The 72,089-nt window shown below is 44.5% G+C and overlaps 1 protein-coding gene across 1 annotated transcript; it reads right to left on the bottom strand.

Moving 5' to 3' along the window:
* Window positions 1–21,466: 21,466 nt before the first annotated feature.
* On the bottom strand, window positions 21,467–59,705 carry LOC142743619 (uncharacterized). Its single transcript, XM_075854561.1, has 4 exons — window positions 59,498–59,705; window positions 43,645–43,774; window positions 24,602–24,735; window positions 21,467–22,331 (listed from the first exon to the last, which is right to left on the bottom strand). Exons 1-4 carry the CDS (start codon window positions 59,615–59,617, stop codon window positions 21,522–21,524), a joined length of 1,194 nt encoding a protein of 397 aa, XP_075710676.1. The 5' UTR covers window positions 59,618–59,705; the 3' UTR covers window positions 21,467–21,521.
* Between the last annotated feature and the right edge of the window lie 12,384 nt (window positions 59,706–72,089).

Genomic DNA, 72,089 nt, shown 5'->3' on the forward strand with positions numbered 1-72,089 from the left:
GGGGGTGGGGTAATATATAAATATAATATATGCTCACTACACACTCACTCACGTGTGTACAAGGGCTGGTATAATAGCTGGGTTTCACCTACTTGGTCGCCCACTATTACTACCGCCTTTATAATCAGGATCACTAGGGTTATGCCTAGTTCCCCTACCTTTTCCTTATACGAACGTCGATCTAATTGCTTTAGCGGCTACTCAAGGGAATAAGACCGTATAGTAAATAAAGGTAATATTTATTAACATACAGTAATCACTCTCATATATATAATACAGTAACTAATCACAATACAGTATAAACACGGTATCACAATATTATAACGCCACCCACTTACCTAAACATACACAGAATACAGTTACGTTACAACACAATGCACATAAGTTACTTGTGATTCTCACATGCTCTCTATCTCTATCCCACTCCCTCCTAATATAACTTTCCCTATACACTAAGGGTTAATACGGGATAAGGAGGAACAAGGGGAATGGGTTACTGTGTAAAACAGACAGCAAGGGTTAACTCAGGGACAGTAGGGACAGTACTCAGGGAGATCAAGGGGTTAACTGAGGGAAGCAAGGGTTAACTCTGGGACAGTAGGGACTCAGGGAGAGCAAGGGGTTAGATCAGGGAAGCAAGGGATAACTCAGGGACAGTAGGGACAGTACTCAGGGAGATCAAGGGGTTAACTCAGGGAAGCAAGGGTTAACTCAGGGAAGAAAGGGTTAACTCTGGGACAGTAGGGACTCAGGGAGAGCAAGGGGTTAACTCAGGGAAGCAAGGGTTACAGCAGGAGGAGACAGGGAGAGACAGGGTTAAGTGTAGCTGCTGCTACACTTGATACTTAGTGTGACTTTGTTGAGCAGCAGAGGCAGGAGCAGGAGCCCAGGTCTTTGGAGGAGAGAGATAGGTGAGCCGTCGGTGGTGTGGGAGGCAGGCAGGCAGCTCTCAGCTGATCGTCTTCAGCTAGCTTCGGCTAGGCTTCGGCTCCTGAGCCTACCGACGCAGGGCTATTTAACCCTGTCGGTACGCTCGCAGCGGGGAATGTGGAGCTTGCCCCAGGATAGCATGGGTCGGCATGGTGATAATGTATCACCAGCCGACTCATGAGAGCCCGCACGAGACAGTCCGTGCGCGCGGGAGACTTGAAATGGAGACAGGGGATAACTATCCCTTGTCTCCATGGTTTCCTAACAAAGCAGGGCAATGCTAATTGTCCTGCTCTGCTTCCAACCGTATTCATGACCAGGGCTGTTGTTGTTACAGCCCTGGCTCATGATACATTATATGTACTATACATACACATATATTATATATATGTGTATATATATATATATATACACACACATACACTGTATACATACATACTATATATATATATACATATATATATATATATATATATATATATATATGTATATACACACATATATATGGACACTTCCCTTTACAGTGACGCGTCCCTCTTTCGACATCCTGCCCGATCTCCCTGGATGACACGGCAGTCCATGTGACCGCTGCAGCCTGTGATTGGCTGCAGAAGTCACATGGGCTGAAACGTCATCCCAGGAGGCCGGACTGGAGGAAGAAGCAGGGAGTTCTGGGTAAGTATGAACGTCTTTTTTATACGTTGATCTATATTGTGATCGGTAGAACTGTCCAGGGTTCTGAAACAGTTACTGCCGATCGTTTTAGCTCTTTCAGCATCCTGGACAGTGACTATCCCCTGATGTCGCCTAGCAATGCGCCCGTAATTATGGGTGCACACACATATTCACCCGTAATTACGGGAGCCCCATAGACTTCTATGGGCCTGCCTGTGCCGTAATTATGGCCTAAAATAGGACATGTTCTATATTTTTTTAATGGCCCGGACACCTTCCCGTAAGCATACGGGGAGGTAACCGTGGCCAATAGAAGTTTATGGGCCCGTAATTACAGGCCGTAATTACGGTCCGTGATTACGGGCGTTTTTACGTTCGTGTACATGGGGCCTAAGTCTGCAGATAGTCCACAAAATTTTAGGCCCATCAGTTTACTTAACACTGATTTAAAGTTATACTCCAAAATTCTGGCCTTACGCTTGGCTTCCGTACTTCCTCATTTGATTCACAAGGATCAGGTTGGCTTTATCAAACAGAGATCCTCGTCAAGGTTGTGCACTCTCCCCGCTAATTTTCACTCTAGTGATGGAACCATTGGCGGAGGTTATAAGATCAACTCCAGAATTACAGGGGGTGACTATTGGTCAAAATGAATACAAAATTGGGCTTTTTGCTGATGATGTGCTCATGGTTCTGTCTGATCCTTGTGTCTCCCTTCCTTATATTATGTCTATTCTGAAAACAATTAGTGCTGTCTCTTACTACAAATTAAATGAAAGTAAGTCCAAAATTATGAATATGGGTTTATCTTCAAATTATGTTCTTATTTTGCATAACTTATATACCTTTACTTGGACTACTCAGGGACTTCCTTATTTAGGAATTCAGTTGGCTTATCCAGCGACACAACTGTATACTCTTAATTATCCTCCTTTACTTACTCAGTTGGAAAGGGAGCTTGATGACCACCTACGGTTTGAAATTTCGTGGGTAGGACGCGTTGCAGCTCTCAAAATGTTGATTTTACCTAAAATTCTTTATTTGTTTAGGAATTTGCCTATCTGGGTCCCTGCTTCATATTTACACAAACTTAAGAATCTTTTAGTTAAGTATGTATGGAAGAAACAAAAAGCTAGGGTTGCTATTCAAATTTGATATCTTCCTGTAGTCAAAGGGGGGTTGGGATTTCCCCATATTGCAGCTTATTATCATTCTTGTATTCTAGATCAATTAAGACAGTGGTTGAACCCCGCACATTCAAAACATTGGGTTTTAGTTGAAGGTACCTGTGGGCACTTTGATTCTCTTCATACCTATTTATGGGCTGCAGTGCTTAAATTGTCCATTCCTACTCCACCTTTGTCAACGATAAAGGCTGCTCTAGTGGTCAAGAAAGCTCTCTTTCCTCTGAGAGTGTCTGAAATTAGTATACAGACCCTATCGCAACTAATACCTAATCTGGACCTGTCCCATTGGGTAACGCATGGTATGGAAACAGTTCAGAGTGGGGGTGTTCTTTCTACTTTTGCAGAGCTTGTTACTAGGTTTACCTTACCGACATCTGACATCTATAAATATGTTCGGGTTCGACATTTCCTGCTGGGCATTAGCAGTAGTTTACTACCTTCTAAATCCCCTTATGAACTATTTTTTTTTCCAAGACTTAAAAACTACAAAAGGTGTTTCTAAGGCATATTTGGCTGTATTGGGAATTTTACAACAGCCGACTCTCAAGTGGGTTGAGCGGTGGGAATTAGATTTATCCATGCCTCAGGACAGTGTAGATTGGGAATCCACTTTTTCACTGGCCTCTCAACTGTCCAACTCAACTCACCATTTGGAAGCTACTAGAAAGCTGTTATATAGATGGTACCTAACAGCTCACCGCCTATCTTTGATTTATCCTAATTTTCCAATGTCTGTTGGAGATGTTATTCGGAGGTGGGGACTATTAAACATGTTTTTTGGTATTGTCCGGTCATACGGTCTTTTTGGGGTAAAGTAGATAAATTATTATCGAATGTCCTACAATACCCACTAGAATGTACTCCTGCTTTAGCCCTGCTTAATATAGGGTTAGCTGATTTCCACTCTCATGATAAGACAATTATCTTTCATGTGTTATGCTCTGCAAGAATTCTTATAGCTAGATATTGGAAGAAAACCTCCACTCCTACTGTAATGACGGGGGTGGGGAGACAGACAAGTGAGCCCTAATCTACCCGCCACTGAGTCCCTGCCTACTTGCAACGACCCGCCCTAGGCGACGGGGTATAACTGGGCGATGGTCCCTAAGCTCAATAAGTGCACGACAGACAAACAGACAAGGCTACACAGAGCTAGGGGGAGAAAGGGGCAGTTGCCCACGGCAACACCGTGAGCAACAAGAGAAGTGAACAAGCCGAGTCAAACCAGGAGAGTACGAGGTGCCAAACGCAGAGCAGGAGAGTAGTGAACAAGCCGAGTCAAACCAGGAGTGTACGAGGTACCAAACGCAGAGCAGGAGAGTAGTCAGCAAGCCGGGGTCAATATGAAGCAAGGACAAATAGAACAAGAAGCTGCAGCAGGGCCAGGAAACCAAACGAGAAGAATCACAAGCAAGGAGGAACAGGAAAGGCAGGTATAAATAGACAGGGGGCGGGAGCTAGCTCTGTCTGGCCAGGCTGTGATAGGTTCTCCCACTCCTAAGCCTGCCACCCTGAGTGGTGGAAGATGGAGTCAGTCTCACAGACATAGAAGCAGGTGCAGACTGATTATCTATGGGCGTTGACCCCAAAGCTGTGCCTGGCAGATCCTTTACAGTACCTTCCCTTTTATGAGGGGCCACTGGACCCTTTCTAAGTGGACCTGGTTTACTGGGGAAACTAAGGTGAAACCTCCTGACCAATATCCCAGCGTGAACATCCCGAGCGGGTACCCAAGTCCTCTCCTCAGACCCGTATCTCCCCATCTCCAATGGACCAGGTACTGGAGGGAGCCTTGGACCATCCTGCTGTCCACAATCTTGGCCACCTCGAATTCTTGTTGGAACCACCAGGTGAAACGGAGGAGAACCGTGGATTAAACTCAAAATTACAGAAAAACGGGGAGACACCTGACGAGTTACTGACCCGGTTATTAAGGGAAAATTCAGCGAGGGAAATGAAGGAGACCCAATCATATTGACAGTCAGAGACAAAACACCTTAAATATTGTTCTAGAGACTGATTAGTCCTCTCAGTTTGGCCATTAGGGGGGATTCACACGAGCGTGATTTGGCAGCGTGTAGACCGCGTGGTTTTCGCGCGGCACGCAATGCCCTATAGAAGTCTATGGGGCAGTACACACAGTCCGTGTATTTTGCGCAGCGTTTGTTCGCTGCGCAAAATACGCGACAGGTTCAATAACTTTGCGTATTTCACGCATCACGCACCCATTGAAGTCAATGGGTGCGTGAAAACCACGCATGTCGCACGGAAGCACTTCCGTGCGAACTGCGTGTTTGCGCAACAGCTGTCAAAAGGATGAATGGAAACAGAAAAGCACCACGTGCTTTTCTGTTTCCAAGCATCCAAACGGAGTGTCTTTGCGAGGAGCGAACCCCGACAACCGAGGCAAACTTCACCGGGTTCGGCCAAACTCGTTTTGGCCGAACCCGGCAAAAAAATTTCCGGTCCGCGACGTCGGGAGAGATTCACTGTGCATGGTGCTGAAAGAGTTAAACTGTTTCAGCACCATGGACAGTGACTTGCGATCCCAAAATACATGAACCTGTAAAAAAAAACGAAGTTCTAACTTACCGATTACTCCTGTCTCCTTCCTGCAGTCCGACCTCCCGGGATGACACTTCAGTTCAAGTGACAGCTCCAGCCAATCACAGGCCAAGCACAGGCTGCAGCCAATCACAGGCTGCAGCGGTCACTTGGACTGCCGCGTCATCCAGGGAGGTGGGGCCCGATGTCAAGAGAGGCGCGTCACCAAGGACGCGTCACCAAGGACGCGTCACCAAGGCAACGGCCGGGAAGTTCTCGGTAAGTAGGAACTTTATCTTTTTTTTTTACATGTTTTTCGCTCTTGTGTTCGGCATTCACTGTCGAGGGTGCTGAAAGAGTTAGCTCTTTCAGCACCTTGGACAGTGACGGGCGTCGACAAGCCTCATCTCTATGATGCCGGCTGCGCGAAAATCACGCAGCCGCGCATCAGACACGCATGACACACGCAGCTGTCAAATGGTTTTTGCGCTCGCAAAACGCCGCGTTGTTTGCGCGCGCAAAAACGCAACGCTCGTGTGAATCTGCCCTTAGTTTCAGGATGGAAGGCCGAGGAGGAGAACAGATCAATCTCCAACTTCTTACAGAAGGCTCTCCAAAACAATTAAACAAATTGTACCCCTCTGTCAGAAACAATATTGACAGGAACCCCATGGAGACGCAGGATGTGTTTGACAAACAAGGTGGCTAACGTCTTAGCATTGGGTAGTTTCTTGAGGGGCACAAAGTGGCACATCTTACTGAAGCGGTCTACTACAACTCACACCACCAACTTGCCTTGAGATGGAGGCAGATCGGTGATAAAATCCATGAAGATATGGGTCCAAGGTCTCTGGGGAATGGGCAAAGAACATAGTAAGCCCGCTGGTCGGGACCTGGGAGTCTTGGACCTAGCACAAATTTCACAAGAAGCGACGTAGGCCTTAACGTCTTTAGGCAACCCAGGCCACCAATAGTTTCTGGCAATGAGGTGCTTGGTACCCAGGATGCCTGGATGGCCAGATAGTGCAGAGTCATGATTCTCCCTGAGTACCCTTAGCCAGAATTGCAGGGGAACAAACAGCTTGTTTTCAGGAAGGTTCCCGGGAGCTGAACCTTGATCAGCCGCAATTTCGGAGACTAAGTCAGAATCAACAGAGGAAATTATTATACCTGGGGGCAAAACACAAGCAGGATCTTCCTCCGAAGGAGGGCTGGCCATGAAGCTACGCGACAGTGCATCAGCTTTAATATTTTTAGACCCAGCCCTATAGGTGACCACAAAGATGAATCTAGTAAAAAATAACGCCCATCGAGCTTGTCTCGGGTTTAGCCTCCGGGCAGATTCTAGGAAAACCAGATTCTTGTGGTCGGTAAGGACCGTTACCGGGTGCCTAGCCCCCTCCAGGAAGTGGCGCCACTCTTCAAATTCCCATTTAATGGCTAAGAGTTCGCGGTTGCCAATGTCATAGTTACTCTCAGTGGGTGAGAACTTCCTGGAGAAGTAGGCACAGGGATGGAGATGGGTGAGGGACCTTTTACCCTGGGACAAGACAGCACCCACTCCCACCTCGCAGGCGTCAACCTCCATGATGAACGGCTCCATTTGGTTAGGCTGAATCAGCACTGGGGCCGAGATAAAGCACTTCTTAAGGACTTCAAAAGCCTGGACCACCTCAGGAGGCAAGTGGAGGAAATCAGCACCTTTGCGAGTGAGATCCTTAAGAGGCCTAGCGATGACCGAGAAGTTAGCAATAAATCTCCTGTAATAATTAGCAAACCCCAGGAAGCACTGTAACGCCTTCAGGGAGGCAGGTTGGACCCATTCAGCCACAGCCTGAACCTTGGCAGGGTCCATGCGGAATTCATGAGGAGTGAGGATTTGACCCAAAAATGGTATCTCTTGCACCCCAAACACACATTTTTCGGATTTAGCAAACAGTTTGTTTTCCCGAAGGACCTGGAGCACCTTCCTGACATGCTCAATGTGGGAGGACCAGTCCTTGGAAAACACCAGTATGTCATCAAGGTACACTACAAGAAATACCCCCAGGTAGTCTCTTAAAATCTCATTTATGAAATTCTGGAAGACCGCAGGAGCATTACACAACCAAAAGGGCATGACGAGGTATTCAAAATGACCTTCGGGCGTGTTAAACGCAGTCTTCCACTCATCCCCCTCTTTGATGCGGATAAGGTTATAAGCCCCCGGTAGATCAAACTTAGAGAACCATTGGGCCCCCTGAACTTGATTGAAGAGATCAGGAATCAAAGGAAGGGGATACTGGTTCCTTACAGTGACCTTATTCAAGTTTTGGTAATCGATGCATGGCCTAAGACCACCATCCTTCTTCCCTACGAAGAAGAAGCCAGCACCTACCGGAGAAGTAGAGGGGCGAATGTAACCCTTGGCCAGGCATTCCTGGATATACTCTCTCATGGCTTCACGTTCAGGACAAGAGAGATTAAATATCCTACCCTTAGGGAGCTTAGCTCCTGGTACCAAATCGATTGCGCAATCGTACTCTCTATGAGGAGGTAACACTTCGGAGGCCTTTTTATAAAAAACATCAGCGAAGTCCTGAATAAACTCAGGTAGAGTGTTCACCTCCTCAGAGAGAGAAATAAAATTAACAGAAAAACATGACGTCATGCATTCTTTACCCCATTTGGTAAGATCCCCAGTATTCCAGTTATATGTGGGATTATACATCTGCAACCAGGGTAGGCCTAAAACCAAATCGGACGATAATCCCTGCATTACCAGTACAGAGCACTACTCCAAATGCATGGAGCCAACAAGGAGTTCAAAAACAGGGGTATGCTGCGTAAAATAACCATTAGGAAGAGGAGTGGAGTCGATACCCACTACCGGGACAGGTTTAGGCAATTCAATCAATGGCATAGCTAGAGACATAGCAAATTCCACAGACATAATATTAGCATTAGACCCTGAATCCACGAAGGCATTGCCGGTAGCAGACCTACCACCAAAAGAGATCTGAAAGGGAAGCAAGGTCTTATTAGGTTTCATATTCACGGGAAATACCTGTGCGCCCAAGCGACCTCCCCGATGGTAACTTAGGCACGGAAGTTTTCCGGCTGCTTATTCTTACGCCTGGAACAGTTGTTCACTTGATGCTTGTCATCCCCACAGTAGAAGCAGAGACCATTCTTCCTGCGGAACTCTCTACGTTGTTGGGGAGACACGGAGGCCCCGAGTTGCATAGGTTCATCTGAGTTTTCCGTGGAAGAACGAAGCAACGGCACCTTGGGAGCCATCATGGGGGAGCCAGAGGAGAAGGCACAAAAACGTTCAAGTCGTCGTTCCCTGAGACGTCGGTCAAGACGTACCGCTAAAGCCATAATCTGATCTAGAGAGTCAGAAGAGGGATAGCTAACTAACAGGTCTTTCAGGGCGTTCGACAGACCCAATCTAAACTGGCACCTCAAGGCAGGGTCATTCCACCGAGAAGCTACATACCACTTCCTAAAGTCCGAACAGTACTCCTCAACGGGTCTCTTACCCTGACGTAAGGTCACCAGCTGACTCTCGGCAAAGGCAGTCTTGTCAGTCTCGTCATATATGAGCCCGAGAGCAGAAAAAAAGGTCAACAGAGGAAAGCTCAGGGGCGTCGGGAGCCAAGGAGAAGGCCCATTCTTGGGGCCCGTCCTGGAGCCGGGACATAATTATACCCACTCGCTGGCTCTCAGAACCTGAGGAATGGGGCTTTAGACGGAAATAGAGCCTACAACTCTCCCGAAAGGAGAAAAAAGTCTTCCGGTCCCCTGAGAACCGGTCAGGCAACTTGAGGTGGGGTTCAAGAGGTGAGGTGGGGGGCACTACCAGGGTAGCATCATGCAGGTTGCCCCTCTGAGTCAGGGCTTGGACCTGTAGGGAGAGGCCCTGCATTTGCTGAGCCAGAGTCTCAAGGGGGTCCATAGTTGTGTCAGGGACCAGGGTAGAAAAGGTATATGAGCCTGTGATTATGTAATGACGGGGTAGGGAGACAGACAGGTGAGCCCTAATCTACCCGCCACTCTGTCCCTGCCTACTTGCAACGGCCCATCCTAGGCGACGGCGTACAACTGGGCGACGGTCCCTACTCTCACTATGTGCATGACAGACAGACAGACAAGGGTACAAAGAAGCTAAGGGAAAAGGGGCAGATGCCCACGGCAACACCGTGAGCAACAAGAGTAGTGAACGAGCCGAGTCAAACCAGGAGTGTACGAGGTACCAAACGCAGAGCAAGAGAGTAGTCCACTGGCGTAGCTATAGGGGTCGCAGAGGTAGCAATTGCGACCGGGCCCCGAAGCCAGGGGGGCCCACGGCCCCCCGCACCACATCAATAAAAAGTTACTATAGTAACTCGGGCCGCGGGCCCCTGTTACTATAGTAACATACTTTACTTACCTTCCTGGTTCCGGATCGCAGCAGAGTTCCTGACGTCAAGCGCTGTTCGCAGCGCATGACGTCACCACGCTATGCGCCGCGCACAGCATCGAGACGACAGAACTCCCGCCGCGGCCGAAGAGGAAGGTAAGGTTAGCCCTGACTGGCGGGGTCCGACTCCCGGGACCCGCCAATCAGCTGTTTTGAAGGGGCCGCAGCACTCGTACGAGAGCTGCTCCCCTTCATTCCTGTCACTTCATTCCGGTCACACTGTGAATCCGTGTCGGCGATTCACAGTGTGAGCAAGTAGTGAAATGAAGGGGAAGCAGCTCTAGTACGAGTGCTGCGGCCCCTTCAAAACAGCTGATTTGCGGGTCCCGAGAGACACATCAGCTATTGATGGCCTATCTGAGGATAGGCCATCAATGTTTAGGGACTGTACAACCCCTAAGCCTACGATGTAGCAGGCTTAGGGGGCCCATGAGACAGGATCACAGATTGTGTGATCCTGTCTGCTGGGCCCTGTATCTAAGCCAATCACATGGTAGGCTTAGATACATGGCCCATGCGTGATCCTGTCTGCTGGGCCCTGTATCTAAGCCAATCACATGGTAGGCTTAGATACATGGCCCATGCGTGATCCTGTCTGCTGGGCCCTGTATCTAAGCCAATCACATGGTAGGCTTAGATACATGGCCCATGCGTGATCCTGTCTGCTGGGCCCTGTATCTAAGCCAATCACATGGTAGGCTTAGATACATGTCCCATGCGTGATCCTGTCTGCTTGGCCCTGTATCTAAGCCAATCACATGGTAGGCTTAGATACATGGCCCATGCGTGATCCTGTCTGCTGGGCCCTGTATCTAAGCCAATCACATGGTATGCTTAGATACATGGACCATGCGTGATCCTGTCTGATGGGCCCTGTATCTAAGCCAATCACATGGTAGGCTTAGATACATGGCCCATGCGTGATCCTGTGTGATGGGCCCTGTATATAAGCCTACCACACTGTAGGTTTAGATACAGGGCCCCAGCACACAGTAATCTTATACTGTATAAGATTACTGTCTGCTGGACACTGTATCTAAGCCTACATTGTGGTAGGCTTAGATACAGGGTCCCACAGACAGTATCACACATGGGCCCTGTATCTAAGCCTAACACACGTGTTACTAATCGGTTTTTTTGTGTGTTTTCTTACAGGTTCGGACGTTGGACTACGGCGGATTCCAGGACTACTTCGATGACAGCTTTTTTTTTATTATCAATAAAATGGTTAATGAGGGATGTGTGTTTTTTTTTTTTATTTCAATAAAATATTTTTTCTATGTCTGTGTTTTTTTTAAACTATATTACTACCCCCTTAGTAATGGCCGCCGGCTGATTGACAGCATCCATTGCTAAGGCGGGGCTTAGTGTTAGCCGATGCAGAGGCTAACACTAACCCGCTTTATTACCCCGGTACCCACCGCCACCAGGGGTGCTGTGAAGAGCCGGGTACGATCCAGTACCTGACCATCTGTAGTGATGGTCGGCCACTGGGGTGGCCGCAGGCTGGTATTATCAGGAGGCGAAAGGCCAAAAACAGTGGCCCTTCCTACCCTGGCGATGCTAGGCTGCTGCTGCTTTATTGTATCTGGCTGGTTATGAAAAATGGGGGGACCCCACGCCATTTAAAAAAAAAAAAAATAAAAAAAAATTGGAAAGAACGATGTGGGGTCCCCCCCAATTTTCATAACCAGCCAGATACAACACAGCAGCAGGCAGCATTACAAGGGTGGGAAGGGCCACTGTTTTTGGCCTTCCCCAGCCTAATACTACCAGCCTGCGGCCACCCCGGTGCCTGCCCGTCACTACAGATGGTCGGGTACTGGTTCGTACCCGGCTCTTCCCAGTACTCCTGGTGGCGGTGGGTACCGGGGTAATAATGGGGGTTAGTGTTGGCCTTTGCACCGGCTAACATTAAGCCCCGCCTTAGTAATGGAGGTTGTCAATCCACCGGCGGCCATTACTAAGGCGGTGATAATAAAGTTTCAAAAGATACAAGCACATAGAAAAAATATTTTATTGAAATAAAAAAACACAACCCTCTTTAACCATTTTATTGAGAATAAAAAAAAACGCCGTCATTGAAGTCCTCGAATCTGAAGTCCAACAACCGAACCTGTAAGAAAACACAAACACACAAAAATAATCAGTAACACATAAAGAAGTAAAATTATTATTCTTACCTATCCTGGGTCCAGCGCTGGAGCCGCAATGTCAGCGAGCTGAGCCCTGTATCTAATCCAATCATGTGTGATACTGTCTGCTGAGCTGTGTATCTAATCCAATCATGTGTGATACTGTCTGCTGGGCCCTGTATCTAATCATATCTTGTTTGATACTGCCTTCTGAGCCACTGTATCTAATCCTATCATGTGTGATACTGTCTGCTGAGCCACTGTATCTAATCCTATCATGTGTGATACTGTCTGCTGAGCCACTGTATCTAATCCTATCCATAGTTTATAGGGTCGTAGTGCTATAGATATGCTATGCTGTCTCATATACACACTTTTTTTTGGGCGGACACATATGTATTGGGGCTATTTCCCTGACATTTTAAGCCCTGAGGGTATGTTCACACGGCAGCGTCTGTTACGGCTGAAATTACGGTGCTGTTTACAGGCGAAAACAGCCCCGTAATTTCAGCCGTAATGGCATGTGCAGGCGTCTTTCGCTGCGTCCATTACGGACGTAATTGGAGCTGTTTTTCTATGGAGTCCATGGAAAACGGCTCCTTTTACGTCTGAAGAAGTGACAGGCACTTCTTTGACGCGGGCGTCTCTTTTACGCGCCGCCTTTTGACAGCGGCGCGTAAAAAAAAATGACCGTCGGCACAGAACATCAGAACATCGGAAGACCCATTCCAATGAATGGGCAGATGTTTGCCAACGCTTTTGAGCCGCATTTTCGGACGTAATTCAATGCTAAAACGCCCGAATTACGTCCGTAAATAGGGTGTGTGAACCCAGCCTTAGTGACACCCCAGCTGCTAGTGCTGCATTGTTGGGTCACTTAGGAGACCCAGCGATGCAGCTGAAAGCTGCGGACCATCGGCCATGAGGAGTTTGCGGGGGGGGGGCCCCAGTAAGAATTTTTGCATCGGGGCCCATGAGCCTTTAGCTACGCCCCTGGAGTAGTCAGTAAAGCCAGGGTCAATATGAAGCAGAGGACAAATAGTACGAGCAGCAGCAGCAGAGCCAGGAAACAAGTAGAATCACAGGCAAAGGAGAAGCAGGAAATGAAGGTATAAATAGACAGAGGGTGGGAGCTAGCTCCGTCTGGCCAGGCTGTGAGAGGCTCTTCCACTCACACAGTGGTAGACGAAGGAGTCACTCTATCAGACTTAGGAGCAGGTGCAGACTGACTAACCACGGGCGTCGACACAGAAGCTGTGTCTGGCAGATCCTTTACACTTATACTAATTAAGGAAACAAATATTTTGCAAACCTCTTATTTAATTATATGTCAATTATTAAATAAACCAATCTATTAACACAAATCATGAAACATATTGTGCACTATATGCGTCATCATATGCCAATAGAAACTTTTTAATATCAAATAATAATAATAAACTAAAATGTAAAAATGACATAAAAATCTTTCTTGTCGAATCACTTCTGATGTGGTGATTTCAAATAAACCATTTTCCTTTAAAAATAGTTCAGCACACACACCAGTCACTCACAATACCAGCTGTTCCCAGACACTCTCTGACTTTTGTGTGTACCTTTGGTAAAACAAGTATATAACTAGAATGACTGTGTATAAACTCCTATTCTTGTATTATTCATCCGATGAACTATAATCCTCATTTAGTAAACTCCATCATATTAAATTTAAATATGAATGTGAAGTTTTTCATTGGGGTCGACACATATAACATACAACGTAACATATAACATAAAAACATATACTACTCAATCCTGTGATTTTATCAGGCTTTTTTTTTTCTTAATCTTTAAGTTACAGTTCTTATTTTGCACTACATGTGCACTTTCTGCAGACACAGCGATACTACAGATAACAGATACAGATTAACCCCTTACTAGCCAAAAGTTATGAAATGTCAAAATGTCACCATGTGCTCCTGTCAATCAATGACCACACATCTTCTTCACATGGTCATTCCTCGTTGAATATCTGAGACATCCTGCTCTTGTAAGTAACACACGTTATTCTCTTATCATTAGTTCTATTAGTCTAACACGGTTACTATAGATTAACAATAAATCTTGTTAGACATTCCATGCAATTATTAAAATGACTGTTAAATAAACCAAAAAGGAAAAAGATTGACAGTATTGTTTAAAATGTCTTGGAAAAAACACCTATAACGAGAGGAAATTTCATTAGTGACAATTTAGGACAGATTATATACAGTATATTCCATCAATCATATCTGGATAGAAACACATAAGAATCTTCACTTTATCAATCTCACTTCTCCTTCTACAATCCGTGGTCATTACACTTATAATTATCCTATTGGCTTTATTTCTAGCCACTTCCTAATCCACATCTTATTATCTCTCTATCAATAATCTCTGAACATTTCACCCAATGTTTCCTTTTTAGGAAGTAAAGAGTTAATTGATTCCTTTATGAATTCAGATGACGCCTTTCTCTCAATGTATGGCTAATAACTGAGGGCATGTCACCCCTGGAAACCTCTTGTTTCTGTAAACCTTTGGTTTATAAATCTGTACATAGGAGAATTATACGTTGGCACATTCTTTTCTACTGGAATGTCACTATCTGTAGAATTAGACGCTGGTTAATTCTTAGGGTATGTTCACACGGCCAAATTTCAGACGTATACGAGGCGTATTATGCCTCGTTTTACGTCTGAAAATACGGCTCCAATACGTCGGCAAACATCTGCCCATTCATTTGAATGGGTTTGCCGACGTACTGTGCAGACGACCTGTTATTTACGCGTCGTCGTTTGACAGCTGTCAAACGACGACGCGTAAAAATACAGCCTCGTCAAAAGAAGTGCAGGACACTTCTTTGGACGTTTTTGGAGCTGTTTTCTCATAGACTCCAATGAAAACAGCTCCAAAAACGGACGTAAAAAACGCAGCGAAAAATGCGAGTTGGTAAAAAAACGTCTGAAAAGCAGGGTCTGTTTTCCCTTGAAAACAGCTCTGGATTTTCAGACGTTTTTGTTGACTACGTGTGAACATACCCTTACTGACAACTGTGTTTCCTTGTGTTTTTTTTTTTTTTTTTTATTGTTTTTGTTTATTTCTGGTACATTCAATCACTTCTATCTGTTCTCTGCAACTCTGTCTACTAATCCGGGGCCCATCACCTCTCATGAAACCATCCCATCTAGTACAACTGCTTGGACATTCTCGCTTTCTACGTTATTTTCTCTAGGTTCTAAACAAAACCTTTTCCCGCATAGTTTTCTAACTATATCTGATGCTGTTTTTCCACACCCTGTACCTTGGGTGTTATGCCCCAATTCCCTGCTGGCCAGTCCTTTACCTTGGGCATACTTCGATCCAGATTTCCCCATGCCTCTCTGCTAAATCCCAGACTTACTAATGTAACCACCCTTATCTTGACTTTTCCTCAATGGCTTTTGCTGTGTGATGTCACGCTGCAGCAAGTTATCCGGGTCAAGACAAACCTGGCTACATCCGCACTAACTCTTCAGTCTATTTTCCTAGCCTACTTAACCCTTCGGTCTACATTTAGTCTGTCACCGGTGTTACCCTATGCACCTCTGCTAAATCTTTTAGTCTGTCATGGGGTTCCCTATGCAATTCTGCTGATCAGTAGTGCAACCGCGTATATCTGATCTGTTTAATCCTAAACAGCAGCCAATTAACTATCGTCAACAAGCACAAGTCCCTCAGTATACTATACTTTAGCCTACTTTATGTTGTATTTAAAGGGATGGGTGTGATTTATAACTGTCTAACTGTCTTAGGAGCACGTGGATATTCTATATACTTTCTAGTTACAGAGATGTTACTTAATAATCAGCAACTCATTCAGATTGGGCGTCCGAGAATTAGCCCACATACATACTCATACTTCTGGCCAGGTGCGCCTCCTATGGGTCACAGTCTGGATACGCGAAAGTCCTAACAATCACTTGGGCGGGATGGTTACCCTTCACTTCTGCAAGGATCAATTTGCACCCTGATCTTAATACAGACTAAACCCAGGGGCCGGATGGAACACTTCGGACAGGCCGTTTAGTGTTATCTCTGTATTTGGTTGTTTCTGTATGTCTTGGGATCAGAAAACAAACGCTCCCTTATCTCAGCCTCTCACAGATTCACTCACAGATTCATTTCTACTCACACGCCTATTCCTATAACATACAACAGCTCATAGACAAATGGTGTTCATGGTTCCCAATTAGTCAAAAGAGACAATACCTGGATGGCAGCTAAAACAAGAGAGAAGTGCACAGTAAGAATGAAATTTCTTACTCAAAGGTTTTGTGTGCGGTTCTCCGTTATCTTAGCCGTCATCCACCTTTGAATGTCGCCTTCGATCTGTGTTGAGAATCCCGGACAAGAGTCCCCAAGTAATGTCGCTGCAGAATTTAGTATGTCCGTTAACGTTAAACATGATCTGCATTTGTCTATGAGGTCCAAATTAATGAATGCTCTCTCACTGGTGGATTTGAGAGAGGCCGGCCGGAGAGACCATGACACGCAGCGTCAGTGTTCAAACGATCTCTGCCCTAGGGTGCGGATCCATCTTTATTAATAAGAAAATCAGAGTAGGTGGTAACCTCATACTTGCAAAGCATGAGCATTCTACATATGGTAATATCCCAAAACTCCACATATATCTTTAGCCATAAGAAATACAATGTCACCACGTTTTCTTACGTTACCTTTGTAACAGCTGAATACAGCTGAATACAAAGCCATAAACCAAACAACTTGAAATAGAATAGCCCCCCCCCCCTTGTAGGCTGTTGTGTCAGCAGATCTTTGAGCTCCAGTGGCAACTGTCCATCCACATGAAGCAATTTAGGTTCACACATATAAAGATATTAAAATATTTTTGACAGACCCAAGACCTAATCGCCCGTCAGTTCTAGTGGCCCACGCTGCCCAAAGACGTCATGGACTTCGTCTCCTCATGTACGGTATGCGCAGCAAATAAAGTTGCCCACTCCAGACCAGCTGGTCTGCTCCAACCACTGCCTGTGCCCGATGCCCCCTGGCAGCATGTTGCAATGGACTTTGTCACAGATCCCACATGAAAATCATCATTTACTCACATGATTTCCTGGACTATAGGAGGGCCACCGCCCTTCTGATCCTCGCCTGAGCGTTGTTGTTGTTTCCCAAAGTTTGTCTTGCAAATGGTCTCCTAAGTGTCTTCCAGCTTCCTAGTGTTCCCCGTACCTGTGTCCTGTGCTATCCAGTACTATCCTGGTCTACTGCCGTGCTGAGTTGTTGTTGTCGTGTTGTGCTGCATCTCCACGCCTGTTCTGCTACTTCACGCCTGGCGTCTGCCTGCTGCCTGGTCCCAGCCGAGCCTGCCTTGCTACTGTCTACATTGCCTCAGGTACCCTTTCTGGACTATAGACTCTGTACCATACCTGTTTGGCCAGCTGCAATCCTGCTACGCGGTACGGCCCAGTGGGTCCACACCCCGCCTCATGACAACTATGAACATGAAGGTTGGTGCTATGAAATTAGCTATAGCCATTATATAACATGATATAAAGAAAGTTAACGAACGGATGGGTGCGGTGGAGGGAAATGTCTCAGATCTGGAAGATCAAATGATATCTACTGTACAGCAGTCAAAAAAAAAAATCGACTTCAAGATATTGTGCCCTTACTTAATAAAACGGACGACCTGGTGAATAGGTTGTGCCGTAACAACGTGAGATTGGTCGGAGTACCGGAAAAATGGCCTTAATTGTACAGAATATGTGGAGAAATGGCTGTGCACTTCCTTTGGTGAGAATACATTCACTCCATTATTTGCCATTGAAAGGGCCCATCGTGTTTCTACTCGCCCTTTACCACCTGGACACCCACCGAGGCCTATATTGGCCAAATTATTGCATTACCAAGACCGAGATATAATATATTGATAGCGGTAAGGTGTCCATCTTCCCGGATTACTAGGCGGAGGTCCAACGCAAGAGAGCACGTTTCCAAGATGTCAAAAGACGGCTGCAATATTTTCAGGTGACTTATTCCATGCTGTATCCAGCTAAGCTTAGAGTTGCCGCTTTGGGAGGAACTTACTTTTTTGATAACCCAAAAATGGCCCTGAGGTGGCTTGACAGCCACGAAAGACAGTTGAAAACCCTAGTGGACTGAGACATATTCCATAGTGAGAATATAAGCTGGTTCGTTATCTGTATTTGTTTCTCGGGTATTATTGCAGAGATCATTACCTGGGAAATGTGATATGATATTGTTTAAGCAGGATAGGTGTTTCAAGTGTATAAGATGGTCTACTATAAACAACTTTTATGTAGTCTGCAACACTGGGCTTTTAGGAATTTAGACGCCCACTCTTCCGACGGGAGAAGATCGACATGCCTACATGTTCATTTTCTTTTTAAGGTTCTGGGGTTATAGTTGGCACATTTCATGTATATATTTGTATCTGTGAGTGGTATATGCACTTCCTGGGAGGGGTTGCATATTTGCTTGAACATTGTGTAATTCTATGGTATGGCTAATTCAGTTCAAAGCGTTAGTTGGAATATCAGAGGTATGGCAGATACTACAAAACGTCATACTATTTTTCAGTACCTAAGCAAATTCTATCCTGCGATTGTGTGTTTGCAGGAGATGCATTTACTTGATGATAGATTACAACAAATGTGGAGACGCTGGGTGGGATATGGCTATCACTCTACTTTTTCTGTATATTCTTGGGGAGTCAGCATACCGGTTCACAAGCAAATTCCCTTTCAGTGTTTAGAAGCGGAGATCGATAAAGAGGGTTGATATGTGTGTATATTATGCACTATTTATACCAAGATGTTTCTGCAGACGTTAAGATCTTCGCAAAAGTCCTGGCTTTACGCTTAAATAAAGTTATATCTACTATTATACACCCTGACCAGACAGGCTTTATGCCGGAAAAATCCACTGCTATCAATCTGAGAAGTCTGTTTCTAAATCTTCAGTTCAAGACGGATAATATGGGGGAAAGAGATATCTTGTCTCTAGACGCTGCCAAGGCATTCGATAGAGTGGAGTGGAAGTATTCGTGGTGCACCTTGGAAGCCATGGGATTTGGCTCTTTTATCTCGTGTTGTAAGGTACTGTATTCCAGTGCCAAGGCTCGTATTAGGGCGAATGGGGGACTATCAGGCCAGTTTATCCTCGAATGGGGATCTCGGCAAGGGTGCCCATTATCACCCTTGTTGTTTGCCATTGCAGTTGAGCCACTGGAAGCGAACATACGTGCTTCTAGTGATATTAAAGGGTTTGTATATGGATCACTACAGGAAAACGTAGCACTATATGCGGATGACATTCTTCTATTTTTAGAGGATGTCTGTGATTCGTTGACAGCAGTAATGTCCCTTATAGAACATTTCGGTACGCTATCAGGGTTTAATATCAATTGTGACAAATCCAGCTTGCTCTCTGTTGATTCACTGCATGATATTCTTAGGATGTGGGGGGAATCCAAACTATGCGTGCAGAAATTTAAGCATTTGGAGATAGAGGTTTCGGCTTCTCCATCAGAATATATAATTTTGAATTTACAACCCATTTTGGTTAAATTCAAGTTGAAAATAACTGCGTGGTGCAAACTATACTTATTGGTGGTGGGTAGAGCACTTATAAAAATGATTCTTATGCCGCAGTTACTGTACATTCTACATAATGCTCCTGTGTGGATTCCCCTGCATCATTTTATCACATTAACACACTATTCCAGGATTTACTTTGGCGAAAGTGCCACCCTAGACTTAAATTGGAAATATTGCAGAGACCAAAACATGGAGGAGAGCTGGCTATACCTGACCCATGGCTATATTTCCTTGCATCTCAGTGTCAACATTTCAAGGGTTGGGGGGAGAATATAAGGGTATGTACACACGATAACTGGCTTTTACATCTGAAATTACAGACTGTTTTCAGGAGAAAACAGCTCCGTCGTTTCAGACGTAAATGCTCCTCCTCGCATTTTGCGAGGCGTCATTGACACCCGTAATCTTGAGCTGTTCTTCATTGAATTCGATGAAAAACGGCTCAAATTAAGTTTCAAAGAAGTGTCCTGCACTTCTTTGACGAGGCAGTCATTTTACGCGTCGTCGTTTGACAGATGTCAAACGACGACGCGTAAATGACAGGTCGTCGGCACAGTACGTCGGCAAACCCATTCAAATTAATGGGCAGATGTTTGCCGACGTATTGTAGCCGTATTTTCAGGCGTAAATCGAGGCATAATACGCCTCGTTTACGCCTGAAAATAGGTCGTATGAACCCAGCCTAACCGTGAATTCCACTGGTTCTGTTTTACAATTGCAATTTGGTTCATATGACCTGCTTTCCTTTTTGGAGGCTGGTAGGTCTCTACTTTTGGCTAGGCGTTTTCCCACCTTTATGTTGATGACAAAGGTATGGGAAAAAGCATGATCTATTTGGAATACAGGGACATGTACAGGTTTTATGCCTCTCTGGGGCAATTGGGCACTGCAGGAGTTCCTCTCCGATGAAGGTTTCGAGGGGTGGAGGTCCATTGCCATTTCTCGATTGTCTCAGCTATTACATGATGGTGTGTTTAAAACATATGAACAGATTCAGGATGAATTCAACCTCAATAATGGTCACTTTTACCAATATTTACAATTACGACATGCATATGATGCTCAACGAAAACGCATTTATCTGACCTTACACTCAGAGGCTGGGCACCTTTCGCAAATATATATTATTCATAGAATTTACAGGATGCCTAAATTTCTCTTCAATATAGGAGTTTGTGGTGACTCTACTTGCCCAAGATACTCGGCGGAAGTAGTTGATCATTTTCATATGTTATGGTCCTGCATAAGGTCTAGTGTGATAAAAGTAATTAACGATACATATATGATCACACTACAAGGGACTCCATTAGAATGCATACTGGGTTGTCTTACTCATGTACCACTACCTAATATGGGCAAATTGGATATAGCAAGACTACTTTATATAGCAAGAAAATTAATTGCATTACATTGGATACAGGGCGCCCTGCCGACTAGGAGAGCGTTTATTATTAAGGTAAACAAAATGATTGTATTAGAGAGATCTGTGTATGTCAAACTAAATCCCACAAAAAAAAATTGACGCTATATGGGGACCATGGTTGATGATGCATGCAAATGTGATGTTATATTTAATGAGGGAGGTCCTTCTGTTGAGATGTCCCATGTAGTTTTGCTTAAACCTGATGGATATATTGTGTATGGTTTGTGTCAATTTGTGATTTTTTGCATACATATAACATGCTTACCACTGTAAGTTATCTTCCTTATATACGATGAATGTATCATTTGAAATATACATATATATCTGTGCCGCGGGGGGAGGAGGGGAATTAGGGGGGAGTTTCATTTCTGTATATTTGTTTGTGTATTGTATAATTTCTTGGAAACGTAATAAAATATTATTTGATTTAAAAAAAAGTATGTAGTAAAATAATATGTAGTTTTCCCTTAAAAGATAAATGACAACTTTAATTGGGTGTTCAACTTAATAGAATGCACAGAAACTTGCATGACAAAGTATCTACTTTTTACATATTAAGGTAGAGTATAGAACATGAGAAACTCCTGTGATAAGGTTGTGATTTGCAAACTCTAAAATAAGAAGTAAAATTGGATATTCCCTCTGCAGTTTGGTTTCTGCTACATCATCAAATAGTCCCATCCATTTGAGTAATAAAACTTTCATGGCATTGGGAAATAAAGCAGCAACCAGCTCCTCAGCATGTGGCAAGTCTGAAATGTGGTCAATATGTTTCCTCTTAAACTCCTCCACCTGCAGACTGATGCGATCATTCTCACTGTGAAACCGGTTTCCTAACCAACTGCTGACCTCAAACAACAATTGGTTGTCATACAGATTAGAGACCTCCTGTGGATTATCCTGGTCCTGCAAGTGACTTACAACTTCTAGAAGGTCCATAATGCTATTAATCATTTTAGCAAAGAAGTCATGCCCACTAAATACTTGTCCTACAACATCAAACAAAGCCAAAACAGTTGGCACCAGATTGTTTTCTAGGTTAATCACTGAACACATGCCCAACAGAGATTGCATCCTCTGAATTATTAATTCATTGCCCGCAATATCCTGTGAAGGACACACACTAGATCCATCTTGACTTGTCATGTAGTAGTCCTGTTCTGAAAGACAGCAGGAAACTCGAAGAATCCCACTGACTTGCCGAGAAGAAGAGGCTGCCAATGTTTCATGGGTTTCAGGTTCGCCTGTCTGGTTAAGTACCGGCACTACACATTTGTTGTTTTCCAGGCAGATACTTAGGTCATAACATTTGTTTAGAAGTTCATCCTTAAAGCGGGATTTCCACAACTCCTAGAAACCCAAAAAAAAAACCATATAGGCCGTTATTGGCTACTGATGCATATTCATAGTATACAAATTGTGAATAAATATGTAACTGGCTAAGTAGCAGGGATGATGGGAAGAAAGACAAGAATATCTAGTACATTAAATGGCTTGTATATGACATTAAAAAAAAAATTATCTCTATTTTTTGTTGCTTTTATTAAAGAAACAGAGCCTTTTGTCTATGGAATGTATCTGATAAGGCAACTTATCCCATTTCACATTATCCATAGACAAAAGTGGTGCCGTGTGTGATATACACTTACAGGATTGGAGGTTCTATGCTATACTGGACATCTAACTGAAAAGGACATTTTGAATGAAACTTGTAACATTGCAAAGATTATTCCTGGTAATTCGCATTGGCAAAGAGCAGCTGATGACAGAGCATCTCACAAAACTCCACTCAAATGTCTACAAAGCCCAAAATTCCCACTCCAAGCACCCACTAGTTTAGCTGCAGTTTTTTTTTTGGTTTTTTTCCACGCCTTCTAAGAGCCGTGACTTTTTAATTTTTCCATTAGCATAACTGTGTGAGGGCTTGTTTTTGTGGAACAAGTTAGATTTTCTAATTTAATGTACCATATAATGTAGTGAGAAACTTTGAAAAAAAATAATCGTGGGGTAGAATTGAAAAAAAAAACAAAACGGAATTCCACCGTAGAATTTTAGGTTTTGTTTTTACAGCATTGGCTGTGCAATAAAAATCACACGTTAACGTTATTCTGCGGGTCAGTACCATTATGGTTAAACCAAGCTGATAGTTTTTTTATGCTTTACTGCTTTTACAAAACAAAAACAATTTGTTAAAAAAAATGTTTTGTGTCACCATATTCTGAGATCAATAACATTTTTATTTTCCATCAATGGAGCTGTGTGAGGTCTTGTTCTTTGCGGTCGTTTTTATTGTTAGTATTTTGGTGCAACTTTTTGATCACTTATTATTACATTTTTTTGGCGAAGCGAGGTGGCCAAAATACAGCAATTTTAGCATTGTGAATGTTTTTTTTTCCCTTCGGCGTTCAGAGTGCGGGATAAATAGTGTGATATTTTAATAGTTTGGACTTTTACAGTCATGGCAATTCCAATTATGGTCATTTACATTTTATTTATGTTATTGCAACTTTTATTTACTGTTATATTTTTTAAAATGTTAAGAAATTTAGCATGCAATCGATCGATGACTCATGCATTACACTGTGATTACTAATAGGAGAGCACAAAAAAAAAATATCAATACACTGCAATACATAAGTATCAAACAGAGAAGTCAGACCTGGAGGCCTTCACTAGGCCTCAGGCTGCCATGGCAACCGCTTAGCATTTCACAATATTGTCGCGGAAGGGGGACGAGGTCGATCGGGGACAGATGTATCTAACTGCACAGATGCAGTGGAGTGCTCTCCTTTCCTGGCCATTACAGGTGGGTGTCAGCTGTATAAAACAGCTGGCCTCCACAACTTTGATAGAGCATACATCAGCCATACATGTACAGAAGATATTGCTAAGAAGTTAAAGGGGTTGTCCCACGATTAAATAATCAATTTTTTTTGTTAGATCACGCAAAACATAATTTTTCAATTGGAATAATTTTTTTAAAATGTTCTTGTATCTAGATATTGCGGTTACATACTGGTCATGGTGCCCCCGTGGCGTGCTTTTTATTCCTTCCCGTAACATCCACCTTATGTGTCTAGTACTGGTGGTCACACAAGTTTAGTTGCTCAGTACCACTACATGAATCCTCTTGTACAAGGGTGGCGGAATGATTCCTGCTATTGTGCAGGTCAGAAAATTTGGCGCAATAAAAGCAGCATCTTCTAACTGTCACTGGACACAATAGGTGGATGTTTTAAAAGGAAAACAAACCAACACAAGAGAGCGCTATAATAAGTATGGAACAGCAATATCTAGTCACAGGAGCACACATGCTGCGAAGGACCGGACGGAATGCGTAGTCATTGCAAAGCACTTAGCTAGACTGATTTTTCTTGGCAACAGAGAGCAGAATATCTTTTTTTTACCAGTGAAAGGTGACAAGGCAACGGAAGAATAAAGAGAGTAAGGAGACAGAACTTGTTAATTTACTAATTTATAAAATAAGCAATCTACCTATGTAGAGTTGAAATGGGGAAAATAAATTAAGAGGATAGTGACTCTCCAAACTAGAAAGAACACCTATTTCATACTGATATTTAGAACAATAGACAAACTGATAACTTTAAAACAACATGTACCTGAAGACTTTCAATGACAGCCAGCTGCTCCTCTCTATTGTACAAATCAAATGCCACTTTAAAAAGTCCCTGAATACTATAAAACCAGATACTGTTCAGTCCACCACGAAGCCTCAGCTTTTCAAACTGGAACGCTGGAAGGAAACACACATACACACACATCATTGTTTATATATCATTTCATACTACAAGCAGATATAAGAACGATGTAATATATATTATTGAAAAGCAAAATGTCTCTGTCTCCAGTTTTCAGGCTCCTTCCCCTTTCCTAATGGTTCACTTACTCTGAATTAACTGCTGGAGATGAGCTATTAGCTCACTGAGGGATCATGTTACAGCTGTCCATAGAAGTCTATGGAGAGGGGAGGGGCGGATCAGAGCGAGATAGAGGGAAAAAAAAGACAGACACTGTAGCTTCTAGTAAATGTGTTATCTCACCCCAGGTGCTGGATTCTCAGCTACACTGCTCATTACTGCTGTATAGACTCCATGCTGCTGCACCTTCTGTGTATATATATATATATATATATATATATATATATATACACACACACACACAGTGAAGGAAATAAGTATTTGATCCCTTGCTGATTTTGTAAGTTTGCCCACTGTCAAAGACATGAACAGTCTAGAATTTTTTACCAGTGAGAGATAGATTATATAAAAAAAAAAACAGAAGATCACATAGTCAAAATTATATATATTTATTTGCATTGTGCACAGAGAAATAAGTATTTGATCCCCTACCAACCATTAAGAGTTCAGCCTCCTCCAGACCAGTTACACGCTCCAAATCAACTTGGTGCCTGCATTAAAGACAGCTGTCTTAAATGGTCACCTGTATAAAAGACTCCTGTCCACAGACTCAATTAATCAGTCTGACTCTAACCTCTACAACATGGGCAAGACCAAAGAGCTTTCTAAGGATGTCAGGGACAAGATCATAGACCTGCACAAGGCTGGAATGGGCTACAAAACCATAAGCAAGACGCTGGGTGAGAAGGAGACAACTGTTGGTGCAATAGTAAGAAAATGGAAGACATACAAAATGACTGTCAATCGACATCGATCTGGGGCTCCATGCAAAATCTCACCTCGTGGGGTATCCTTGATCCTGAGGAAGGTGAGAGCTCAGCCGAAAACTACACGGGGGGGGGAACTTGTTAATGATCTCAAGGCAGCTGGGACCACAGTCACCAAGAAAACCATTGGTAACACATTACGCTGTAATGGATTTAAATCCTGCAGTGCCCGCAAGGTCCCCCTGCTCAAGAAGGCACATGTACAGGCCCGTCTGAAGTTTGCAAATGAACATCTGGATGATTCTGAGAGTGATTGGAAGAAGGTGCTGTGGTCAGATGAGACTAAAATTGAGCTCTTTGGCATTAACTCAACTCGCCGTGTTTGGAGAAAGAGAAATGCTGCCTATAACCCAAAAAACACCGTCCCCACTGTCAAGCATGGAGGTGGAAACATTATGTTTTGGGGGTGTTTCTCTGTTAAGGGCACAGGACTACTTCACCGCATCAATGGGAGAATGGATGGAGCCATGTACCGTCAAATCCTGAGTGACAACCTCCTTCCCTCCACCAGGACATTAAAAATGGCTCGTGGCTGGGTCTTCCAGCACGACAATGACCCGAAACATACAGCCAAGGCAACAAAGGAGTGGCTCAAAAAGAAGCACATTAAGGTCATGGAGTGGCCTAGCCAGTCTCCAGACCTTAAATCGCATCGAAAACTTATGGAGGGAGCTGAAGATCCGAGTTGCCAAGTGACAGCCTCGAAATCTTAATGATTTACAGATGATCAAATACTTATTTCTCTGTGCACAATGCAAATAAATATATATAATTTTGACAATGTGATTTTCAGTTTTTTTATATAATCTATCTCTCACTGGTAAAATTAACCTAGCCTAAAAATTCTAGACTGTTCATGTCTTTGACAGTGGGCAAACTTACAAAATCAGCAAGGGATCAAATACTTATTTCCTTCACTGTATTTTGGGATTGTAGGAACCAGCATTAAACTAATTAAAATCACCCAGGTCAGAATGGGAGGAGTGCAAGAACAAAAAATGGAGGCAGTCACTAACCCCACTGTAATGTCCGTGGCTGCGGGCTGTCAGCACCGTTCCCCCCCCCTGACAGCCACGAGTCGGCAAGCAATAGCCCCAGCCTCCTCCTCAGGAGACACCAGCACTCGCGTCCACTCACCTCACCTGGATCCCATAGGGTTGTGCCCGCTCTTAAAGGGGCAGCGCGCGCACCGAACCTGGTTGATGAACTTTGACCCATGTGTACCCTGGACTAGAAGAGTGGCCAGCCCCCTAGTTCTATGCCTGAGCGTTGTTGTGTTCCCTTGTTTGTCTATGTGATGGCCTCCTAGTGTGTACCTGTTCCTGTACCTGTTCCAGTTCCTGTTTCTGTTCCTATTTCAGTTCCTTAAATTTCCATACCATCCTTGTCGAGCACTGTGCTGTGCCAAAGTCGTGTCATGCTGTATCCACGTCTGACCTGCTTCACCTCGCCTGACGTCTACCTGATGCCTAGTCCAAGCCGAGCATGCTCTGCTACTGTCTGAGCTGCCACATGTACCTATACGAACTATAGACCCTTCGTAACAGTACGCTCAGGCCATGGATCCCGCTGGTCAATTCAAGACTATGACGGCGTGCGTCTCAAGAGATGCGAGTGGATATGCTAGACCTCCGGTCTAGACAGGACTAACTCCTCCAGGCGTTGAACATTCTTGCACGTCGGCAAGAGGCACAAGCTGCTGTTCCTCCTACTACACCTCCTGGCAATGTTGATCCTCAGACTACACCTCTTGGCAGTATTGACCCACGTGTATCTTTGCCACTTCCTGACCGCTATGATGGAGAAGCAAGTACCTGTCGTGGATTTCTTAATCAATGCCAGATCCACTTCTGCCTGTATGCTAGGACATTTCCGTCTGATGGTGCCAGGGTTGCTTTCATCATTTCTCTCCTCACCGGCAAGGCTCTTGCATGGGCGAAACCTATCTGGGAGAGACAAGGACCAGAGACCCATGACTTCCAAGCCTTCCTCCAGACTTTCGCATGGTGTTTGAGAAGCCTGGCCGGGTCTCATCTGCAGCGGCCTCTTTGATTAACCTGCTCCAAGGAGACACCTCCGTGAGTGAGTACGCCATCCACTTCCGCACCCTGGCGGGAGAACTCTTATGGAACAATGAGGTCCTGGTGGCTGCATTCTGGCACGGACTATCTTCTAGAATTACGGATCCGAGAACACCTCCAAGGAGGTTCGACGGGAGGGAGCCCTTCCTAGTCTGGCTCCTACTTTGCAGCAACCACTGCGGTCTTCAGATCTCGATCCTCCTAAGGAGTCGGTAATAACGGACCAGTATAAGTTATCTACCCAAGAGAGACAACGCAGACGCACATCTGGACTCTGTCTTTATTGCGATCTCGATGCCCATCTTGTGCGCCTGTGTCCCCAAAGATCCCAAAACCTAGGGTTGCTAGGAGTGACAACCTTGGGTAAAGATGTATTTTCGTCTAAATTGTCCATACCTGTGACCATAGTGTCCGGCGAGAAAACGCATCAGGTCTCTGCGTATCTGGACTCTGGATCCGCTGCTAATTTGATCCGCAGAGATCTGGTGGACCTTCTGCAATTGCCCACCACCCCTCTGGAGAGCCCGTTGACCATTGTCTCAGTGAATGGACTACCTCTGCCAGATCCTGTTATAGCTGTGACCAAGCAGTTGAGGCTCCAAGTGGGAGCCCTTCACTCCGAACTTCTGTCTTTCTATGTCCTGTCCAAAGCGGTTAACCCTGTGTTGCTGGGCCTGCCTTGGCTCCGACTGCATGCCGCAGTCCTGGACTGGAATTCTGGAGAGGTTCTCCAGTGGGGCCCTGAGTGTCAAGGTCGTTGCCTGGTGCAGATTCGTTCGGCTCAGCCTTCGCTGCTTCGGTCATTGGCAGAATTGAACTTGGAGAGGGGCTTCATACGGAATTCTTCCTCCCCGGCAGAAGCCGGGTTCTTATTTGTGAAAAAGAAAGATGGATCTCTTCGTCCTTGTATTGACTACAGAGGTCTCAACCAGATCACGGTAAAGAATAAATATCCATTGCCACTGATCTCTGAACTGTTTGATCGTATACGTGGTGCTAGGATTTTTTTCTAAACTAGACCTGCGTGGGGCTTACAACCTAGTCCGGATTCGCCAAAGTGATGAACGGAAGAGACTACATTTAACACCCATGATGGACACTATGAGTATCTAGTAATGCTCTTCGGCCTGTGTAATGCTCCCGTGGTCTTTCAGGAGTTTGTGAATGACATTTTCCGTGACCTCCTCTATGTTTGTGTAGTAGTCTACCTCGATGACATCTTGATTTTTTCCAGATCCTATAACGCACCAGAGACATGTCCGTCAAGTTCTGCTACGATTAAGGGAAAATCGTCTGTACGCCAAGCTGGAGAAGTGCGTGTTTGACAGAGATGCTCTACCCTTCCTGGGCTACATCGTCTCGAAACGTGGTCTCGAGATGGATCCTGAGAAAGTAAAGTCTGTTCTGGAATGGCCTTGTCCTCATGGCTTGAGGGCCATACAGCGCTTTCTGGGATTCGCTAATTTTTACAGGCAGTTTATTCCAAACTACTCCTCCCTGACTTCTCCCATCTCTAACCTTACTAAGAAGGGTATGAACGCCAAGGTGTGGACTCCTGAGGCGGAGTCCGCATTCAATAGCCTGAAGAGTGCCTCTATACTCCATCATCCGGATGTCTCTCTGCAGTTCTCGTTGGAGGTGGATGCATCCTCTGTCGGTGCTGGTGCACTCTTGTTCCAGAGAGGTCCCAAGGGCAAGTCAAGAGTATGTGGATATTTCTCGAAGCTCTTCTCTTCCGCAGAACGCAACTACTCGATTGGGGATCGGGAGTTACTGGCCATCATATTGGCCCTGGAAGAATGGAGACATCTATTAGAGGGCACAACTCCTCCGATCCTGATTTTTACAGACCACAAGAATCTGACCTACCTCCAGACGGCCCAATGGCTGAACTCTCGTCAGGCCAGGTGGTCACTGTTCTTTACAAGGTTCCAGTTTGAGCTCCATTATCGCCCGGCCGACATGAATATGAGGGCCGATGCCTTTTCCATTTCGAAAGACCTGGACGACACCTTGGAGACTCCACAGAATATTATTGATCCGTCTTGCATTATCTCTGTCAATCCCCTGCAAGTTGGGGACATTCCTCCAGGGAGGACTTTTGTGCGCCTGGCTGATAGTGGAAGAATCCTCTGCTGGGGACACCCCTCTAGACTGGCAGGTCACACGAGGGTCCGTAAGACCCGGGATCTGATTGCTCGTCACTTCTGGTGGCCCACGCTGCCCAAGGACATTATGGGCTTAGTTTCTGCCTGTTCTGTATGTGCAGCCAACAAGGCCGCTCACTCCAGACCTGCTGGCCTGCTCCAGCCACTGCCAGTGCCCAATGCTCCCTGGCAACATATAGCTATGGACTTTATTACGGACCTGCCTCTCTCTGCTGGATGCAGTGCTGTCTGGGTGGTGGTGGATCGATTTTCGAAGATGGCCCACTTCGTTCCTCTGACCGGTCTTCCTTCTGCTCCTCAGTTGGCCAGCTGTTCATCCAACACATCTGTCGCCTGCACGGCTTGCCGCAGCATATTGTGTCTGATCGAGGGGTTCAGTTTACCTCGAAGTTCTGGAGAGCCCTCTGCGGACTCCTCGGTGTGAAGTTGGACTTTTCATCAGCCTACCATCCTCAGTCCAATGGTCAGGTCGAGAGGATTAATCAGATCTTGGAGATCTACCTACGCCACTTCATTTCCAAGCAACATGATGACTGGGTACAGTTTCTCCCATGGGCAGAATTCTCCTACAACAATCACACCAGCGAGTCTACAAGGAATACACCGTTCTTCATAGTTTACGGCCAGCACCCACGAATTCCTCTCCCGGTGCCCGATACTTCCGAGGTAACAGCGGCTGACTCCACGTTTAGAGACTTTCTGCAGAACTGGCAGCAGACTCGATCCTCCATCCTAATGGCAGTCGACCGCATGAAACGGAAGGCTGACACAAGGAGAAGAGAGCCTCCTCGGTTTCTTCCTGGCACAAGGGTCTGGCTGTCTTCCAGGAATATCTGACTAAGGGTGCCATCATGCAAGTTTGCTCCCAGGTTCCTCGGACCATTTGAGATCCTACAGCAGATCAACCATGTCGCCTATAATCTCTGGCTGCCTCCTACCGTCAAGATCCCCAACTCCTTCCATGTATCCCTCCTGAAGCCAGTGGTTCTGAACCGCTACACCAAGACTCCTAGCCCTGTGGTTGCCTCCAGCGGATCCAAGAGATCCTGAACACCAAAAAAGTGAGAGGAAAGACCTTTTATTTGGTGGATTAGAGGGGGGTTTGGTCCTGAAGAAAGGTCTTGGGAGCCAGAGGAGAACCTCAATGCTCTTGCTTGTCTGAAGAAGTTTCTCTCTCGCTCTGGTCCCAAGAAGAGGGGGCGTAAGAGGGGAGATACTGTAATGTCCGTGGCTGCGGGCTGTCAGGTCCGTTCCCCCCAACAGCCGCAGCCACGAGTCGGCAAGCGCTGGCCCCAGCCTCCTCCTCAGGAGACACCAGCGCTCGTGTCCACTCACCTCAGCCGGATCCCGTAGGGTGCGCACGCACACTCGTGCCCACTCTTAAAGGGGTGAGTACCCTGCAATATAAGAAGGGTCCAGCCCCCTAATTCTATGCCTGAGCGTTGTTGTGTTCCCTAGTTCGTCTATGGGATGGCCTCCTAGTGTGTACCTGTTCCTGTTTCCTGTACCTGTTCCAGTTCCTTGCATTTCCATACCATCCTGGTCGAGCAGTGTGCTGTGCCAAAGTCGTCTCGTGCTGTATCCGCGTCTGACGTCTACCTGCTGCCTAGTGCAAGCCGAGCCTGCCCTGCTGCTGCCTGAGCTGCCACAGGTACCTATACAAACTATAGACTTTCACCTGCTCCCTGTTGGCCAGCTGCCTTACCGCCAAGGCGGTACGGCCCAGTGGGTCCACAGACCCTTTGTGACACCCACATATATGGATCACATAAACACAAAAGTTTGAACAGCAAATTCCAACAAACTTATATAAAATGTGTATGCAGGTGCAGGAACACCTGTGACTGCAAATATACAGCAGACAAAAAATGGCGACAGCACACTGCGAACACCAATACAACCTAAACCACTAAATATAAATAAATATGCATTACTGCTAAATCTACTTACAATTGGGAGGTTCTAATAATGCATATTTATTTATATTTAGTGGTTTAGGTTGCATTGGTGTTCGCAGTGTGCTGTCGCCATTTTTTGTCTGCTGTATATTTGCAGTCACAGGTGTTCTTGCACCTGCATACACATTTTTATCATTTTGTTGGAATGTGCTGTTCAAACTTGTGTTGTTTATGTGATCCATATATGTGGGGTGAGTGACTGCCTCCATTTTTACTTCTTGCACTCCTCCCATTCTACCCTGGGTGATTTTAATTAGTTTAATGCTTGCTCCTACCATCCCCAGATATATATGTAGGCTTAGTCCCAGTTCTGGGTGTATGTGCAGAGTAGGTCCCCACCTTACAGAGGTCGCCTTGTCGTAGCAGGTGGGCAAACACTTTTTGATCAAAATGTGCAGTAAGAAAATCCCTATTGTAAGTAGATTTAGCTGTAATGCATATTTATTTATATTTAGTGGTTTAGGTTGCATTGGTGTTCGCAGTGTGATGTCGCCATTTTGTGTCTGCTGTATATAGATAGAGAGCAGATTCTCCTCTTCTATGTGTGAAGTGTCTAGAAGACATGATAGCCATAGGCTACGCCTACTAGCTCATGAAAAACAGAGCATTAGAGATAGAGCCTGCAGAGGGGAAAAACTGCTAAAATATGCAGAATACAAGTCATATAATGGCCAGAAATAGTGCGATTTCTCATATACACACATAACAGCTTCTTCTGAAAAGTCATCTCGAAGTATACGCTTTAAAGCTGCAGGTTTCTTAGATCATACTCAACAGATGAAGAATTATAGGGTGTTACAGTAGATGTGCCAAAGTGACACACAGATCAAAACTGCTCCACAACTTCTTCAATTAATGAATAACTTTATTTTACATATAAGATAATAATCATGTATTACTTCATGTAGCAAGATAAACCTTTACATGATTGGCCAAGAGGCTCCATTTGATTGTAACCATGGTACTTTAGTGCTGAAAGGAGTCACGATCGCATCCTTAGAATCCATCAATCAGGTTGAGAGGCACCTTCATTTGCATATGGCTTGCGTTTTTGTCTATCCGAACACGAGTTTGAGGCGCAGTTAGGCAGGTGCAAAGCCACTTATGTTATTTAGAAAGAGCATCAAATGGATACTTTTTTTTTTTTAAAAATTGTTTTTAATATATAGATGTTAACCGATATAATGGGATGTGCTGCTGATTGTGTAAACTATCAATAACACCAGAGTGGCAGATTGCTGGAGTTATCTGATCAGACAGATGTGGGAAGAACAAATTCTCTAAGATTTCTCAGCAGCCCAACAATAGGCTACAGACTGCGCTCTATAGCTGCCTGTACTCTATTCAGGTCCTCTACAGTGAGTATATGACTAGAGATTTGCTTGTATATTGACTTGTGTACCTCAAACAAGATGTCTATAGTTATATTAACCAGAATGTATACAACTCCATTGTGATGCAGACATATGTGAGTCCAAAATAATTTTATTGTTCCACAGATGGAATACCCTCCCAAAGATATCTATACAAAAAACATTCAATTTAAAACATACTTAAAATCAGACATTCCGAGATGATCAATACATCACCATAGCCTAAATGTTGTAACAATGTATACTAACAGGTAAATAGCACCACAAAGTGGGAGTTTGAAAGTCTACAACCCAGTGCAAAGTTATATGGTGTCAGTCTACCCACTCTCCAAGTATAGGTATATCCCTGTTGTAATACTAGTTAACATACATCATTGTGAGACATAGTTTCATAGTTGCATATAGTTTACCTGAAGCTGGCATGGTGGCTATTGACCGTCTCAGAGAAATAACACCTCGACGCGCGTTTCGCACCCTTCGTCAGGAAATTATGCTAGTGTGCAGAAGTATGGATACCCCGCCATCAACATATCTTTTTGTCTCACGAGGACCTAGATGGGGGAATGTATCATGTGGCCATTGTGGGGCATGTACTGTCATGGGGAGAACTGATAATTTTGTGGGTTTGAGTGATAATAAAAGATATAATATTGTCCACTTTATAAACTGCAGTGTCAAGAATGTTATCTATTACGCGAGTTGCCCATGTGATAAAATATATGTTGGTATGACCACTAGGGAGTAAAGAACTCGCGTGATGGAACACATTCGCGACATAAAGGGGATCACCGATAGAGATCATGTGGATGAATTTGGCGACAGGAGTAAACCCCTTGCGAGACACTTTAGAGATTTTCACAAAAGCAATTGGAGGCTTTTAAAAATTAAGGGCATAGACAGGCTCTATGAGGGAAATAGGGGAGGTGACCTATATAAACAACTCTTAAAGAGGCTCTGTCACCAGATTATCAAATCCCTATCTCTTATTGCATGTGATCGGTGCTGCAATGTAGATAACAGGAACGTTTTTTGTTTTTTTAAAAACAATCATTTTTGGCTAAGTTATGAGCAATTTTCTATTTATGCAAATGAGCCTTTCTAATGGACAACTGGGCGTGTTTTCTCTTATTTCCAACTGGGCGTGTATTGTGTTTTAAGCAACTGGGCGTGTTTACTTCTTGCACTGCACAATCACACTGTGCTGTGGATCATGCTGGGCTGGAACAATGAGAAGTGTAGGACACTGATTAGTCACTGATTGGTCAGCCTCATACACTCCTCTGTACAAACACGCCAAATTGTCCATTGAGAAACTCATTAGCATAAATCTAAACTAGCTCATAACTTGCTCAAAAATGATCGTTTTTCAAAATAAAAACCACTGCTGTTCTCTACATTACAGCGCCAATCAGATTATGTAGGAGATAGGGCATTTATAATTTGGTGACAGAGCCTCTTTAAGGAGGGAACTAAAGTTTGACACCATGTCACCAAAGGGGCTTAATGAGTCCCTAAGCTTTGCATCTTTTCTGTGAAAAATAGTTACTAATTTTAATTTCTCAATTTTTGATAGTGTGTGGAATTTGATGAAAATCATTAGCTAATCACATCATTGGGATGTCGATTGAACCTATGTGTCAAGTGGAGAAGGATGTGGAGAGGAGAACTATAAAACAGTGTCTTTATGTACAGATGGTCCTAATGATTGAGAACTTTTGTGGTAGCTATTGGGGTCCATAATTAATAAATATCTCTTTTGGATGTAGTGATGTATGGGATGAGATCACTGATATTGAATATATGGTGCATCTATGTGGTATTAATCACTTTTTTATTGGTACATACAAAATTGTAACATTGTTCATATGGAATAATACTAATGTGCACTTTACAGGTATTTTCGATCACAATGGATATATATATATTTTTTTAAACTCGTTTTATTAAAAGTAACTGTCAGAGTCAAACCATCACATACATCAGGGTAACATTATACACTCAAAAGTACATATGTCAGAAGATTCAATATATACAAAGGGAATACTCGCAGGTATCCATGATATTAACCCATGGTTCGCAGACCACATATACATAATACAGGGTGATCAAGTCAATCCAACCCGACTTTTATTACAGTACATCATGAAAATAGGAATACGCCCCCATTTCAATATTCTGCCATAACGCCCCAATCATCTCGTACGTCATATATCGAAGCGCCTGGACGTGTCCTCCTCCCGATTCTTTTACCTGCTCTCACCCCCAGCTTGTGCCAGAGCGGCTGATAGCCCTTGGACTGTACAGTGAGTGAGATTCGATGAGCACCAACCTTCCCAGATCAGATTTAGCCGGTTTCCCCCGGTGTTTATACACTATTTTCTCAAATGGAAGCATGTCATTAACCAATTTACGCCATTGCGCTACGGTCGGGGCCCTGTCCGCCATCCATCTCATGGCCACCGCCTTCCTTGCCATAAATAGTGTTTCTCTGAGAAAAATCCTCTCATATATTGACCATTGCTCCTCATTTAGCAGTCCCAGTAAACACACCTCCGGCCTGCAAGGTATCGTCCTCCCCATCACTGCCGTTAATAATGCAACCACCTCCTCCCAAAAGCGAAGGATCCAATGACAACCCCACATTAGGTGTATAAAGTCTGCCCGCATCTCTCCACACCTATGACATTGTGAGGACGCCATTCTTCCCATACGATGTAGCTTTACGGGCGTTAAATAACATTGGTGGATGATGAACAGTTGCACTAGTTTATTATTTGCAGCTGGGGAAACCAGCAAATGGGAGCCCTGCGCCTCCCTCCATTCCTCCGCTGTGAGTTGTGGAATTAATGCACGCCACCTATCCTCAGCCCCCAGGGGCTCCATTTGCATTTTAGCCTCCATTAGAAAAGAATAAATTTGGGAAACTACACCTCTTGTAAACGGCTTGTTCAACCTCACCACCAAATCACAACTAGAGTACGTCACGGAGTTCAATGGGAATTGTGCTAATAGAGCATGATGGAGCTGTATGCAATATAATTCATCCCCTGGCGGTATATTGAAAGCTGCACGAATCTCACTCACCGTCATGACTGACCCTTCTTCCGTTAGCAATTGTGACAGAGCGGCTACCTCTCTAGAGGCCCAGTAACGTTTCCCCACCATCCCGTGCAGATGGGAAAAGCTCGGGTTATCCCACAGCGGGCTCTCCGCCACCACCCCCACACAACCCAGTAGATCTTTAGCCTGTTGCCAGACTCGTCTGGCCAACTTATGTAAGGGTAACAGGGAGCGGTGTCTGAAATCATGCGGCTCCAGTATCGGCCATAAGGTTTTTAAGCCCAGTACCCGGGCTAGATGACCCGCCAAGTAATATAGAAAAACATCCGGTAACGCAGCCCCAGCCTCATCTTTAGGTCTTTGTAGAATCGACAGCTTGAGTTTAGATCTCCCCCCCCCCCCAAACAAACGGCGCGAACAACGAGTTTATTATTTTAAAGAACCTTTTAGGCACCAGCACATCCATATGCTCCAACACGTACAAGAACTTCGGCAATACTATCATCTTTAATAGATTGACGCGTCCTGCCACTGACAAAGGCAGGCCTTTCCACACCTGTATTTTGTCCCTTAGATACGTGACCAAGGGTGCTACATTTAAAGAGGCTCTGTCACCAGATTTTGCAACCCCTATCTGCTATTGCAGCAGATCGGCGCTGCAATGTAGATTACAGTAACGTTTTTATTTTTAAAAAACGAGCATTTTTGGCCAAGTTATGACCATTTTTGTATTTATGCAAATGAGGCTTGCAAAAGTACAACTGGGCGTGTTGAAAAGTAAAAGTACAACTGGGCGTGTATTATGTGCGTACATCGGGGCGTTTTTACTACTTTTACTAGCTGGGCTTTCTGACGAGAAGCATCATCCACTTCTCTTCAGAACGCCCAGCTTCTGGCAGTGCAGACACAGCCGTGTTCTCGAGAGATCACGCTGTGACGTCACTTCCCCAGGTCCTGCATCATGTCAGACGAGCGAGGACACATCGGCACCAAAGGCTACAGATGATTCTGCAGCAGCATCGGCGTTTGCAGGTAAATCGATGTAGCTACTTACCTGCAAACGCTGATGCTGCTGCAGAATCAACTGTAGCCTCTGGTGCCGATGTGGCCGACAAGATGCAGGACCTGTGAGTGACGTCACAGATCTGCACTGCCAGAAGCTGGGCCTTCTGAAGAGAAGTGGATGATACTTCTCATCAGAACGCCCAGCTAGTAAAAGTAGTAAACACGCCCCGATGTACGCACATAATACACGCCCAGTTGTACTTTTACTTTTCAACACGCCCAGTTGTACTTTTGCAAGCCTCATTTGCATAAATACAAAAATGGTCATAACTTGGCCAAAAATGCTCGTTTTTTAAAAATAACGTTACTGTAATCTACATTGCAGCGCCGATCTGCTGCAATAGCAGATAGGGGTTGCAAAATCTGGTGACAGAGCCTCTTTAACCCATACAATCTAGAGCTATCCCTGGCAATATTAATCCCCAGGTACTTGAACTCTGGTCTTACTGGCAGTCCGCAAAATTGAGCGCCCCATCCACAGTTGTCCTGCCTCAAAGGCATCAGATACGATTTGGACCAATTAATTAGTAACCCTGAGTATCTTCCAAAAACGTTAATGAGGGAAATGGCCCTAGGAAGGGTGGCATTGGGGTTCGCCATAAACAACGCCATATCGTCCGCATATAACCCTATCCGGTCCTCTCTATCCCCTATTCTAATTCCCATATATGCAGGATCCCTCCTGATGTTAAGAGCCAGTGGTTCAATGGCCAATTTGAAGAGAAGTGGCGAAAGTGGGCACCCCTGCCTCGTGCCCCTATGGAGGCCAAAAGAGGGAGACAGGGCCCCATTCACCAACACCTGCGCTCGTGGAGATTTATACAAGGGCTCCTAATTAATAAATCCTTCCCCAAACCCAAATCTTCGCAGCACTGCCAGCAGATAGGGCCATTCTACCGAGTCAAATGCCATTGCCGCGTCCAGAGATGCCACCGCCCAGTCCTGCTGCTCCTCCCATCCAATCTGCGTCACCACCTGTACCCGCCTAATATTCTCTGAGGTGGACTTGCCGGGTATAAAGCCGCACTGGTCTGAATGGATGATCTCCTTTATCACTCTGCATAGCCTATTAGCTAACATCTTAGTCAAGATTTTGTAATCCACTGTCAGCAGCGAGATCGGTCTATATGAACCACATTCATCTGGTTTTTTGTCTGGCTTCAGCAACACAATTATAGTGGCGTCACACATGGATTCCGGAAGAGCAGAATTCCGATAGCTATGTTCAAACAGGGACAGCAATTGGTGGGCCAGCAGCTCCCCATACTGTAGATATACCTCCAGGGGAATACCATCCGGCCCTGAAGCCTTCCCCTTAGCCAATGAAGCCATTCCCTCCAAAATCTCATCTACCGTAAATGGAGCCTCAAGCAATGCCACCCCCTCCGCTGTCAATGTAGGAAACGATATTCCATCCAAGTACCTCTCCATCTCATCCATCCCATAGTCAACTTTTGAAGCATACAGCTGATCATAAAACTGTGTAAATTGCTCGAGAACTTCTCCCGGGGAGGTGTAGATCCTATCTCCAGGCCCCGCTATACCCATCACCGGGGGGGGATCTAGAACTGTTCCGCACCATATGTGGCAGAATTTTACCCGATTGATTGCCCAATTCAAAATGAGATTGTTTGCTAAAGAATAAACTACACAACGTCTTATCCCTCAAGACCTGTAGATACTGTCTACCCAAATCCAGCCATGCATTCCGGTTAGCTGGTGTGGGATCCTGAACAAATGCCCCTTCCGCCTGTGAACATTGATATGCTAAGTCCTCCTCCTGCAGGGCGGAAGCTCGTTTTACATAGGATATGGAGGATCGGAGACACCCCCTCAAATAGGCCTTGAGGGTATCCCACACCAGCGAACGATTTTCCATCTGAACATGCGCTTCTATAAATATTGATAACTGTTCCGGTATGCGATCGTTTTGTTGGATGAGCTGAAGCCAAAACGGGTGTATTTTACCCATCCCCCTTCTGCCTACCTGTGGCATTTTTAATGTCAATAAGATCGGGCTATGATCCGAGATCCCCCTCGGTAAATGATCCACAGAATCCACCTCCTGGAAAACCGCACGTGATCCAAATATATAATCAATTCTGGACAGCGCATTGTATTGCGGGGTGTGACATGTGAACTCTCTGATCCCTTCATGTGTCACCCTCCACAAGTCTATCCATCCCATTTCCTTTACCAGCAGGCTCAACTGAGTGGGGCTACCAGGACTTCTACTCCCATTCCCCTGCAGTCTATCTATACCTGGGTCTATAGCCAAGTTGAAATCCCCCATCATGATCACTCGAGCCCCCGGGTGTGCTGATACAAATCGGACGGCTTCCTGGATTATTGCCAGTGAGGCTGGCGGAGGATTATACACCCCCAAGATCACATATGGGCAGTCATCTAGGACCGCATGTAAAAAAAATGTACCGCCCCTCCGGGTCCATATTGGATTGTAGCAATTTCCAACGGAGCTCTACGTGCACTAAGATGGCCACCCCTCTGGAGTACAAGGTGTGTGAGGCATGTCCCACCCACTGTACCCAGGGCTTATTCAGACTCGACACAGTATCCGGTGTCATGTGTGTTTCCTGTAGACACGTTAAATGTGGACGCTGTCCCCGCACAGTAGCGAATATCATATGCCTCTTTTCAGGAGACCCCATTCCCCGGACATTCCAGGACATTAACCGTAATCCTGCCATTTCATACTGTTAACACATATTGGAGCACCATTGCCCAGGAGTCTACCCCCCAACCCCTGAGTGACAATTGTCCCAATCCCATATACAGTACCCTCCATGACTCGTAGGTGTGCAATATCAATGCCGATTTCTGCGGTAATGTGAGTTGACTCAATATCCTTCATAACAACCTCAAAAACAAACATTGCTCAACAGGAGCAAACCTTTGTAGCCTATACTCTAGGGGGTAGTTTCTACGGCTAGCTTATTTCTGCCGCAAATACACTATCTGTATAGGTATAGCGTTTCTCCCAGCCAGCATCCCCAGGTATTATAAAGACATTTTAATACCTGACGCATATTATCGGTCCCCCATCCCTCCTATTTAGAACATATAAGGATGAGACTATGGGGATTAAACTGCCCAGCTTATAACACGGACCTCATTCCCCCCATAACATGTTGCAGATAATATGTTACATCATCACATCATTATCTTATAAGGATACTTTCAACTGGAACTTCTGTAATATAAGCAATATGGGGTATCCATGAGTTCCATATGTCGGAAACAACTTCCCATCCTGCACAGCCACAGCACTCATCATCGGGGAGATTGCCTATGCTTTCTCGTAAGCCATTCTTCCGCCTCAGTTGGATCCGTAAAGAATATGGCTCTATCTCCATCCACCACCCGCAATCTAGCCGGATATGCCATCGAATAAGGAATCTGCAGGTCCCGGAGTCGGCGCTTGATAAGGACATAAGACGCCCTCTGTCTCTGCAAATCAGGAGAAAAATCCGGATATATGGACACACAAGCATTTTCAAATCGGATCCCTCCGGCCTTCCGAGCTTCCAGCAGAACCGTGTCCCGATCTTTGCAGTTCAACATCCGAGCAAGCAGAGGTCTTGGGGGAGCACCCGGAGGTGGTAATCGTGCTGGGACCCTGTGCGCCCTTTCTATCGCATGCGCCAGCGAGAATGATGCCGTTGGGAAGGTCTCCTTCAGCCATTTCTCCACAAATTCTCCCGATCTCTGCCCCTCTGCCCTCTCCGGCAACCCCACAATGCGGAGATTATTGCGGCGCGATCTATTTTCCAAATCGTCGGCTTTCTGGCACCACAGATCAACTTTACGGTGCAGATCTTAAATAGCCGCAGGCATATTAGCAGTAAGATCTTCCAAGGCCGAAATCCTGCCCTCTGTCTCCGTGACTCTCTCCCGCACATTCTGCAGGTCCTGCCTCAATAGGCCCACGTCCACTCTCACCTCATCTATCTTAGCCGTGAGTGTCGTGCGTGTCTCAAGGATGGCTGTCAGCAGCTTATCCGATGCCTCCTGCAGCGTGATTCCCGCATCCTGTTCCGAGGAAACTGGGGTGGATGTCCCTGCCACTGCCGCGGCCTGCACAGCAGAGCTCCCACCGGCGCCATCTTGGATCACCACGCGGGCATATGATTTCAGCTTTTCCGCCGCGTCCATCACTTTAGGCGGACTCATCTTTTTCTTGGAAGATGTCCTTCCCTTCCGACGCAGCTGGTAAGGAATTTTGGCAGATTTCACGGAGTACAGTACCGTCAGGAGGATATAATACAGGATGCTGGCCCGGAGCTATCGCCACACACGTCCTCTCACATCAGTAGCTGGCCACGCCCCCCCACAATGGATATTTTTACTTTTATTCATTTTTTGTATATCTGTCCCTCGCTTCCCGGACCGGTCTGGAATTGGTTCCGGGCTGTTCCGGTGACCAATGGACAGATTCTCTGTAACAGTTGTATGTCGAGTGTGGCTGAATGTCCACTATCACCATACCTGACTATATACACATTAGTTTTATCAATTAATTAACACTAATAAAACATCTATTTGTTGTTATTTTAAGTTTTAGCACATAGATTTACTGATAATTATCTGTCCCTTGCTTCCCGAACTGGTTTGGAGTTTTCTCCGGGCTGTTCCGGCGACCAATGGATAGATTTTATGGTATTTTGTATGAGGAGTTTGGCTGCAGTCCACCCTCCTCGTACTCTAGTATATTTTTCTTATAATATATTATTTTTTATCTTTTCTTTAGGCAATAGCCTAATATATTATATATAGAGGTTATTTGTTTCTATTATCACCCATGTAAAGGGAATGTATTTGGTAATACTACATATAGCACCACATTTCTATTGCTGTATCCTTGTGTCTGGGGTGCTCTCGGTGGACTGCGACTGTCCATTCAGATGGTGGCCTTCGCCGAGTGTACCCCAGGTAAATAAACTATTTATACATGTACATGTGGATGTATGCATTTAATACACCTCCTCTATTTTGGAGTGTCCCGTGTTATTGTGGGGCGCGGGGTGCGCATCGCGTGTGTCCGTCCTCCCGTCGATGGTGCATTCCGTGTAACGTGACGGTTGATATACTCTTATAGTGTGTCCCAGGTATTGGATATGTATATTTATGACATGTGGGTCGCGGTGCGGCTGTTATGGGTGTCCGGGTGGGGGATTTCCACCGCCTGTGTTGGGTATGGGTGGTGGTCTCCCTCCCCGTTCATTCCCGCCTACCGTTTATCTTATGACAAATGTATATTTATACTTTAAAGTATCTGACGAAGTGTGGGGACTCAAACTTTCATGATACATATAGGGGTATGGCGAGTGCAATAAACCGCAAAAAGGCATTGATGGTTGGTGACAGACTTTATCTATATTGAAACCTCTCCCTGCAGAAATACATTGTAAACAGTCTAAATGGCTGATCTATAATATATCGCCAGACTTCTTGACACATAGGGTAACGTGACAATGCGCTTGATTGGCCCTCCACATGCTGTGCCGGAAGTTGTCATAGTGAGGGCGGAAATGCAGAGATGGGGGATTCCATCTCTGCACGGAACGCTCCTGACGCGGAAGACACACGTGGGAGGACCTAATTAATCGTCATGCGCCATTGGTTACCAATATACAGGTATAGTACTTATACCATACTTCTGCACACTAGCATCACCTCCTGACGAAGGGTGCGAAACGCGCATCGAGGTGTTATTTCTCTGACACCGTCAATAGCCACCATGCCAGCTTCAGGTAAACGATATGCAACTATGTCTCACAATGATGTATGTTAACTGCTATTACAACAGGGATATACCTATACCTGGAGAGTGGGTAGACTGACACCATATAACTTTGCACTGGGTTGTAGACTTTCAAACTCCCACTATGTGGTGCCATTTACCTGTTCTTAGTATACATTGTTACAACATATAGGCTATGGTGGTGTATTGATCATCTCGGAATGTCTGATTTTAAGTATGTTTTAAATTGAATGTTTTTTGTATAGATATCTTTGGGAGGGTATTCCATCTGTGGAACAATAAAATTATTTTGGACTCACATATGTCTGTATGAGAATTTATTTTCTTTTTTCTTGTGTATACATGTACATGAGCCATATATAGGTTTTCTAGTTGTAGATTATGTCTTATGGCTATAGTGCTGCCCAAGGGGTATTATAGGTGCTAACTCCATTGTGATGGTATTAAACTTTTATGTATGCAGAAAGTTACCAGTGCTGAAGTTCAGCCTTGTTGCCAGACCCTTCTTTGCAAACTTTGCATGGATTTTTGGATGATTTCCTGTTCGCATTCCTGTCTGGTATAGAACATCTCTACCCAAGAAAACAGGGATCTTGTTATCCTGTAAAATAGAAGATAAAATGGAATGGAATGACACATTTTTACATTTTACCCCATCAGAGGTGCCAGTATTTTTGGTGACAAGAACCCTTATGGATGCCTGACAGACCCCATTATAATTCAATATGATACCTAAGGAATCATTGAGATCCATTTAATCCCTTAACGCTCCATGACTTACTATTCCGTCATGGAAACAGCCCTGTTCGCGCTCCATGACGGAATAGTACGTCACGGCCGTCCTCCCGACACATACAGGAGCTGTGACAGCTGCTGTCTCGTACAGCAGCTGCCGCAGCTCCCACTATGCTTGCTGTCAGTGAGTAGCTGACAGTTCTAATACACTGCACTACGCATGTAGTGCAGTGTATTAGAATAGCCATCAGGGCCTCCTGCCCTCAAGTCCCCTAGTGGGACAAAGTAATAAAGTAAAAAAAAAAAAAAAAAAAAAAGTGGAAAAATAAGAAAATAAAAGTTTGAAAAGTTATAAAAACTAAAAATCCCCCTTTTTCCCTTATCAGTCCTTTATTATTAATAAAAATAAACAAACTATACATAATTGGTATCGCCGCGTCCGTAACGGCCCGAACTACAAAATTATTTCGTTATTTATCCCGCACGGTGAACGCCGTAAAAGAAAATAATAATAAACCGTACCAGAATCACAATTGTTTGGTCACTTCACCACCCAAAAAAATGGAATAAAAAGAGATCAAAAAGTCGCATGTCTCTAAAAATGGTAATGATTGAAACTGCAGTTCGTTACGCAAAAAATGTCCTCGCATGGCTTTATTGATGGAAAAATAAAAAAGTTTTGGCTCTTAGAATAAGGTAACACAAAAAGTGAATGATTCTTTACAAAACGTATTTTATTGTGCAAACGCCATAAGACATAAAAAAAACAAAAAACTATAAACATATGGTATCGCCGTAATCGTATCGCCCCGCGGAATAAAGTCAATATGTCACTTATAGCGCACGGTGAACGCTGTAAAAAAAATAGAATAAAAAAACAAAATAGTAGAATTGCTGTTTTTTTTTTAGACACCACGCCACTTAAAAATAGAATTAAAAAAATTATCAAAAAGCCGCATGCACACCAAGAAAACTACAATGAATTTCTCAAGGGGTCTAGTTTCCAAAATGGAGTCACTTTTGGGGGGTTTCCACTGTTTTGGCACCACAAGACCGCTTCAAACCGGACATGGTGCCTAATAAAAAAAAGAGGCCTCAAAATCCACTAGGTGGTCCTTTGCTTCGGAGGCCGATGCTTCAGTCCATTAACCCACTAGGGCCACATGTGGGATATTTCTCAAAACTGCAGAATCTGGGCAATAAGTATTAAGTTGCGTTTCTCTGGTAAAACCTTTTGTGTTATAGAAAAAAAATGGTATAATAGGAATTAGACCTACCGGTAATTGTATTTCCAGGAATCCATCATGACAGCACCAAAGGAGGTTGCCCTATTGACCTCTGTAGGGACAGGAAGACAGAGAGGTTAAAAGGCCCCTCCCACCACCCACTTGCCAGTGTTTTTCAATTACTACACCAGGATGGATGCAACCCTATTTTATTTCTAGGGATAATAACTGACATGTTAATTGCACAAATCAGAATTTCAATAAGGGAGGGAATGTAAGGGTGCTGTCATGATGGATTCCTGGAAATACAATTACCGGTAGGTCTAATTCCTATTTTCCAGTACATCCCTCATGACAGCACCACAGGAGCAATACCAGATTATAATGCTCAGGTCGGGACTACGGATTGGAGGACTTTCCGTCCAAAACTTAAATCCGTATCGGACAGAACATCTAGCCTATAATGTTTGCAAAATGTATTATGGCTTGACCAAGTGGCAGCTCTGCAGATTTGGTCCATAGAGGCTTCTCTTCTTTCTGCCCAGGATTCCGAAACTGCCCTCGTTGAATGGGCTCTGATGCCTTGTGGGGCACATAGTCTTTGGGACTTGTAGGCTTCTTGTATGGTAGTTTTTACCCATCTCGCTAGAGAGCCTTTTGAGGCTTTCTTTCCTCTATTCTTTCCCCCAAAGAGGACAAATAGATTTTTATCTCATCTCCAGGAGGAGGTTCTATCCAGATACTGAAGAATTGTTCGCCTGACATCCAGGCAATGGAATTTTTCTTCTTCTTGGTTTTTTGGATCTGGATAAAAAGGAAGGTAGAATTATTTCTTGTTCCCGATGGAAAGCAGTAGATACCTTTGGAATAAAGGAAGGATCCAGCTTTAGAATGATCTTATTCTCTTGTACTTTTAGGTACGGTTCTATGACTGACAGAGATTGGATTTCTCCAATCCTTCTTGCTGAAGTAATAGCAACTAAGAATGCAGCTTTTAGAGTTAAAAAATGCATACTAATTGTGTCGAGCGGCTCAAAGGGGGGCTCACAAAGAGTCGTTAACACCACATTCAAATCCCAGGTAGGAACTGATTTCTTTAGGGAAGGTTTCAGTTTAGAGACCGCTTGAGTGAATCTTCTGATCCACCCATGTTCAGCCAGGGGAGTGTTAAAAAAAATTACCTAAGGCTGAAATCTGTACTTTTAAGATACTAGGGCTAAGCCCTTTTTTGAATCCCGATTGTAAAAAATCTAGGATTTTCGCGATGTTGGGAGAAAAAGGGGTCTGGTCCTGGGTCTCCATACCAGGAACAGAATTTCTTCCAAATTTTTTGATAGATTTTTGAGGTAACTTCTTTATGACTTGATAAGATAGTTGAAATTACCTCATCTGACAGACCGTGGTTCCTCAAGATCTGCCTTTCAGGATCCAGGCTGACAATTTCAGAGTTTCTATTCCCTGAAAGAATAAGGGACCCCGAGAGAGAAGATTCTCCCTGACTGGGAGCATGATAGGGTCTTCCAACGCTAGGTATTTTACGATTAGAAACCAACTTCTTTTTGGCCAATAGGGAAGAATAATGATGAGCTTTGTCAAATCTTCCTGGATTTTTCTTAATACCATTGGTATTAGAGGAAACGGAGGAAAGGCATAGGCCAGATCCATGCCCCAGGGTTGGGACAATGCATCTACTCCCAATGGGTTGTCTCTGAGATTTAGGGAGAAGAATGTCTCTACTTGGGAGTTTTTCCTCGTGGCAAACAGGTCTATTTGTGGATAACCCCATCTTCGGGTTAAGGACAGAAAGACTTCCCTGTTTAGGGACCATTCTCCAGGGACTCCCTTGTCTATGTTGTTTGTGCAGAGCCACCACAGGAGGGATGATTTCACAGTCTCGGAAATTTGAATTCAGGGAGTTCTGTTTTCGATCCCACTGGGACAAGATCAGATTCTGTAAGGGTCTGGAGTGAAATTGACTCCATGGAATAGATTGGATGCAAGACGTCATCATTCCCAACATCCGCATACTTTCCCCCAAAATTTCCTTACTTCTGCCAGTAGGAGTATTTGTTTCTCTACTGGGAGGAAGGAATGTTGAAGGGAGGAGTATAGTAGTACTCCTAAGAAGACCTTCTGTTTTTTAGGGAGGAAGACTTGACTTCTGGAAGTTGATTATCCATCGCAATTCCTGTAGTAGGGAAAGAACCTGTGACCGATGACTGTCTAAGATAGACGGAGTATCTGCCGTCAACAAGAAGTCGACTAGATATGGGATAATTACTATGCCCTGACTTCTTACGAATGCCATGATCTCTGCCATAATTTTTGTAAAAATTCTGGGGGCGGAGGAAATGCCGAAAAGGGAGGCAGACAAACTGGAAGTGGAGAATGGAAGGACCATCCTGAATTGCGAATCTGAGGAATCTCTGGTAAGCGGGGTGGATAGGAACGTGATAATACGCATCCTTTAAATCGATCGTACACATTGATGCCTCTTCCCTTATTAGAGGAATAGTCGATCTGATAGACTCCATCTTGAATTTTCAATATTTCACCCACTTGTTTAGGATCTTCAGGTTGATTATTGTCCTGTAGGAACCGTTTGGTTTTTTGACTAAGAAGATTTTTGAATAGTGGCCTTTGCATTTTTCATTGTGGGGAACTGGAGAAATGGCTCTCAATTTGAGTAGTTTCTGGACGTCCCGGATAAGGATCTGATGAAGGTCTTTTGCTTGGTACTGGGTTATTAGAAATTTCTCTGGAGGAATGGAGGAAAATTCTATTTTGTACCCTTCTTCTATAATCTTTAGAACCCAGGGGTTCTGGGTTATTCTCGACCATTTGGGATAAAATTGTAGGAGTCTTCCTCCTACGCTCTTGGCGTCATTGCTTTGAGGGCTGAAATTAATTATTGGGGTTAAGGAGATATCCTCGACCCCTTCTTCCTTTGGGGTAACTCCAGCGACCGGACTTCCCTTTCCCGCTGTAGTTCTGTAAGGTAGGATCCCTCTGTTGGCGAAACCTCCCAAACTGAGGTTTTTTTTTTGGTTTCTCTTCAGGAAACCCCTTTTTCCTATCTGCTGCATTCTCCAGCATGTTATCCAGGAGAGGACCGAACATCAGAGACCCTGTAAATGGAATAGAACATAATTTGTTCTTGGACTTCGTATCTCCTGACCACATTTTGAGCCATAATGCTCTTCTAGCAGCATTTGAGAGAGCCTCATTCCTGGTAGCAAATCTAATAGATTCCGCTGAAGCGTCTACCAAGAATCCAGTTGCCATCTCTAGTAAGGGTAGAGATTCTAATAGATCTTGTCATGATTTTTTCATCATCAAATGGGTCTCCAGCTGGTTTAACCATATAAACATTGCTCTTGCTACTGATGTGGCCGCGATATTAGTCGAGATCAAAGCAGAGGAAGATTCCCACGCTCTTTTCAGTAGCCCGTCTGCCTTTCGGTCCATGGCTTCCTTCAACTGAGAGGAATCTTCAAATGGGATTGCGGTTTTGTTAGCAACCCTGGCTACTGGGACATCTACTTTTGGGATCTCATCCCAAGGTCTAGTGTCTTCTGGATCAAAGAGAAGTCTGTTTTTAAAATCTCTAGAAATGAAGAGCCTTTTTTCAGAATCTTCCCATTCAGTTGTCACCATTCTTTTGAAATTTTCGTTTACCGGAAAAACCTTCGTTTTCTTTTCCGTTAGACCTCCATACATCTCATCCCGGATGGTATGTGGTTGGTCTTCTTCGGGAATATCCATGGTTTCCCGTATTGCCTGAATTAAGGTATCAGACATCTCGGAAGAGAAGAATTTTTTTTTCTCTTGAGTGGAAGAAGTTGAAGGCAAGAGTTCCTCTCCTTCTGCTTACTCACCCTCCGATAGGTAATAACACTCCTGCTCCGAGTCAGACCCCTGAGAGGGAGGACAATATTTTTGATCCACTTCCATCCATAGTCTTTTTGCCCGGGAGTGAGAGGGAGTTTCTTGAGGAGGGGCGAGGGAGGCTACTGACTGACTCACTTCTTCCTGACGCAATTGTTTTGTATGTGACTGGATATTTTTTTGCACAAGTCGCACATTTTTTAACCTTCTTTTTATCAGTTTGTCTCTGAGAGGAATCTTTATCCTAGAGAAAACAGAAGGTAAGTATGGTGTGCATACATAAGGAGTCATAACCCTTACCCCAAGGGTGAGACTCACGTGACCCTGGGACATATCTGGAGTTCCGTCAGGACGAGGAAGTTCCATACCGCGACAGGTAACAGGCAATGCAATATGCAATCCACAAAAATAATCCAAGTTAGAGTTATCAGCTCTAACTACATACCTGTGTGTGTCCCTTTAAATGCGGGCATTTTGAATTTCCCGCCTTCCAAGATGTCCGCGGACCGGAAGTAGCCCAACATAATTTCCGGTCGGCTATTCGTTGGAGTGCAGCCGCCATAGCCGGCGACTGAGGCTTGCTATGCGGCGCAGCGAGGATCCCTGCCGGTGCGTCCAAATTTATGGAGCTGCCGGTCCCCGCCTGGTCACGCGGCCAGGCCGAAGCCTGCTTGGGAATCCCCAACCCTCACACACTACCCGAACCCTGCCTAGGATTCCTCCGGTAGGTGTCTTAGGGTGGGAGCTAAGGGACCTCTCGTTCGAGGGGTGTTAGCCTAGGCTTTAGGGGGAAGAGAAGGGGGAGTGCACGGACCCCCCGATCTTGCCCCCTGCCCGAGTTTTTTCCTGCAGTAACACAGGAGCGACGTCTCTCTGCTCCTGACCCTGTAGGGACAGGAAGAACACTGACAAGTGGGTGGTGGGAGGGGCCTTTTAACCTCTCTGTCTTCCTGTCCCTACAGAGGTCAATAGGGCAACCTCCTGTGGTGCTGTCATGAGGGATGTACTGGAAAAAAGGATTTTCTGACAAAAATAAATATGTAAATGTCACCTCTACTTTGCTCTAAATTCCTGTGAAACACCTAAAGAGATCATAAACTTTCTAAATGCTGTTGTGAATACTTTGAGGGGTCTAGTTTCTAAAATGGGGTGTTTCTAATATATAGGCCCCTCAATTCAACTTCAGAACTGAACTGGAACCTAAAAAAAAATAAAAACGAGGCAATACTTAGCTTCTCCTAATGAGCATTGCCTACTCCAAGACGACCCCAGTTTTGAGCGTTTGTATAAACGGAGACCCCTATTAGACCGTTTCAGTGCCCGGTTTTCCCAAGCATACACCCCCGAGAAGTGTATTTCTATTGAGGAGTCCTTGGTAAATTTTAAAGGGAGGCTTCAATTCCGCCAGTACCTGCCGGGTAGGAGGGCAAGGTATGGTGTGAATATGTATAAGCTGTGCGAGAGTGTATCAGGGTATACCTACAAATTTAGGATATATGAAGGGAAGGACACCAGTGCTCAGCCCCCAGAATGCCCCCCCCCTTACTGGGAGTTAATGCAAAAATTGTGTGGGATTTGGTGCACCCACTGCTGGACCAGGCTTACCAACTCTACCTGGATAATTTTTATACCAGCATCCCACTCTTCAAGTGCCTCGCTTCCATAAGTCCTGCAGCATGCGGCACTGCTAGAAGAAATCTGAGAGGCCTCCCTAAGATTCTGCTTGGGCAAACACTCAGAAGGGGTGAGAGCAGGGCACAATCTAGCAGCAACATATTATGTGTCAAGTACAAGACAAGAGAGATGCCACACCAGTACCCATGTACCTGTACGAGGTACCAGTACTGAGAACCCCAAACCAGACTGCATCCTGGACTACAATAGGTACATGAGAGGGTGGACTTGTCAGATCAAGTCCTGAAGCCCTACAGCGCCATGCAGTGTGGTATAAGAAGCTGGCCGTGCACATCATACAGATGGCATTGTACAATGTGTACGTGCTACGTCGATGTGCAGGCCAGCCGGGAACTTTCCTGGAATTTCAAGAGGTGATTATCAAGAAACTAATTTTTAGGGACCAAGAAGGAAGGGCACCCAGTACTTCTGGAAGCGGGGCCACACGCATCGTACCAGGGCAACACTTTCCAGGAGAAGTTCCCCAAACTGGCAAGAAAGGAAAAAGTCAAAAGAGGTACAAAGTCTGCTATAAGAGGGGGATAAGGGAGGACACAATATATCAATGTGACACGTGTCCCGAAAAACTAAGGCTCCGTATGAAAGAGTGCTTCAAAATGTATCATAAATCACTTGATTTTTAATCTACCCCAGTTTTACTTATCCTGATGCACTCCGCACATCTTATCCCCCTCAGCTTTCCCTTCTGAGCCCTGCTGTGTGCCCAGGCAGCTGATAACAGCCACATTGAGCGTATTGCCATACCCGTGAGAACCCACATTACAGTTTATGGGGTGTATGTCTCCGGTCAAAATGCTCACTACACCTCTAGATGAATGCCTTAAGGGGTGTAGTTTTTAAAACGGGGTCACTTCTTGGGGGTTTCAACTGTACTGGTACCTCAGGGGCTTCTGCATACATGACTTCGCACCAGAAAATCCCCAGTAGGCCAAATGGTGGTCCTTTCCTTCTGAGCCCTCCCATGGGCCCAAACGTCCGTTTATCACCACAAATTGGGCATTGCTGCACTCAGGACAAATTGGGCAACAAAATGGAGTATTTTATTTCTTGTCAAAATAAGAAATTTTGAGCTAAAACTACATATTATTGGAAAAAAAAATTTTTTTTCAAAATTCACAGCCCAATTCAAATAAGTTCTGTGAAGAAACTATGGGGTCTAAATGGTCACATTACCCATCAATTAATTACTTGAGGGGTGTAGTTTCCAAAATGGGGTCACTTCTGGTGGGTTTCCATTGCTTTGATACCTCTGGGGCTCTGCAAATGCGACATGGCACCCGAAAACCAATCCAGCAAAATCTGCACTCCAAAGAACACACAGCGCTCCTTCCCTTCTGAGGCCTCCCATGGGCTCAAATGGCAGTTTATCGCCACAAATGGGGTACTGCTGCACTCAGGAGACATTGGGCAACAAAACGGGGTATTTTGTTCCCTGTGAAAATAAGAAATTTTTATAAAAAAATGACATCTTATTGGAAACAATGTCATTTTTTTAATTTCACAGCCCAATTCAAATAGGTGCTGTGAAAAAACTGTGCGGTCAAAATGGTAACAACAACCATAAATGAATTCTTTGAGGGGTGTAGTTTCCAAAATGGGGTCACTTCTGGTGGGTTTCCATTGCTTTTATACCTCTGGGGCACTGCAAATGCGACATGGCACCCGAAAACCAATCCTGCAAAATCTGCACTCCAAAGAACACACAGCGCTCCTTCCTTTTGAGGCCACCCATTTGCCCAAACGGCAGTTTATCGCCACAAATGGGGTATTGATGCACTTTACGTGCTGTGTAAAAACTGTGGGGTCAAAATGGTAACAACAACCATAAATTAATTCCTTGAGGGGTGTAGTTTCCTAAATGGGGGTCACTTTTGTGGGATTCCTACTGTTTTGGCACCTCAACACCTCTTCAAACCTGGCATGCTGCCTAAAATATATTCTAATAAAAAAAAAAAAAAAAAAAAAAAAAAAAAAAAAGAGGCCTTAAAATGTACTAGGTCCTTCTTTGCATCTGGAGCTTGTGTTTTAGTCCACGAGCGCACTAGAAACACATGTGGGACATTTCTAAAAACTGCAGAATCTGGACAATACATATTTAGTAGTGTTTCTCTGGTAAAACCTTCTGTGTTACAGAAAAAAATTGAATACAATTGAAATTCAGCAAGAAAAATTTAATTTGCAAATTTCACCTCTACTTTGCTTTAATTTCTGTGAAATGCCTGAAGGGTTAAATAAACTAAATTCTAAATGCTGTTTTGAATACTTTGAGGGGTCTAGTTTTCAAAATGGGGTGTTTTATGGAGGCTTCTAATACATAGAAGGAGGTTTCTAATACATGCCAATCTAAAGTAGACATATGGGAAATGTGAACTAGTAACAATTTTGGGTGGTATAACCATCTGTTTTACAAGCAGATGCATTTAAATTCTGAAAAATGCTACTTTTTATACATTTTCTCTAAATTTTGCAATTTTTCACCAATAAACACTGAATATATTGTCCAAATTTTACCACTAACATAAAGCCCAATGTGTCACGAGAAAATAATCTCAGAATCGCTTGGATAGGTTTAAGCATTCCGACGTTATTACCACATAAAGTGAAATATGTCAGATTTGAAAAATGGGCTCTGAGCCTTAAGGCCAAAACAAGGCTGCGCCCTTAAGGGGTTAATCCTTTATAGCGGTCATGGCTCTGTTATGAACCTAAGCCATGATGGTAGTGTGAATAGAGCCTTAGGCTGGATTGCACACGTCTTTAATCGCGTTTTCAATGGCGCTTTTGCTGTGATTTCTGAGCATTTTTTTTGCCCGAAAACACTGCGGCCAGATGTTACTTTATTAATAATAATAATCTTTATTTATATAGCGCCAACAAATTCCACAGCACTTTACAATTCAGAGGGAACACGTACAGACAAGATCAGACATTACATAGTGACAAAACAAATTTACAATTCAAACAAGAGTGAGGACCCTGCTCGCAAGAGCTTACAATCTATGAGGAAATAGGGAAGACACCAAATGTAAAAAGTGCTTATTAAGTACAATGCTCCAGCCATCTTCTATACATATGGGGTAGTACACATAAAGCAGCATGAGCCGGTCACCTGCCAGTATCGGTGTATGACGGACATGAAGTGCATGAGGGTGCAAGGAGTGTGGGGGATACTGCTGAATGAGGGGGTCAAGTCCTCATGACTAATGTAAAAGGGGGATCAGGGAAAAGAGTCAGATTAGGGAATGTTATAGGCCTGTCTAAAAAGATGTGTTTGCAGGGCACGTTTAAAACTGTGGATATTGGGAATTAATCTGATTGTCTTGGGTAGCGCGTTCCAGAGGACTGGTACAGCACAAGAAACATCTTGGAGATGGTAGTGGGAGGTTCGGATTATGGTGGATGTTAATCTAAGGTCGTTGGCAGAACGTAGAGCGCGCGTAGGATGGTAGACAGAGATGAGGGAGGAGATGTAAGGAGGTGCAGCACTGTGGAGATCTTTGTGGGTGAGAGGAATACGTTTGAATTTAATTCTGAAGGGTATGGGCAACCAGTGCAGTGACTGGCACAGGGTAGAGGCATGGGTGTAGCGGTTGGTCAGAAAGAGGAGCCCGACTGCTGCATTAAGAATGGATTGGAGAGGGGAAGAGAGTTAGTGGAAGACCGATTAGTAATGAGTTACAGTAGTCAAGAAGAGAGGGAATCAGAGCAATAATGAGGGTTTTGGCTGTTTCCTCAGTAAGAAAAGGCCGGATTCTGGAGATGTTTTTGAGGTGAAAATGACAGGAGCGTGCAAGTGATTGAATGTGCGAAGTAAAGGAAAGATCAGAGTCAAAAATAACCCAGAGAAAGCGGGCGTGCTGCTTAGGAGTTATGGTAGTGCCGCACACGGAGTTGGAGACATCAGGTTTAGGGAGGTTAGTAGATGGTGGGAACACAAGGAGCTCCGTTTTAGAAAGATTCAATTTCAGATAGAGAGAGGACATGATGTCAGAGGCAGTGGACAGACAATCACTGGTGTTTTGTATTAGAGCAGGGGTGTTGTCACGGGAAGAGGCATAGATTTGGGTGTCATCAGCGTAGAGATGGTACTGGAAGCCAAATCCGCTGATGGTTTGTCCAATAGGGACTGTGCAGAAAGAAAAGGGGAGCGGACCTAGGACTGATCCCTAAAGAAACCCGATAGCAAGAACCCGTTAAAGTTTATACTAAAATATAAGAAAGCCTAAATACACAACATTTTGGTTTGTAGAGATTTTATAAAAATATTTGTAGTAAGTGTCATTTTTTGCAAAACGCAGCAAGCTTTACGCCCCATGCACACGAACGTAAAAACGCCCGTGATTACGGGCCATAAGTACGGCACGTTTTTACGGGTCCATGGACCTCTATTGGCCACGGGTAGCTCCCCGTCTGCTTACGGGAAGGTGCCCGTGCCGTTGAAAAATATAGAACATGTCCTATTTCAGGCCATAATTATGACACGGGCAGGCCCATAGAAGTCTATGGGGCTCCCGTAATTACGGTGACTACGTGTGTGCCCCCGTAATTACGGGAGCGTTGCTAGGCGACGTCAGTAAATGGTCACTGTCCAGGGTACTGAAAGAGTTAAACGATCGGCAGTAACTGTTTCAGCACCCTGGACAGTGACTTCCAATCACAATAAAGATCAACCTGTTAAAAAAAAAAAAAAAAAAAAAAAAAAAGGGGACGTTCATACTTACCCAGAACTCCCTGCTTCTTCCTCCAGTCCGGCCTCCTGGGATGACGTTACAGCCCATGTGACCGCTGCAGCCAATCACAGGCCAATCACAGGCTGCAGCGGTCACATGGACTGCCGCGTCATCCAGGGAGGTCGGACTGGATGTCAAGAGAGGGACGCGTCACCAAGACAACGGCCGGGTAGTATGAATGTCTTTTACTTTTTCTGCGGAAAGGGCTGTCCCTTCTCTCTATCCTGCACGGATAGAGAGAAGGGCTGCCGATTAGTGCAGTGCAATTTTGCAGCGAAAACATGCCCGGAAATACGGGTGGAATACGGGTGACACTGGACCCGTATTTACGGGCACGGGTCCGTAAATACTGGTGCAATACGGGTCGAATACGTGTGACCAAGGACCCGTATTTACGCCAGTATTTACGGGTGCACAAAAATACGGTCGTGTGCATGGGGCCTTAGGTATTTTATTTCACAAGTAGAAAAACAATAGTACATTTTAGGGTATACAGGTATTTTTTATTTACTTTTCTATATACCGCATTATGACCTGAATAGAGAGCAACAAAAAGGGATTTTAACTGGTTCCCGACCGCTGGCTGTATTTTTACGGCCAGCGGTCAGGGATGGGTCCTTAAAACCCGAGCCATAGTCTTTTTACGGCTCGGGTTTTAACTTGCTGCCCGCGCGATCAGGCACCTGAATGTCGGGTCTCCGGCTGTCAGTGACTGCCGGGGACCCTGAGGAGAGGATAGAAGCAGCTTTCGTTGCTTCTGTCTTCTCTGATGTCTTTTTACACAGCGCTCAATGAACGCCGGGTGCCGTTAGTGGCAGACTGCTGCTGGGTTTTACAAGACCCAGCACAGCCCTATTAGGGACAATCGTCACTATGAGAGGGCTGATTTCCCCTGTATCTGGGGCTGCAGTTACAGTGGAAAAACATGGTGTAAAAGAAAGAAAAAAATACATAAAGTTCCCCAAAGGTCTTTTTTGACCTTTGAGGGACAGACCATAGTAATAAAAAAATAGTAAAGTAAAGTGCAAAAAAAAATTAAATAATAAATAAAATACCCACCCCAAAAAAAAACGTTCCCCTCCCGCCAATCATTGTTGTAACGCTAGCGCTGACCCAATTACCCTAATATAGACATGTAATATATTAAAATTTACGGTAGACAATGACGATCACAAATAAAAGGTCTATTTTAGGGTAAAACTATGTTATTACCAAAAAAAAAATTGCTGAAACGTAAAAAAGCTTATTTTTTTACTATTATTTTCAAACTTTATGAATAAAAATTCTAAAATAGCAAAAAAGGTGTGTATAAAAACGATAAAAAAAAAAGAAACCTGCATTGTCTATGGAAAAAACGTCGCAAAAATCACGTCGTTAGCCCAACAAATTAAAAAGTTATAGCCATTTAACTAACACGGGCTAAATGGTGTCTGGTCCTGAAGGCTCAAAATAGCCCGGTCCTGAACTGGTTAAAGAAATCTAAGGCCTAGTTCACACAGTCTTTTGACAGGAAGAAAAAAATATATATCAGATTTTTAATTGCCAGCGTTTTTATACGCTTTTTTTTTTGCGGTGTCTTTTGTCTCAGGCCGGTAATCTAATGCAAAATATCAACACCAAAAAACAGTGTGAACTGACCCAAAGGCAGACTCATTCCCTCAAACTGGAAGCTCCATGACTGATTGGCGGCAGAGGTCGCACTACATATTTTCAAGCAGAGTAAAAATACTCCTCTTAGAATTTTTGAGGAGTATTTTTAGCAAAGGAGGAGTATACAATTTACAGTAATTCAAATTAATAATACGTAGACATATGCAATGTCAAAAACTCACTATTTATACAGAGAAACATTACTATAACTATACCAATTATTTCATGTATAAATAGTAAGTTTATTTAATCCTCAGCCTATTTTAAATTACCGTATACACTGAAAGTAAGCGTAAACCCTACTTTTCTTAAAGCACAAATCTGTGGTTTGGGGGGCTGTATAGTACGATTTAATATAAGTAGTACTAAACTACACCTCCCAGAACCACAGACTTGTGCAGGCCGAATATGATACGTCACTTCCTCCCACAGGAACTTCATCGCGTCGGACGAGCGAGGACACGCTGTGTGTCTGAACTGCCAGAAGCTGGGCGTTGTGAATAGAAGTGTATGATGCTGATTCGTCAGCATCATACACTTCTATTCACAACGCCCAGCTAGTAAAAGAAGTAAAAACGCCCAGATGTTACATACACAATACACGCCCACTTGTACTTTAACTTTAAACACGCCCAGTTGTACTTTAGAAAGCCTCATTTGCATAAATATAAAAATGGTCATAACTTGGCCAAAAATGCTCGTTTAAAAAAAACAAAAAACGTTACTCTTATCTACATTGCAGCGCCGATCTGCTGCAATAAGAGATAGGGGTTGCAAAATCTGGTGACAGAGCCTCTTTAACTGGCCTGTCACATCACTGAGGCTAAGTGATGTAGCTTCCTTGGGCAGACTCGGACTGTAAAGGTCTTTCAATCGTAGGGGATATAAGGCCACCATGGTGATGGTGGCTGGAGTTCCCAGCCAGAGCGCCTGCCAAAATTTTGATGCTCCATATATGGACAGTGACCTCGGGGTCTTTTCCTGGGCCGGAATCAATGGCCAGAGTGCTTCAAGCAGGAGGTTACGTCACTGGAGCTTCCTAACACATACGTCTAACAGAGGCCTTTGACAGATGCCATACAGGGGCATCCATCACCCATAGGTCCTCAAGTTAAAAAAACGAAACATATACCGTATACAAATTTTAGCAACATCTAGCGGGATAAAAAAAGATGTAATGTACTATGCTATTCTATCCCTCAAAAAGGGTATACTGATGTATACCAGCCCGTCGGCCAAATTGTCATTCTTTTAGCCTCCGTCAGGCTAATAGAGCCATATAGACACGATTAGAGTGTACGTTGGGAGCTTTCCTTACATACACGCTAAACGTACGGCCAAAACACAAGGTAAACTGGGCCTTACACAGGACAAGTGTAAACAGTAAAATACTAAAAAGTCAGCTGGACTGACGGCTTGGCTGAGAGCCGCTCCTGTGTGTCTCCAACACACAGGATAAACCGAAGAGCGATCACATCTAAGTTGATGAACTTAGATACATGTCAATATGGAAAATGATACCCCCCCCCCCTTTTTAGAATCGAGGGCGACATGCGCGTCGGGTGGTGTGCGGACAGGAGTTTGGTCTGTATTATGTACTCCATGTTGTGCTGCATCTGGTGACTTTTCGGTTTCCTACATCTACTTATCCTATCTAGTTAGATACTATTCCTACTACTTTGAATTTACTATGTGATGTAGATATTATTTTAGCTTAGTAAACACATCTGCACTTTCACTTTATAATATAGTTTGAACTTGGTACAGCCGATAGTTTAAACGTTTTTTTATAATGATACAACAGAATTACTTTTTTCCCCCCTAAATCTTGCCTACCCAGCTCTTCAATACAGCACGTTCATTGTAGGATCAAATACAGACATAAAATCACCTAAAACTATTTAAAAATAATAATAAAAAAAAAAAAAAATGGGTGCAAAGGCTTAAATAGCCTTTAACATAGAAATAGTTTTTTTTTTTTTTTTACTACTTGCGATTTTATTCTGCTTATTTGTCGCTGTTCCACAGCAAAAAAAAAAAAAATCGCAACGGTTGCTTTTTGTCTGGATTTTTTCATTGGGGAAAACTTGAAACAAATACGCAACCATCCTGCAGCAAGTTGTCACGCCACGGAATTAAAAAAAATTGTACCGCAGATCAACTGCGAACGGAAATTTTCTGCAGTTGCTGCTACAGTAATACAATGCAATATTTATGGGCAGAATTACAGTAATATCAAACTTGGGAAATGCTCATAACCCATAGCTTCACACATACAGATTATATATATATATATATATATATATATATATATATACATATAACCCCTGTACTAGTCAGTCATGTACTGGAGGCGATATGGTTACTATTATGGTTACTATGGTTACACCGGATACGTACCTCTGCCGTCTGCACATCCTGGAGCTGGAAGGAGCTGGGAGGACAAATGTACAGGTACCTGACTCGTCTCATCCCGGTCTCCCATTCTAAAAACTGCACTTTTCCGCCTTGTAGGGACATCAGTCTGGTGGCAGCACTAAGCAAAGCCAAACGTATCCAGCTGTCAATGTGAGAATCTTTATTTATAATGTGTATAGTAACAGCGCTGACACTATAGACACGGACTAATAAAGTTATGCAGACTTCCAAGACTTCACCCTCGCTCTCGTTCCGCCAATTAACAAGTGACACGTACCGCTAGAATATCTGCCCAGTGACGCAGCGGCAGCCATTATAACTACTGGCAAAAAGAAATTTCAGTGGTAAGACTGAAAAAAGGAAACGCCTATCGAGTGGTACAAGTTGCAGCTTTTCATTATGCCGCAAGGGGCAGCTTCTCTCTGCTTGTGGCTCAGTGAACTCGTTAACTTTATATTTATGAAAGGATTAGTCCTAAATATACGCACAATTAATTATAAAGGGGACACAACCTTATTTTCATGTAGTCCACGTTGAAACTTTATTTCACATAGCTCCAGGCTTAAGAACGTACATAAAAGTTTCCATTCATGTGTGTGAATCATTTCAGAAGCTCTTTAACAAGTTTCACATCTTAGGTGTAGTTGTCCCGTTAGCACCACAGCCATTTTTCGTTTTTCACTCTCCGCCTACCAAGAGCTATAACGTTTTTATTTTCCCGTCAATGGAGAGTGTGAAGTCTTATTTTTTGCAGGAGGAGTTGTATTTTCTATTGGCACTATTTGAAGTCCCATATAATGTCTGGGAAGCAGAAAAAATGTATTCTTTGTGGGGTGGAATTGGGGAAAAAAATGTGATTCCTCCTTTGTTTGTTTTTTTTGTTTCGTTTTAACGTCTTGCACCGTTTGGTAAAAATGACAACTTTACTTTATTCTGGTGGTCAATAGAATTACGGTGATACCAAATGTATATATATATATATATTTTTTTTAATGTTTTACGACTTTTAAAAAGAAAAAAAACGTTAAATTTGTTTGGTGTCGTTACATTCTGAAAGCCATAACTTTTTATTTTTTGATTGAGCGTTAGGGGGACAAATTTCTTGCTGGGCGACTTTTTGATCACTTATCACATTTTGTTTCTTTAGAGCGGAGGTGACCAAAAAACAGCGATTCTGGAGTTTTAAAATTTGTTGTTTTATAGGACGTTCTCCGTATGAGTTAAAGGGGTTGTCCACATCAATATATCGGTGTGGTTCCGAAACCCGGACACCGCACTGATCAGATGCTCTGGTGGACTGCGGGCACCGGATGTGCTGGCACCGTATGCAATGTACGGAGCCGAAATCAGTTGGCTCCGTAAATGGCATAGCGGCCGTGCTGCAGCTCTGCCACTATTCCATGACCAGATCCAACGGCTTCCGGCATGGATGCCCGGGGCCCGGAGGCAGCCAGAACGGCTTAACGGTGCGGGGTCCAGGTTTTGGACACCCACAGATCATGTATTGATGACCTATCGGATGGATACGTCCTCAGTTGTCCGTTAGTGGCAAGTCCCCTTTAAATAACGTAATATTGTAGCAATAACAATTTTGTTCTTTTTTTTACATTACTTTAGAAGACAAATGAGAAAAGGCTTCTTTTTTTTTTTACTTTAAATATTTTTATTTTTTTTGTACACTACTAAACACTAACTATTTTTAACACTTTTTATTAGTTTCCCTAGACTTGAACCAGTGATAGTCAGAAAGGCAGACCTGGGGTCCCCTGGGCCACCATGACACGATCGCGGGGGTGCTGATGGGCTGTTGAAGGGGCCACCGCCTCTTTCTAAAGGCTTAGATGCCGCGGGGTCCCTATTGACTGCAGCATCTTAGACCCTATTCACACGACTGGGTTTCCCAGCCGCAGTAGGAGCAATAGACCCCAAATGTGTGTATTCACACGACCGATTTTTTTGACGCCCCTATTTTCGGCCGTTCTCCCGGCCCCCATAGAAGTGTATGGGACCGGGTAACACACGGTGTCATGGGGTTCGTTAGGTTAATACATGATCGACAGAGCCAGTGACGACAGGACAACTCCAACAGGGTTTATTTCATCCAATGCAGGAACAACACACAGTCCACAAAATCAGGTAATCACAGGAAACTCCTCAGAGCGCTGCCCTCAGCTTCAGCTCTCAGTAAAGTCTACATCCAGGAGATCTCCATCCTCCCTAGGACAAGCCCTTCTATACACCCTCAGGGGGAGGAGAATCTTGGCAGTTTCTAGTCACCATCATTTGTTATAATGACTTTAGTTTGAATTTCTACTGTCTGTGTGTGAGTTATGGTCCTTTGTACTATTATGTGTATTGCCCAACTATTGTCTGCCACAGCCAGGATGAGGACATGGGGGGGGGGGGGGAGATAATTGGATCTGCTTTGTTTGCTGGTCTGCACACTAGCTGAGTGATGGTGGTGCCTGCTGTGGAGACTGGACAATGAGGACACTATGTCTTGTGGACTGCACCTCTGACTCATCTGATTGTCCATAGGCTGGAGACATGACATGTGGTACCTGATTACAGAATCATCCGTGTGCCGTCAGTGTGTGATGGAGCCTTTGCCTAGCAACGGCCGAGCAGGCAGAGGTACACATAGAGACAGATATTGCACTGCACTAATCGGCAGCCCCTTCTCTCTATAAGCACTGACAGAGAGAAGAGGCTGCTGATCAGCGCTGGAACGCAGCGATAGAAAGAAAAATAAGCTCATATGTACCCTGGCCGTTGTCTTGGTGACGCGTCCTTCTTCTGATATTCAGTCCGACCTCCCTGGATGATGCGGCATTCCATGTGACCGCTGCAGCTTGTGATTGGCTGCAGCGGTCCCATGGTCTGAAACATCATCTGAGGAGGCCGGACTTGAGGAAGAAGCAGGCAAGCAGGGAGTTCTGGGTAAGTAGTAACTTTTTTTTTGTTGCGTTTTTAAAAAAAATGAAACATTAATAATCTATATTGTGAGCGCCGCTCATGGTACTCACTGTCCAGCGGTAGTCTCTATAGAGAATGGGCTGCACTGATCGGCAGTAACTCTTTCAGCACCCTGGACAGTGACTACCGCTGGACAGGGAATACCATGTGCGGTGCTCACAATATCGTGTACATAGTGTGAATGGGAACAGTTTCCTCTTGGAAACTGAAACACGGAAGTTTACACGGAGTACACACGGGAAGCACACTGATCCAATCACGGACACACGGATCCGTGAAAAACGGTGATGGAAGTGTGCACGAGGCCTAAGGCTAAATGCACACGTTGCAATGTTTTGTGCGAAAAATCTGCATCAAAACCGCAGGCAACACCTGGGTAATAGTGCGTTTTTTAAGGGGTTTTTAGGGGAGATTCACACGAACGTTGCGTTTTTGCGCGCGCAAACAACGCAGCGTTTTGCGAGCGCAAAAACCATTTGACAGCTGCGTGTGTCATGCGTGTCTGATGCGCGGCTGCGTGATTTTCGCGCAGCCGGCATCATAGAGATGAGGCTTGTCAACGCCCGTCACTGTCCAAGGTGCTGAAAGAGCTAAATCTTTCAGCACCCTCGACAGTGAATGCCGAACACAACAGCGAAAAACCTGTAAAAAAAAAAGATAAAGTTCCTACTTACCGAGAACTTCCCGGCCGTTGCCTTGGTGACGCGTCCTTGGTGACGCGTCCTTGGTGACGCGCCTCTCTTGACATCGGGCCCCACCTCCCTGGATGACGCAGCAGTCCAAGTGACCGCTGCAGCCTGTGATTGGCTGCAGCCTGTGCTTGGCCTGTGATTGGCTGGAGCTGTCACTTGAACTGAAGTGTCATCCCGGGAGGTCGGACTGCAGGAAGGAGACAGGAGTAATCGGTAAGTTAGAACTTCGGGTTTTTTTTACAGGTTAATGTATTTTGGGATCGCAAGTCACTGTCCATGGTGCTGAAACAGTTTAACTCTTTCAGCACCATGGACAGTGACTATCTCCTGACGTCGCGTACCGATAATTTTTTTGCCGGGATCGGCCAAAACGAGTTTGGCCGAACCCGGTGAAGTTCGGTACGCAAAGACACTCCGTTTGGATGTTCGGAAACAGAAAAGCACGTGGTGCTTTTCGGTTTTCATTCATCCTTTTCACTGCTGTTGCGCGAATCACGCTCGTCCCACGGAAGTGCTTCCGTGTGGTGCGCGTGATTTTCACGCACCCATTGACTTCAATGGGTGCGTGATGCGCGAAATACGCAGAGTTATTGAACCTGTCGCGCATTTTGCGCAGCAGACAAACGCTGCGCAAAAAGCACGGACTGTCTGTACTGCCCCATAGACTTGTATTGGTCCATGCGTGCCGCGTGAAAACCACGCGGCCCGCACGGACCGAATACACGCTCGTGTGAATCCCCCCTTAGGTGCGGTTTATAAATTTTGAAGCAGAAACTGGTGCGTTTTTATGCCACGAATTTTGGGGCGTTTTCTTTTAAAACTAGTCAGATAAAATTCATAAGTGGAAACGCAGGAGAAATTGACATGCGGATTTTAAACTAACCATCGCAGGTCAATTTCCGTGCAGAAAAATTTTGCACCATGTATATGAGATTTCATGAAATCTCATTTACTTTGCTGGTACTGTAATAAGCTGCGGATTTGCTGCATGAAAATACGCATGGCAAATCAGCACATAATAAGCATCGTGTGCAATTGGCCTAAAAGTGGCTTCAAATGTAGGTTTTTTTTTTTAAAAAAAAAGGACACGTTTTGTGTGGCGTTTTTTGTGGCAAAAAAATCTGTGGACAGATGTTAGCTTGAAGTCAGTGGGTAAATATAAAACACACTAAAAACATGGGTGTTTTTTAATTTAGTCTTGCGCTTGAAATACGCCACCTAGAAATACCTTGTTCACACAAGGTGTATACGCTGCAGAAAAGTCAGCAGCTTATATGTTCAAGAACACGCAGGGAAATACGGTTGCATATTCGCAACATATGGTTAGATTTTCCTCTGCGCAAAACGGCCACCAGAAGAAAAAAAAGGCTATACATACCTCTACTGGCGTTGCCATAGGCTGCAGCGGTCACATGTGATGAAACGTCATCACAGGAGACATCCTGGACACAGAGCAGCGACACTTTGCAGGGATGCCTGGAGAGGCAAGTAAAGGCCTTTTATTTTTTTAACCTGCGGAATTTGAGGCGAAAAAACGCCGCATAATCACAGCAAACAATGGCATTTGTTGCGAAATTTGACTTCCCCATTGAACTCAGTAGGTAATTTCTGCAACTAAGGGCAGATACAGACGGACGTTGCGTTTTTGCGCGCGCAAACAACGCAGCGTTTTGCGCGCGCAAAAACCATTTGACAGCTGCGTGTGTCATCCGTGTATGATGCGCGGCTGCGTGATTTTCGCGCAGCCGCCATCATAGAGATGAGGCTAGTCGACGCCCGTCACTGTCCAAGGTGCTGAAAGAGCTAACTGATCGGCAGTAACTCTTTCAGCACCCTCGACAGTGAATGCCGAACACAATATACAGCAACCTGTTAAAAAAAAAGAAAAAGTTCGTACTTACCGAGAACTTCCCGGCCGTTGCCTTGGTGACGCGTCCTTGGTGACGCGCCTCTCTTGACATCGGGCCCCACCTCCCTGGATGACGCGGCAGTCCATGTGACCGCTGCAGCCTGTGCTTGGCCTGTGATACCGTGTTTCCCCGATAGTAAGACACCCCCGATTGTAAGACGTATCGGGGGTTTCAGGGGGGTCGGCTAATATAAGCCGTACCCCGAAAGTAAGACATATGTCTTACTTTCGGGGAAACACGGGGGTATTGCCGCCTCCAGCCCACTTCCGCGCCGCCCCCCTCTCCATACGTCACCGCGCCGGATATATCCGTCCTCAGCAGCTGCTAGTTCGCGCAGGAGGACGGATATATCCGTCCTGTGATGGCGCGGGTACTGAGACTGTACCCACGCGATCAGCGGCAGGAGCACGGCTGTTATACACAGCCTGGCTCCTGCTGCAACTGCCGGAATCGAAGCGCGCGCCGATTCCGGCAGTTTAACCCATTAAATGCCGCTGTCAATAGTGACAGCGGCATTTAATGTGTTTGACAGAGGGAGGGAGCTCCCTCTGTCACCCGATCGGCGCCCCCGCAAACAAATCGCGGGTCGCCGTCGGGTTTCCATGACAGCCGGGGGTCTAACAAAGACCCCCAGGTCTGCCTTCAGCATCTGCCTGTTAGGCGATGCCGGAGGCATGACCTAATAGGTTGCCTGTCAGTTTTACACTGACAGGCAATAATGCTTCGGTATACTAAGTATACCAAAGCATTATATATGCGATCGGCACATCGCATAGTGAAGTCCCCTGGTGGGACTAAAAAAAAAAATGTAAAACAGTTAAATAAAGTTTGTGAAAAAATAAATAAATAATAATTCGACAATTTTTTCCCAATATAAGACATACCCCGAAAGTAAGACATAGTGGGGCTTTTGGGGATAAAAAGAAAGTAAGACACTGTCTTACTTTCGGGGAAACACGGTAGGATGTAGCTGTCACTTGGACTGAATTGTCATCCCGGGAGGTCAGACTGGAGGAAGAAGCCGGGAGTTATCGGTAAGTGAGAACTTAGTTTTTTTTTACAGGTTCATGTTTATTGGGATCGGTAGTCACTGTCCATGGTGCTGAAACAGTTTAACTCTTTCAGCACCCTGGACAGTGACTATCTCCTGACGTCGCGTACCGGAAATTTTTTTGCCGGGTTCGGCCAAAACGAGTTCGGCCGAACCCGGTGAAGTTCGGTTCGATTGTCCGGGTTCGCTCATCTCAAAGACACTCCATTTGGATGTTTGGAAACAGAAAAGCACGTGGTGCTTTTCTGTTTACATTCATCCTTTTGACAGCTGGTGCGCTGTTTCAGTCGGTTCGCACGGAAGTGCTTTCGTGCGACCTGCGTGGTTTTCACGCACCCATTGACTTCAATGGGTGCGTGATGCGCGAAATACGCAGAGATATTGAACCTGTCGCGTTTTTTGCGCAGCAGACAAACGCTGCGCAAAAAGCACGGACTGTCTGTACTGCCCCATAGACTTGTATTGGTCTTTGCGTGGCGCGTGAAAACCACGCGGCCCGCACGGACCGAATACACGTTCGTGTGAATCCCCCCTAATGCACAGTGAATTTGCAGCATAAATAGACATGCTGAGGATTTATAATCCACACCGCAGGTCAATTTATGCACGTTTTCTGAGCGTAATTTGCCCGCAGCATGTGGATGAGATTTGTTAACATCTCATCCACTTTTCTGCTGTGGTAATACGCTGCAGATTTTCTGCCCGCAAATCTGGACAGAAAATCTGCAGCGTATATATACACGGCAGGGTTTTGGTCAGTATTTTGGATTAGTATTTGGACTAAAAAAACAGGAGTGGGTCCAAAACATGGAAGAAGTGCAAATCTTTCCATTATACTTTTTTGTTTATTTTCCAATCCTGGTTTTGGCTTCCAAATGCTGATGTAAAATGCTGACCAGAATACTGCCTTGTGAACATACCCTTACACAGGTAAAAAGTGGGTGCGGTTTGGGGGGGGGGGGTGTGACTTCATATTGAGTGATTTGCCACCTAGTCATTCTGTCAGAGGCTCTCAAACCTCACAGTCATTATACTCCTCTGACCTCCGCTCTGGACTATGGGGGAGCGCAGGCAAGCATTGTGCGCATGTCTGGCCGCTGAACGTGCTAAATTAAATCAAGAGTAAGGGCTTATTTAGACGAACATGTAATACGTCCGTGCAACGCGCGTGATTTTCACGCGCCTCGCCCGGACCTATGTTAGTCTATGGGGCCATGCATACTGTCCGTGAGTTTCCCGCAGCGTGTGTCCGCTGCGTAAAACTCACGATATGTCCTATATTTGTGCGTTGTTCGTGCATCATGCACCCATTGAAGTCAATGGGTGCGTGAAAATCACGCGCAGCACACGGAAGCACTTCCATGTGACGCGCGTGATTCGCGCAACAGCATTTAAAAGTATGAATGAAAACAGAAAAGCACCACGTGCTTTTCTGTTTACAACCATGCAAACAGAGTGTCATAATGATGGTTCTTGGTGACTGCACTATATAGACGTGTGTATGTTTCTTTATACATATATGTAAATTATCGGAATCCATGGACTCGCTTGCAAACATAGTACCAGTCTATGGAAGAGTAACATGCATAGATTTCTGTGATGCATAGACCTGCATGTAAGATGCCATCATACAGGGTGGTCCCCATGGCATAAAAGATCGGGTTGGCATTACAAAGGTTCAGCACTATGTGCTCAAACACATTTGTATAGTCCTATTGTAGAGGAACATCTTCAGAAGTTTAAATATTTCTATATATAACCCACCTTCGCATCTAGATCCATAATCTATGAAGAGAAGGTCATTTGGCAGCTATGAAGATAAATTCACCAATGGTAAGCTCCACAACTACCTGGCTGAGAAGAGACAGCAGCACATGGTATTTAAATAAAAATGTAATACATCAAAGTGTTCTGTAGCTGGATAAAGTAATACCATAAAACGATGGATATTTGTTTTCAGACACCGGTTATTTTTCATGCAGAAATTCGGGATTCTCACACACAGCAAATATACTTGTATACAGCACTTGTCATTCCCTGTTCTGGGCGACAGTGATGCTCCCATAATTCCCTGTGTAGAATATTCTTATGAACATGTCATTGTGTTCTGTCACCGTTCTGATCACTAGAAGCAGCAAGTTTATTACCTGTTTATGTTGTTAGTAAATCTGCTACCACCACATTTCACACCGCTGAATACAAATTGTGCTATAAAAAATAGGTTAGACAAGTGCTATTCCCAAGTTCATCTTTTCATACGGCATACATGTTCATTTGTTCAGGTTATATGTGCAACTGTCAGCATTTTCAGCACTGGTTATCATAGGACACCAGTGTTGTCATTTATCTGTTCACCATACTGAGGCAGGTGAAAGAAAATGTCTGATATGTCGTTTACATCCAGTGTCACATTCAAGGCATTTAAATGTTCAAATGTATATACGATAGTGCAAATATGAAGCAAAAGCTTACTATAAAGGTAATGACATCTGGTGAATGTTAGAACACACAGATTACAGGAGCTCTTATTCTCATCAGCTCGAATACCTCTGCAAGCCCTTAAATAGTAGAATGAATCAATGGTTAACGCAGGTGGATTTCATTGGTTGACAATAGCAGCCCCTTGTCAGACAGTGCAGAGAAGCAATATCATATGTGTAACTGAAAAAGTAGTAAATGTTCTTCTACAGAATCTTTCCAGAAGCCTGTGCACACGAATGCTGGTGCAGGTGGTATACTTCCAAGGATAAAGTGATATATTTCCAACTTGGTGTAGTGAGTATTTTCACCCCACAGGTCTTTTCCATAAATGATTGCGCTGCGGATGGTGCAAAGTACAAATTGCAATTTTTCCCTAGATATGCAATTTCAGTGGCAAATATGTTGTGCCCAACTTGGGCTACTGGAGACAATCACCCCATAATTTTTTTAAATGGTTCTACCTGGTATGGCGATGCCATATATGTGGAAGTAAACTGTTGTTTGGGCACACTGTAGGGCTGAGTAGGGAGGCAGCGCCATTTGGATTTTGAAGCGAGGATTTTGCTTGATAATAGTTGTGGGGACATATGTAAGCTGGGCAGAGTACATGAGGGGCATAGTCAGGTGGTATAATAATGGGGTAAAAAAACCAACAATAAAATAATCCATAGATGTGTGTTACGCTGTGAACCAATCCTTTCTGCAAAGGCCGGTGTCGCACTGATATATGGCGTCCTTTCTTACCCCCCTTTTGGTCCACACTCTGCATCTTTGCAGTTTGAGGAATTTTGCTGGGAAAGTGTTGTCCTGGTATAATACGGGCACCCTCGCTTTCAGCAGATATGTTTGGGCTCTCCCCTTCCTCGTTCCCTCATTTTAACGCCTTCATAAATCGCCTCTTGAAACACAACAAATGTTCCCCTCAGGCCTGCTCAAATGGATATTTTTCTTTCCTGACTTATGGGAGCTTTAACTTATTTTATTTTTTCATAGACGTAGTGGTTTGAGGGCTGTTTTTGCCAGACGAGCTGTAGTTTATTCGTATTATTTTGGGGTGCATGCGACTTTTTAAACACTTTTTATCCTTTTTTTTGACAGGCAAGGTGACCAAAAAATAGCAATTCTTGTCGTTTTTTAGGTGTTTTTTTTTATACAGCGTTCACCGTGCATAATAAATTACATGTTAACTTTATTCTGCGGGTCAGTACGATTTCGGTGATACAACTTTTTTCACAATGTTGTGAGAACCATAACTTTAAAAAATTTTCATCGACAGAGCTGTACTTTGATCACTTTTCATTCCAATTTTTGGAAGCTAAAGTGGCCAACATACTGACCAAAACAGTAATTCTGGCATTGAATTTTTTAGTTTTTCTTTTTTTACGGCGTTCATTGTGCAGGATAAATAACATAATATTTTTATAGTTCAGGCCGTTACGGACGCGGCGATACCAAATATGTGTGGTTTATCTCTTTTTTTTCAATAATAGAGGACTTGATGTGTTTATTTTATTACTTGAAACTATTATTTTATTTTTTACAACATTTTTTTTCACTTTTTTTTTACACTTTTTTTAGTTCCACTAGGGGACTTGAAGGTCCAACTGTTTGATTGCTGTTCTAATACATTGCACTACCTATGTAGTGCAATGTATTATAACTGTCAGTCGTTCACTGACAACAAGCCAATTAGGCTGCCTCCGGGCGGGTCCAAGGAGGCTTCCGTAGCCGACAGACCGGGAGGCCAGTATTAGGCTTCCGTTTGGAATTTCTCCCGCTCTGCGGCTACGGCTCGCGGCGCCAGTGGGTCAGGTGTCACTCACTGACCTCACTACTGGCTGCCGCGTCTGCCGCTCCCCCGTTCTCCCACTCCCCCTCCTCGTCTTACGTCCTGAGTGATGATCAGACGTGATGACATCACTCAGGACACAAGACAGGGAGGAGACTAACTTACCATGCGGTCCTGCTATGGCTTTTTCCCCAGGGCTGCGTTCCAGCAGCATCAGCGGACGCAGTGCACTAAGAAGCCCAGCAGGTCAGTCAGACTGTGGGGCTTTGGTTGTATGGGGGCACTGATGGGGGTCTAAAAATGGCAAATGGGCAGTGGATTCAGTGCCACCTTGGTGCCCATTTGCCACTTACTGAGTTATGGGGGCATTATACTGTAATGAGGCATCTGTGTTGGCTTTATACTGTATGGGTGCATCTATGGGACAGTATACTGTATGATGGCAGCTTTGGGGGCATTATACTGTATGGTGGCAGTTATGGGGGCATTATACTGTATGGTGGCAGCTAGGGGGCATTATACTGTGTGGGGGCAGCTATTTGGTATTGCACTGTGTGGGAGGCACTATGGGAGCATGATACTGTGTGGGCTGAACCAGGAGTGTATGGGTGCACCGCATCGGTTATCCCTCTTTGTGATACTTGAAAGTGTAGGAAAGTGCAAAATGGTAGTGTACAGTATAGCACTCAAGCAGCATAAGCGTATCAAACATTATGATCAGATCTCTATGCCATTTAAAAGATTGTTAATACAGCAAACTACAGTAATAGGTCGTTAGTGTCAAAGTAGTATCATATATGTCCCATAGAGGGAGTGCAGGTGCATGTAATAATGTTTAAAATCAGTGAATCACTTAGGGTAGCAGTTGAACAGTGACCAATGCGGCATCCACTAATGCGCGGGGCGGGTAGTGGCGCTGAGTATCCGGGCCTTACAGTGCATGTCCGCGCATGCACCTTAGGTCTCTGGGAAGTAGAACCGGCCAAAATAAGTACTGGCAGTGGGGAATCTAGTTCGCATGTCAGCGCATGCTTGCGGAGTACATCCCGGCACTGTTGGTATCGCTAAGTGTCAAATCTAATATTGTGGAAGCAGATGGGGTATATTAATTCTGCAAAAAGGAGGGTGGTGACAGATAGTAAATTCAGTTAAAGACATTATGCGGGGAGGTGTTAATTATGTCACAAAGGTAAACCGCAACCTAGTATAGGTGCAAACATCAAGTGTGCCAACTTAAGTCACAGAAAGCAACAGTCACTAAACAGTGACAAGTGGTATTCTGTAGATATAGAGAAGAGGGGAGGGCACAAGTGACGACTCACTATCATATAGGCAGTCAGTGTCACATGTCTCGCAACATGTAGACAGGCACTGTAGGCGTGTGTCACACACCCATCTGCCTTTGTGTCAACACGGGAATCTTCAGACATTTTAGTTAGAACGTGGGACCCACTGGAAGGTAGTGACAGCAAGGCAGAGATGTACAGCAGTGTAGTGAACATACATAAAAGTTAATCACACCAAACCCCAGTCAAATACAATTTCTTGACGTTTTGGTAAAAAACTATGACGGACGCTTTATCACTGAATTGTATACTAAACCTACTGACCGTAACAATCTGCTCTTTTTTCAGTAGCAACCACCCTAGAATGATGATAAGAAGCCTTCCAACCA

Source organism: Rhinoderma darwinii, chromosome 1 (assembly GCF_050947455.1).
Source record: "Rhinoderma darwinii isolate aRhiDar2 chromosome 1, aRhiDar2.hap1, whole genome shotgun sequence".
In the NCBI taxonomy this organism is placed as follows: domain Eukaryota; kingdom Metazoa; phylum Chordata; class Amphibia; order Anura; family Rhinodermatidae; genus Rhinoderma; species Rhinoderma darwinii.

Bases quoted from the DNA above. Each gene is read 5' to 3' on its own strand.
- LOC142743619 (XM_075854561.1), bottom strand. From the start codon at position 59,617: ATGTCCCTACAAGGCGGAAAAGTGCAGTTTTTAGAATGGGAGACCGGG. The intron at 24,736-43,644 runs GTAACTTTCTGC...GTTTCCTTCCAG, and splicing joins AAGGCTGAACTTCAGCACTG to CGTTCCAGTTTGAAAAGCTG. The intron at 22,332-24,601 runs GTACATGTTGTT...TTGGGTTTCTAG, and splicing joins CTGTCATTGAAAGTCTTCAG to GAGTTGTGGAAATCCCGCTT.